We start from the raw sequence: 72,089 nt of genomic DNA on the forward strand, positions 1-72,089 counted from the left end.
GCTTATAAGGCCATTGGTCGACCGCGTCTTTTGTTCATCTATCTGGGATCCCTACCAGATAGAACTGATAGAAGAGATAGAGAAGATCCAACGAAGGGCGCCACGTTTCGCCACGGGATCATTTAATCGGCACTAGAGCGTTACGAAGATGTTGAAAAAACTCCATTGGCAGACTTCACAAGAGAGTCGTTGTGCATCACAGAAACATTTTCTATCGAAATTTCGAGAGAGTCCTTTCCGGGAAGAACCGAACAACGTATTGCTCCCCCCTCCCCCCCACCCTCTCATATACGTCTCGCGCGTGACCACTAGAAAAAAATTCGAAAAATTAGAGCCAATGCAAAGGCTTACAACAATCATTCTTTCCACGCGCTATTCTCAGGTGGAACAGAGTTAGAGGGGTCTGTTCGTGGTACGAAAAATATCCCCCATCACACAGTATTACGTGGCTTGCGAAGTATGATGCAGATGTAGATGTTATAGAAGATTACGAAAATAACTTTGATGAATGGGATGAAGATGAATGTGTTGGATGTAGTGAAAAGAGAAAATAAAGGAATCAATACGATGATGAAAACGATGAGGCAAAGTATTAGAAACAAAAAAATTCATTTAAACCAGTTAATTGACTAAAAATAATAATCAAAGTCTTTTCATTACATTTAATAAAATAAATTTCGCTGTATTTGACGAGTTTCGAAACTATAATCTTCTACACGGCAGGCTTATACGCTAACAAGTGTGTTACGCCACTACTCAATGTCAGGAACTTAATTTTTGACTCCAGTACTACAGTGCTGACGATGACTTGCAGCCTTATGTAAGGCGATCTCCGTGATTATAACAACTGTATATGTGACGGTGAATCTTCCCTTGTGTGGAAGAATCCTGTAGTTTTTGGTTAGTGCTGTGTATGATACGTGTGCATTTCTTAGCACCGTGTGTGCGTATGTATATGTGTGCTGTGGTGTCACCGCCAGACACCACACTTGCTAGGTGGTACTTTTCAATCGGCCGCGGTCCATTAGTACATGTCGGACCCGCGTGTCGCCACTGTCAGTGATCGCAGACCGAGCGCCACCACACGGCAGGTCTCGAGAGACTTACTAGCACTCGCCCCAGTTGTACGGACGACGTAGCTAGCGATGCACACTGACGAAGCCTCGCTCCTTTGCCGAGCAGAAAGTTAGAATAGCCTTCAGCTAAGTCCATGGCTACGACCTAGCAAGGCGCCATTAGTAGTTTATTGCCTGAATCTACAGAGTCTCACTTGTATCGTCAATAGCGATGTACAACAAGGATGGATTAAAGTTAAGTATTCCAGCAGCTACGTACTTTTCTTTATAGCATTCATTACGTATCCTGTTTCAGACCTATCTCTAGCCTGCGTGAGTTAACGCGTGCCTTTCGGCTACTTCCGAGTGGCGTGGCTGTTAACCTACGCCACAACATGTGCTTATGTCGTTTTTGGCACGGTTATAATGTGTGATGAAATGCGAAATAAAAGGGCCAGGCCCAGGATTGGGGATCCAAACACATCTAGAAAGAAAGCTACACATGGAGTTGAAAGTGAATCAACCAATTGTTATGGTACTTTGCCATCGGCGATCGGTTCAAAGCGTGATGTTCAGCTCTGTGATTACAGGAAACCAGCCTCAACATGTAGGTTTGATCTGACTATAGTGTATAGTAGGCAACAAAGAAGACTGCCTGCGGGAGGTGAGGCAGGGAAATAGGGTCACGGAGACGCTGAAGAAACAGAACTGGCAGACTGTTGAAGATACACGTACACTAACCTGAGAAAGCCTAGTTTCAAGAACCGGCTTTAAATGACGAATCTAGGAATATACTACAACCCCCTACATATCGCTCCCATAAGGATCCTGAGGACAAGATTCGTTAATTACAGCACGCGCAGAGGCATTTAAACAATCATTCTTACCCAGCTCCACAAAGAATGGAACGGAAAAAATCACTGGTAACTGGTTCGCCGTTCATGAGTACAGTGTTGCTTTCGTTTTTCATCTTCAGCGCCAACTGAGAACATTCTAGTGGAAAGTGCATGCTGACATCAGCTCTACACAATCAGCAAGAAATAAACGAGAAAATCCTATAACTAATCATTTTCTACTGAATAAAACAGTGACGGAAAAAGTCATTCCAATACTTCCATACGCTGTAGCAGTGTTAATAGTTGTCTAGTTGTTAGTGTGGCGGTCTCTGGATTGCGGCGTCTCGTAATAGAATCCTGGTCTCGTCGAAGATATCCTTCGCTTGAGGACTCCGTGTCTCTGTTGTACTCATCATGCCAACCCAACTTCATCGACGCGAATGTCGCCGAAGTGGTGACAAAAGTTATACGAGGCGGCCAAACAACCCTACAAACTCCAGATTGGGTCTACCGGCGAGTAATGCCACATGACAATCTCGTTTGATTGATACAGCGGCTGCTGATAACAAGTACACACAAAAGGATAATTTTACTGTTATTATTTCGGAAGTTGTTGTTGTCTTCAGTCCTGAGACTGGTTTGATGCAGCTCTCCATGCTACTCTATCCTGTGCAAGCTTCTTCATCTCCCAGTACTTACTGCAACCTACATCCTTCTGAATCTGCTTAGTGTATTCATCTCTTTGTCTCCCTCTACGATTTTTACCCTCCACGCTGCCTCCAATACTAAACTGGTGATCCCTTGATGCCTCAGAACATGTCCTACCAACCGATCCCTTCTTCTGATCAAGTTGTGCCACAAACTTCTCTTCCCCCCATTCCTATTCAATACTTCCTCATTAGTTATGTGATCTACCCATCTAATCTTCAGCATTCTTCTGTAGCACCACATTTCGAAAGCTTCTATTCTCTTCTTGTCCAAACTATTTATCGTCCATGTTTCACTTCCATACATGGCTACACTCCATACAAATACTTTCAGAAACGACTTCCTGACACTTAAATCTATACTCAATGTAAAAAAATTTCTCTTCTTCAGAAACGCTTTCCTTCCCATTGCCAGTCTACATTTTATATCCTCTATACTTCGACCATCATCAGTTATTTTGCTCCCCAAATAGCAAAACTCCTTTACTACTTTAAGTGCCTCATTTCCTAATCTAATTCCCTCAGCATCATCCGACTTAATTCGACTACATTCCATTATCCTCGTTTTGCTTTTGTTGATGTTCATCTTATACCCTCCTTTTAAGACACTGTCCATTCCGTTCAGCTGCTCTTCCAGGTCCTTTGCTGTCTCTGACAGAATTACAATGTCATCGGCGAGTGTCAAAGTTTTTATTTCTTCTCCATGGATTTTAATACCTACTCCGAATTTTTCTTTTGTTTCCTTTACTGCTTGCTCAATATACAGATTGAATAACATCGGGGAGAGGCTACAACCCTGTCTCACTCCCTTCCCAACCACTGCTTCCCTTTCATGCCCCTCGACTCTTATAACTGCCATCTCGTTTCTGTACTACAAATTGTAAATAGCCTTTCGCTCCCTGTATTTTACCCCTGCCGCCTTTACAATTTGAAAGAGAGTATTCCAGTCAACATTGTCAAAAGCTTTCTCTAAGTCTACATATGCTAGAAACGTAGATTTGCCTTTCCTTAATCTTTCTTAATCTTTCGGAAGTATCAGGGCATTAATTTATCTACATCTCCCTAATTTCTTAGTACTGACGTAACTGTATTTATTGAAACGTTTTAGAACAGTGCGAACTGTTCCGCACACAGTACATCACCCGCGTCGCAGCCGCATTCCTGCGGTGCTCCTTGGTTCAGCGGCGGACGGTATGTTAATATGTATTTTTTCGCGTATATACTGAGTAAATTTGATAATTTGTTTGACATGCAAAGAGTATCTGTCCACAGCCGATGATCAACTTCACTGTTTCAATCAGGACGAAAGTAATTTCTGCTGCATCTTACTCTCAAAGAAACAAATACAACCGCGTTTCACTCTCAGAAATCCGATAAGCAGTTTCGGCAAACGTATTTTGAAATTATGAATTATCTGTTTTGAATGCTAAATCGATTGGTCACTTATTTGGAAAACACAAATAAATACGCAACGCCGGATAACGAGGAGAGCGTTGAACTGTAGCGCCATCGGTTTAAACGCGGCTCAGAGGAAATCGCCCCCGGTAGCTGAGTACTGGGTTTGATTCCCGGCCGGGTTGGAGATTTTCTCCGCTCGTCGACTGGGTGATGTGTTGTCCTCATCATCATTTCAAAATGCCGGCACGGTAGCTCAGCGTGTTCGGTCAGTGGCCTGCTCGCCCTCTGTAATTAAAGAACTGAGTAAAGGAATCAACGATCAACTTGAACGGATGTCTTGCGACGTCCACCCAGACCAAACGCAACGAACAATCCAGAACAAAATGAAAAAGAAGTGCTCAGCGTGACAGAATGTCAATCCTAAGGGCCCGGATGCGATTCCCGGCTGGGTCGGAGATTTTCTCCGCTCAGGAACTGGGTGTTGTGTTGCCTTATCATCATCATTTCATCCTCATCGATGCGCAAGTCGGCGAAGTGGCCTCAGATCGAAAGACTTGCATCCGGCGAGAGGAAATGTAGCGTTCTATTCAATTGGAGTAATTCATGTGTGTAGAGCTGAAACGTCCCCTTAGAAAAATTAATGAATGACTGTGCTGATAAACCTCTTACGTTATTTGCTTTTCAAACAGCTGAGCAGAATTGAACGTACTCAGACATTTCGCTCTTTACCTATTCTGATCAACACTAAACTGACAATATTTTTAGCGCAACGCAATCTGACTTTGAAAAATCCCTGCAAAAGAATGGCCCTGACTAACAATAACCTATACCTTTCATAAATCACGTACCTCACAAAAATCTTCGTTACTCGAACTACTGCAATACAGCGAGCGCCACTACTGCCAGCTAAATGAAAGATTCTAACTACTGAAGGCACTAACTACTGGAAATGGAAATGAGCGTTTGGCGTCATTGGCCGGGAGGCCCCTCGCGGGGCAGGTCCGGCCGCCATATCGCAGGTCTTATTACAGTCGGCGCCACATTGGGCGACCTGCACGCCGGATGGGGATGAAATGATGATGAACACAACACAACACCCAGTCCCTGAGCGGAGAAAATCTCCGACCCAGCCGGGAATCGAACCCGGGCCCAGAGGACGGCAATCCGTCACGCTGACCACTCAGCGACTGGGGCGGACGCTAACTACTGATAGGCGTAGTTAGCAAATGAAAGATTTTGATAAAGAACAAACAATGTATTTACCTTAATAGTGTTCAAAAGTCATAATATATATATATATATATATATATATATATATATATATATATATATATATATATATATATATATCAGTTCATGACATGTAGTCTTACAAATTTACCGTCTCTGTCCAGATCAACCGCTCTCAAAACTCCGCCATCTCACTCCCCACATCCACCACTGCTGGCGGCTCACCTCCAACTGCGCAACGCTACAATGGCGAATATTTCAACAATGCCAGACAGCCACAGACTGCACACTAGAGATGGGCAAACTGAAACAGTACAATGTAATGTTTCGATACGCTGTTTCGAAACAGTGAAACAGTTTGTGTTTTGTAATCTAATAAACCTACACATTTTCTCATCTTTAATGTCTACTGTGTAGGTATGTCCATATAAACACAAACGAGGTGCGAGAGCGCTAATCATGTCGCAGAAAGTATGAAACTATCACTTAGGGGTCTTGGCAGTTTCGTATTTCCTGCAGCAAATGCGCTGCTTTTGTGTCGTGTGAATTTCATACTTTTCAATTGGCTGAGGACAGCCATAGCTGAAGACAGAAAGGCCACCACGAACGGAACTGGAGGTGGGAGCAAACTGCAGAAACAACGGATATGCTACTGGAATTCCCACATTCCGTTAGTATGGGTAATATACCCATCCTGCTAATTGCCATGCACACAAAGGGAATCATTGAGGATAATAGGCGCAGTGACTATAGACTCACAAATAACGCCAAATAATTCGAATAAATAACAAAATATAACAGAAAAACATTTTGGCTTTCAAGGTGTTTCGAACCGTTACTATAAATTCACCATGCTGCCCAGCCCTTCCCGTTCCCCATTACAGTATCAGTGATATGTCAGATTGCTTGCAATTATACCTACATCAAATTTATGTATATGTCTAATAACTGTCACTCTACGCCTTTTTTTTAAATTCAAAATGTTGTAGGCTTACTTGCGTTTCTTAATATAATTACTGTACATGAACAGAGAAGCATATGTTATAAAAAAAGTGTAATTTAACTGAATGATTTTCACATATTTATTATTTTGAATGTGAATAGTATGCGTTGTTTTATTGTTTGGTTAGTGTTTATAAAGCAGATCTTACGCCATTTCGAAATAGGACTGCCAGCTAGAATCGAAGCTTTATTTTCGAACATCTTAAGCTTCATGCTATTGCTTGTCAGGAAGATTTCGACACTCTTGAAAGTGGTTAATGAAGTGGTATGTCGTGTTTAAGTACCTGTGCCGAGCCCGAATCTCGTCCGACACACAGCGGAATGAAACATCACTGTTTCGATACAATTAGTCCGTTCCAAGCACAGGTGGACTGAAACAGCCTTATTTTGAAACAACGATACAGTTTCTGTGTCTGGCTCCAGATCGAATCTGGTCCGGTTATCCGAGACGGGGGCGGAATGAAACACCACTGTTTCCAAACAGTGAACCACAGCCGTTCCGAAACACTGAAACAGTTCCACGTAACACAGAAACAGTGGCCAAGTCTACTGCACACAGCACAGCCAGTAATTTTCATACAGAGCGCTACGTGGCGGTGGCGTTACCAATATAAGAACCTAAACAGCCTACTTACAGAGCACTAGTTACTTATAAAAAGATTTCTTTCATAACGCGTAAAACATGAAAATTTGACTCGACTTTGTAATCACTGACATATCCCTTTCAACCCATAATGTTCCATTTCGTTTCCTCCTCCACTTTTGTGAGATTCAGTTTCTTGGTCAGGCAATGTATAGTCCTGTTGTTTTAATTCTCAACTCCAAAAAATACAGTAACACTCGTGTTTTTTTTTTTGTTTTTTGTTTTTTTTTTGCAGCTATGTGTAGTTCCGATAAACACAGAAACCAACAAGCCATAGTGCCGTAGCACGCCGATAGGGGAAAATGAAATGGCGCAACTCATTGATAAAGCGGTGTATCGTGCTGTAATTCGTTTTCTCCATTCGTAGGGCAACAACGCTGCAACAATCTATGTTGAGCTGGCGAGAGTGTACGCCAACGATGTAGAGTCATGCAGGGGTGATTCAAAAGTCATGTCCCATGGGACAAAGCGTAGATGGCTTCAGTAGTCTTGCCCTGTAGACCGAAGTCGTATTCAAGGATGTGACAGGAACGATCACTCCAAGAAATAAATAAATAAATATATATATATATATATATATATATATATATATATATATATATATATAGAGATAGAGAGAGAGAGAGAGAGAGAGAGAGAGAGAGAGAGAGAGAAACATTCCACGCGGGAAAAATATATTTAAAAACAAAGATGATGTGACTTACCATACGACAGCGCTGGCAGGTCGATAGAAACACAAACAAACAAACACATACATACACACAAAATTCTAGCTTTCACAACCAATGGTTGCTTCGTCAGGAAAGAGGGAAGGAGAGGGAAAGACGAAAGGTTGTGGGTTTTAAGGGAGAGGGTAAGGAGTCATTCCAATCCCGGGAGCGGAAAGACTTACCTTAGGGGGAAAAAAGGACAGGTATACACTTGCTCACACACAGCATATCCATCCGAACATACACAGACACAAGCAGACATTTGTAAAGGCCTATATATATATATATATATATATATATATATATATATATATATATATATATATATATATATATATGGGTTATTACAAATGATTGAAGCGATTTCACAGCTCTACAATAACTTTATTATCTGAGATATTTTCACAATGCTTTGCACACACATACAAAAACTCAAAAAGTTTTTTTAGGCATTCACAAATGTTCGATAATTGCCCCTTTAGTGATTCGGCAGACATCAAGCCGATAATCAAGTTCCTGCCACACTCGCCGCAGCATGTCCCCATCAATGAGTTCGAAAGCATCATTGATGCGAGCTCGCAGTTCTGGCACGTTTCTTGGTAGAGGAGGTTTAAACACTGAATCTTTCACATAACCCCACAGAAAGAAATCGCATGGGGTTAAGTCGGGAGAGCGTGGAGGCCATGACATGAATTGTTGATCATGATCTCCACCACGACCGATCCATCGGTTTTCCAATCTCCTGTTTAAGAAATGCTTCTGCTTTAGCCTTTTCCGTAAGATTTTCCAAACCGTCGGCTGTGGTACGTTTAGCTCCCTGCTTGCTTTATTCTTCGACTTCCGCGGGCTACGCACGAAACTTGCCCGCACGCGTTCAACCGTTTCTTCGCTCACTGCAGGCCGACCCGTTGATTTCCCTTTACAGAGGCATCCAGAAGCTTTAAACTGCGCATACCATCGCCGAATGGAGTTAGCAGTTGGTGGATCTTTGTTGAACTTCGTCCTGAAGTGTCGTTGCACTGTTATGACTGACTGATGAGTGCATTTCAAGGACGACATACGCTTTCTCGGCTCCTGTCGCCATTTTGTATCACTGCGCTCTCGAGCGCTCTGGCGGCAGAAACCTGAAGTGCGGCTTCAGCCGAACAAAACTTTATGAGTTTTTCTACGTATCTGTAGTGTGTCGTGACCATATGTCAATGAATGGAGCTACAGTGAATTTATGAAATCGCATCAATCATTTGTAATAGCCCTGTATAAAAGAATCCCGTAAACATGGGCTCTGACAAGGATACATTAAGATCTACGAGCACTTGCACAGTGCTACCGTTTCACAGCAGCGAAGATGAACAGGCCGGCCGCTGTGGCCGAGCGGTTTTAGGTGGTACCTCAGTCCGGAACCGCACTGCTGCTACGGCCGCAGGTTCGAACCCTTCCTCGGGCATGGATGTGTGAGATGTCCTTAGGTTAGTCAGGTTTAAGTGGTTATAAGTCTAGGGGACTGATGACCTCAGATGTTAAGTCCCACAGCGCTTAGAGCCATTTGAACCATTTTTGAAGATGAACAAGTAGTCATAGCTCTGAAGGTATGCATTTTAGAACCCATGTTTATTAGAATTTTTTGCTTCAAATGAGCTATCCTGTCACATCCCTGATTACGACTTTGTCCTGTGAGCCAAGACTAAAGAGGCACCAATGTAGACGTTATCCTATGGAACACGACTTTTGAGTCACACTGGACACTAGTTAGAAGGTGCAGACAAGTCTTCATGATTGAAGAAGGCCAGAGTCAGAGAGGCTGTTTTGTGCTTTTCAAATTCCTTTATTACGGCTCTCTGCTGTGAGTCATTTCAAGCTGCGGCAGCGCGGTTGAGGCGTCCAGATGCTTCCCGTGTGTGTGAGCGACGTCCGTCAATGCTGAGAGAGTGCAGTGTGGCCGCGCAGTGGCGTAATTCTACTGCTTCTGTCAGTGCCATCCCTGGAATTAGCAGCTAAGGTGGCGGCGGCCGAGGTGCACATTATGTCTCCAGCGCTGTCCAGCTGGTGTCATTGGGCGGCGCATCAACCATGGTCCCCTCCAAAAGCACTGAGGCTGGCCACGCGGTAGCAGTGTCTCCCATGTTTCTGGGCAGGTTATGTTGACACAGGGTCGAACAGCGGACTCCATACATCATTCCGCATGACGCCCCAATAGTCCTATGGTGTTAGGGCTGCGAAACTATCACAAGATGATCTCTGTACAACAGTGGCTAGGAAGGCATTTGGCCCAGACGGTATTCCCGTAAGATTAATTGTAGACTATGCTACAAGTATAGCACCATTCTTATACATCATCTATCAGAGATCATTGGAACAACGGAAAGTTCCACGGGACTGGAAGAAGGCCCAGGTCATAGCAATCTATAAAAATGGTAGTAAATCGGATGCACATAATTACCGGCCAATTTCACTGACGTCGATTTGTTGTAGAATTATGAAACATATTTTGTGTTCAGACATAATGACCTTTCTAGACTGAGAAGCTCATCTGCAGAAATCCCACTGTTTTAGGAAACAGTTGTCATGCGAGACACCGCTGGCCCTCTTTGTGCATGATACACAACAGGCTCTAGATACCGGCTCCCAGGTTGGTGCCATATTTCTCGACTTTCGAAAGGCGTTCGACTCAGCACCGCACTGTCACTTGCTCCAAAAAGTGCGCGCTTACGTTCAACCCGATCACATATCCGGTTGTATAGAAAGTTTTCTAAGAGACAGAGAGCTAGGGCAGAGTAATAGGTCCGCTGCTTTTTACGATTTACATAAACGATCTGGTTGATGGTATTGACAGTGGCATTAGACTGTTTGCCATTGATGCTGTAGTCCACAGGAAAGTAGTATCACACGAAAGTTGTGGACAGATCAATGAGGATTTGCAGGAAATAAATGCGTGGTGTAATGACTGGCAGTTATCTCTCAATATTAATAAGTGTAACCTACTGCATATAACAAGGCGGGAATTCCCATTGGTGTAAGAGTACAAAATAAATGCCCAGTCCTTGGAAGCGGTAACATCCTCAAGTATCTGGGTGTGGCTATTCGAAATGATCTCAAATGGAATGATCAGATTACACAAGTAACGAGTAAGGCGAACTCTAGATTGCAGTTTATTGATAGAATCCTCAAGCGATGCAGTCCTTCAACAAAGGAAATTCCTTACAATACGTTAGTTCGTCCAGTCTTATTGTTCGTCTGTATGGGACCCTTACCAGTTGGGTCTGATTCAAGAGATTGAGAACGTCCAAAGAAGAGCGGTAAGATTCGTGACTGGTACATTTAGCCATCGCGAGAGCGTTACAAATCTCATTGAAAGTTTGAAGTGAGGCACACTTGCAGATAGACGACGCGCTAAACGGAAGAGGCTGCTAACTAAATTCCGAAATCCGATGTTCGCCAAGGATGTAGAGCATATATTATTACCATCAACTTTCAAATCGCGCAATGATCACCATTCAAAGATAAGGGAAATAAGTGCACGTACTGAGGCGTTTTTCCCTCGCGCGATCCGCGGATGGAACAGAGGGCAGGAGGGGGAGGGAGGAGGGGGGGGAATATGACTTTGGCGCGAATTGTGCCCTCCGCCACACACCGCTTGGTGACTAGCAGAGTATATATGTAGGTATTTATAGGCTGAAATCTGCATTTTCTTGGGCTTTGCTATATCTTGTGGAGTGTGTACCGACTTCACGGTTGCTGGTGTGGAAAGGATTCCACCTCCTTCCTCTCAAAGATGCTACTGTGTCAACTTTTTCCACACATCACCTGCCTGTCTCGCATCACAACGTGTGAGGCTTATGTTCTGTTTCGTAAGGTACAACATCTGCGTTCGCCCGCAGCTGGCTCTGCTGTAATCTACTTCTTACTTTGCGCGTTGCTGATCAAATATGGTCGATGCACTACATTGCTCTCCCTCTTAAAAAGACCTGGCCCTTGCGTCTTAAGTAGACTATCCTTAAACACTAGAATTGTACGTCCTGATAGCTGGCCCATTTGGCACTGGTCCACTCTTTCAAGATTACTTTCACCACCAAGTTCTCATACATACTACTTATCCTGAGTCCCTCAGCCTTATGCTCAGCTTCTTATTGTTACAGTTCTTGCTGCTACCTCCTAGGCAGTGGAAATCCAGTCCTCCGGAATCTGAATAATGGCTGGGTCTGAACTTTGTCGTGTGTTCTGCTGGTGTTTTGTTGAAAGGACCTATACATCAATCCCGAGTAATTCAAATAGTGCTGATGCTTCAGGTACACTCTGAAGTATTCCAGTTCAACACAATTCCACCCTCTGTGCACACTGCGTGCAGTTCTGCACTTACTGGATCTCGTGTGTCTTCCTGTTCTTCCACCAATACCTCTCCACTACTCTCCTGTTGGTACAGCCTCCAAGACCTACTAACATATGATCATGTGTCTGCTGTAGCATTCTATTCCCCAGTTTCGTTGATACTGCTACTCGTGATTCCAACTTGGCTTCTCTGCACAGCAAGCCATCCTGTTGTTTACTTCATTGTTTACACTCATAATCTGTCTTATGCAGTGTCTTCCACTTCTTAGGTGTTGTGACTTGGCAAGACAGCCAAGCCACTATGAGGTAGCCGAAAGGCACGCGTTTAAACTCACGCAGGCTGGTGGGAGGTCTGGAAAATGACAAGGAATTGAGACTAGCAAAAAAGGTACGTAGCTTCTGAAATACTTAACTTTAATCCATAATTGGTGAACATCGGTCTGACGGTACATGCATCACAAGATAAATAGCAATTGATAATGGCGCCTTGCTACGTCGTAGCAAATGACGTAGCTGAAGGCTATGCTAACTATCGTCTCGGCAAATGAGAGCGTAATTTGTCAGTGAACCATCGCTAGCAAAGTCGGCTGTACAACTGGGGCGAGTGCTAGGACGTCTCTCTAGACCTACCGTGTGGCGGCGCTCGGTCTGCAATCACTGATAGTGGCGACACGCGGGTCCGACGTATACTACCGGACCGCGGCCGATTTAAAGGCTACCACCTAGCAAGTGTGGTGTCTGGCGGTGACACCACATTAGGCTCATTACTACCTATCTGCAACACTGCTACTGTCCTACTTAAGACGTCTGTGTCCCCATGTTTCTTTCAACCTCAAAATCGAGGAGTGCTGTGGTGACTGTCTTCAACGCGTGGCGTAATCAAGGTAAAACCACGTCCAGTAGTCGTGGAGCTAGGCGGTCACCCCTCATGCAGATGTTGGAAGTCATAGGCTGGACAGATGGGTAAAACAGGACAGGCAGCGAACTGCGCCCAACTGGGCAGGGTACAAGAGTGAACACACAGTCCGCCGAACACTCCTACCGATGGGCTCTGCAGCCGATGACCCATGCATGTGCCAGTGTTAACACATGACATCTGCAACTAGCCTTGAAGCGTGACCATCGGCACTGGACGCTGAGCAGTGGAAAATCGTTGCACGATCTGATGAATCCGATACCTTCTACATCACGCCGATGGGGGGGGGGGGGGGGGGGGGCAATCTGTAGTCTTCCAGGGGAACAGCTCCCTGACACCTGTACTGCAGGACGGAGACAAGCTGACGGCATCTCCATTATGCTCTTGGGATCATTCACGTGTGAATCCATAGGTCCAGTGGAGCTCGTGCAAGGCATAATGACGGTCAAGAAGTATCGTGCACTGGTTGCAGAACATGTTCATCCCTTCAGAGACTATCACGTTTCCGGACGGCAGTGGCATTTTCAACAAGTAATGCACCATGACATAAGCCTAGGAGACTGATGGAGTGGTTCGAGGAACACAGTGGCAAGTTTCAGTTGATGTTTTGGCCCCCTAACTCACCAGATCTGAACACTACAGAACACATCTGGAACGTGGTTGAACGCGGCATCAGAACTCATCGCCCCCTCGCCGGAATTTGTAGGAATAAGGTGACCTGTTGTAGGGAAGCAGCCTACTTACGCCATATAGAATTCATATGCTTTCTATTGTGCCAGCCTAGTCCGCTCTAACTAGCTATGATGTCACGAATGTTGTGCAATACCTTGAAGGTAAAGTAAATGATCTGAAAAGTTAATAGCATGTCAGGAGTAATGCTAAAATAATAATGTGTCGAGTTTCAGTTTAGTAACTTTAACAGTTTTCGAAATTTGGACTTTTTACATAAAAATTATCGGCGCAACAGGAAGGAGCTAGAAACTTCAAAATTTATATTCGGATTCCTTTTTCATTGTAATTTTATGGAAACAGCATGCCGGATCTCGCAAAGTAATATTTTGCTTGAAATTCATGATTTCCTGTTTTTGTGTCCTAAAAGTATGGAAGCAATATAGATTAAGTAAGTGATTAGTTAAAGCTAGCATGTTTAGATTTAGGTAGAATGGAGATAAGCTATAACAACAAAGATGTGGGAAGTTTCCAAAAGGTAGCTATGAAACTATAGCTGCAGCATCTCTCCAAAGGGCAAGTTCAGAGCTCATCTATTGCGTGCAGTGCAACTAAAATAATTCTCTCGCCAAAAGTATTTAGCCTAGGCACATCAGAATTTTATTACAAATACTACCCTGTGTGCAGAATGCTCAGTTAACCTGAGAGCTTCATTGGCCTTCAGCGAATGAAGCACTTAATTATTTAGTAACTTGAAGTGGTGCTCTACTAGCCCCAGCTGCTAGTCAGGAAGGCAAATGCTGTCGGCTGCGCCTTCTGCAGTCCACACCACGGCTATAGAAATAAGAGCGCTGTGAGCCACAGTCAGGCCCCAGTTCTCTTCTAGATTCGTATCAGCACGCACTCCGTGCCAGAAGCCGTTTGTGCAGTTGCAAGGAGCAGCCTTGGATGCCGTATTATGTAACTCAGTATGCAGTATAACAGTGAGTTCGCATTGGGGTAAAGTGTTAACTGCGGAAGGACTCCAGTCATTTATTGTTAGTTTGCGTATGTCGTATTTTCACGTGTATAGTACAATAGCTGATAGTAGCATTGCTTGGTTAAATACAGGGTGATTCAAAAAGAATACCACAACTTTAGGAATTTAAAACTCTGCAACGACAAAAGGCAGAGCTAAGCACTATCTGTCGGCGAATTAAGGGAGCTATAAAGTTTCATTTAGTTGTACATTTGTTCGATTGTGGCGCTGTTGACTAGGCGTCAGCGTCAGTTGATGCTAAGATGGCGACCGCTCAACAGAAAGCTTTTTGTGTTATTGAGTACGGCAGAAGTGAATCGACGACAGTTGTTCAGCGTGCATTTCGAACGAAGTATGGTGTTAAACCTCCTGATAGGTGGTGTATTAAACGTTGGTATAAACAGTTTACAGAGAATGGGTGTTTGTGCAAAGGGAAAAGTTCTGGACGGCCGAGAACGAGTGATGAAAATGTAGCACGCATCCACCAAGCATTTGTTCGCAGCCCAGGAAAATCGACTCGCAGAGCTAGCAGAGAGCTGCAAATTCCACAATCAACTGTATGGAGAGTCCTACGCAAAAGGTTAGTTATGAAACCTTATCGTCTGAAATTGGTTCAAGCACTGTCTGCAGCTGATAAGATTAAAAGAATCGATTTCTGTGAATTTATCCTTGCTCAAATGGAAACAGATGAATCTTTCGTTTCAAAGATTGTGTTTAGTGATGAAGCAACTTTCCACACTAACGGGAAAGTCAACCGTCACAATGTCTGTATATGGGGCACTGAGAATCCGCGGGAAACAACTCAGTATGAACGTGACTCGCCTAAGGTGAACGTTTTCTGTGCCATTTCAGCCAATAAAGTTTTTGGCCCCTTTTTCTTCGAAGGTGCTACTGTAACTGGACTACAGTATCTGGAGATGTTAGAGAATTGGCTGTTCCCTCAGCTCCAACAAGAAGCGCAACAATTCATATTTCAGCAGGATGGAGCGCCACCACATTGGCACTTATCTGTCCGTAACTACCTGAACGTCAACTACCCGAGGCGATGGATCGGCCGCCAGGCAGCCCGTGACAGAGCACTTCATCACTGGCCTCCAAGAAGCCCTGATCTTACCCCCTGCGATTTTTTCTTATGGGGGTATGTTAAGGATATGGTGTTTCGGCCACCTCTCCCAGCCACCATTGATGATTTGAAACGAGGAATAACAGCAGCTATCCAAACTGTTACGCCTGATATGCTACAGAGAGTGTGGAACGAGTTGGAGTATCGGGTTGATATTGCTCGTGTGTCTGGAGGGGGCCATATTGAACATCTCTGAACTTGTTTTTGAGTGAAAAAAAACCTTTTTAAATACTCTTTGTAATGATGTATAACAGAAGGTTATATTATGTTTCTTTCATTAAATACACATTTTTAAAGTTGTGGTATTCTTTTTGAATCACCCTGTATTTATTTGAAACTTTACGGTTTATCATTTTCAGAATATAGTGAAAATTGCTATAGTAAACTGCATTTTCTATGAATCGCAGACATCATCCTAAATCCTGAGCGTAATGAACTTCAATGATCAATAACTTTATTTCTCCATCAGAGTGGGCACAGTGAACTTTAATTACAGCCATCAAGTTTTTGCTAATCACTTTCTGGTTGCCAACATTGTAGTCAGAGAGCTTGTGTTGAGAACAGCAACAATACAATATAAATAACATTTTCCACCCGCCACCCCACACTCTGTGTGCAGATGTGGCGCCAACGCTCTCCATCGACCTATCAAGGGCTCACGCTGCTTCCATGCCTACGATGCATGGCCGCTGTTATCCATGCCAAAGGTTGACATGCCGGCTATTAGTTAGGTGTCACAGTGTTCTGGCTCATCACTGTACTTAAAATTCGTTTAAATCGAGCAGTTCACACACACATTCGTAAGCAGTAACAAACAGACATGAATCCGCAGAACAGTATGCTACGAAACAAGTTCCTGTTTTATATGAAACAAAAGAAGTCAGTGGAAGGGACACAGAATTGCAGGTTTTGTTGCAATTATCTGCATCTGAATGATAATCCTCTAACGGATACCTATCCTTTGCTGAACAATGCAGAAACCATAGACCGTGTGGGCAAGTGGAATTATTCTTCAACGATTGATTTAAGGAGTGGCTACAGCTAGAAGTCGCTTTGGAGGATCGACCTTAAACAGCATTTCCTTTTGCGTGGGGTCATTATCACTACAGGAGGACGCTATTCTGATTAAAGAACCACCCGTGACATTTTGGAGATTGTTAGGAGCAGTTCTCAGAAGATTGAACCTCGCCAATGTTTGATGTATCTTGACGATATAATTGTCTATGCGATTAATATGGAATAGCACATACAACATAGGTGGCATACTTTGCTCACATAGTTAGTAAGGATGACGTTAAGACAGATCTGGCATTTGTTAAAGCTACATGTAAATATTGCGTGCCTGAGTCAGTCAAGGAACTACAATAACTCCTTGGAGTCGAAAATTATTACGAAGATTTGTAAAGGAATTTGCGGATGTTGCCAGACTATTGGCACTGATATTGCAGAAAAGTTCAAAGTTTCTTAGATCAGAGCATTCTCAACATGCTTTTAAAAACGTGAAAGACGCATTGACATCATGTTCTATCTTAAGAGGTTCCAGCTTACGAACAACTTAAACTGGAAGGAACACACAGAAAATGTTATGGGGAAGGCTTACCAAAGACTGCGGTTTATTGGCAGGACACTTAGACAATGTAACAGACCTACTAAGGAGACTGCCTACACTACGCTTTTCCGTCCTCTTTTAGAATACTGCCGCGCGGTGTGGGATCCTTACCAGATAGGACTGACGGAGTACATCGGAAAAGTTCAAAGAAAGGCAGCACGTTTTGTATTATCGCGAAATATGGGACAGAATGTCCCAGATACGATACAGGATTTGGACTGGAAATCATTAAAAGAAAGTCGTTTTTCGTTGCGACGGAATCTTCTCACGAAATTCCAATCACCAACTTTCTCCTCCGGATGCTAAAATATTTTGTTGGCTCCGACCTACATAGAGAGGAACGATCACCACGATAAAATAAGGGAAATCAGAGCTCGTACGGAACGATATAGGTGTTCATTCTTTCCGCGCGCTATACGAGATTGGAATAATAGAGAAATGTGAAGGTGGTTCGATGAACCCTCTGCCAGGTACTTGAATGTGATTTGCAGAGTATCCATACAGATGTAGATGTAGTTGTAGATTTCAGCAAGGTATTCATTCTGTCGTGCTATGCATCCAGCCATGCAATTGTTTATTTGTGGTCGTAAGAACTAGAGGGCATAGAGCACCTGGTAGTCTATGCATCAAGGCAAATGAACTCAGCAGAGAGAAAGTACTCTACGACAGAAAAATAGATGTTGAGCCTCATATACGGAATCACCTATTTCAAGTTTTATCAGTAGGGGAAAAAGTTTCGACTGATAACTGACCATGCAGCGTTGAAATGGTTGCTCCATCTAATAGGTTGACAGGTTGCAATTTACAAAATTTTACATGACTGTGTATTCCAGCTATGAAATTTCATCTGATGCAGCTGTATCAGGCCTATGTAGATGTCTTCCTTAACCATTCGTATTTAGTGCTGGATGTATGACTACGGCTATGAGACAAGGGGCAGTGGTAACATGGCAATTCACGACCGCCAAAAAACTGAAGTGGGAGCCACTTCCAGTGTGGAATGCATTCCTTTCAATGAGGTGCACGAATGTCTGTGGAGGAATGGCAGCCCATTCTTGGTCAAGAGTACAGGAAGCAGAGAAGGTTGTGATGTTGGACGCTGGGGTCTGAAGTGGACGTTCTAACTCAGCCCAAAGGTGTTCGATTATGTTCAGGTCGGGACCACACCCTAACTACGAAAACCATCTTCATACCGCAAGACCACGTCCTTTGTACTTCACCGTTAGCGCTATACATGATGGCACGCAACGTACTCAAAGCATTTGCCTAACGATAAATCTTCCATCGCATCTCCACAGGCTGCATGGCGTATCATCACTCTAAATCACTCGTTTCCAGACATCAACTGTCCAACTCCTTCCGCCACCTCAAGCGCTGCTTACCATTGGATACAGAAGTGTGTGGCTCATGCAGGGCTCCTCGCCCACTGCACACCCCCATTCTTCTTAACATTATAAGCACAATCATTATGCTAGCTACACTGTTGATAGCACTTTGCAACTCACGAGTGACCCCGATCTCTGATTACAAGCGAGTTTTACAACCACGTTGTGCAGCACTCCGTCAGTATATGAGTTCTGCCTCCTCTTGGCGTAGCTGTGGTTGTTCTTCCGAGTTTCCCTTTTATGGTCGCAACACCGTAAGACGAATGGGCAGCCTTAGATGGTTGATTCGTTCCGAAACTCCTTCACAAAGAAGACGGAGTAAATATTCCTGAATTCCAATCAAGGACAACAGCCAAGATGAGAAACATACAAGTAGATATCATCGGTGTAACAAAGTAGCTTAAATCACTTAATAAAGGCAAGGCCTCCGGTCCAGATTGTATACCAGTCAGGTTCCTCTCAGAGTATGCTGATAAAATAGCTCCATATTTAGCAGTTACACAACCATTCGCTCACAGAAAGATCTGTACCTAAAGACTGGAAAATTGATGAAGTCACACCAGTACCTAAAAAGGGAAGTAGGAGTAATCCGCTGAATTACAGGCCTATATCACTAACGTCGATTTCCAGTAGAATTTTGAAACGTATACTGTATTCGAACATTATGAAGTACCTCGAAGAGAACGATTTATTGACACACAGTCAGCGCGGTTTCAGAAAATATCGTTCTTGTGAAACACAACTATCTCTTTATACTCATGAAGTAATAAGTGCTATTGACAGGGGATGTCAAATAAATTCCATATTTTTTAGATTTCTAGAAGTCTTTGGACACCGTTCCTCACAAGCGTCTTCTACCCAAACTGCGTGCCTACAGAGTATTGCCTCAGTTGTGCGACAGGATTCGTGATTTCCTGTCGGAAAGGTCACAGTTCGTAGTAATACACGGAAAGTCATCGAGTAAAACAGATATTCCGGCGTTCCCCAAGGAAGTGTTATAGGCCCTCTGTTGTTCCTGATCTATATTAACGACACAGGAGACAATCTGAGTAGCTGTCTTAGATTGTTTGCAGATGATGCTCTCATTTACCGTCTTGTAAAGTCATCAGATGATCAAAACGACTTGCAAAATGATTTAGATATCTGTATGGTGCGAGAAGTGGCAATTGACCCTGAATAAAGAAAAGTGTGAAGTTATTCACATGAGTACTAAAAGAAATCAGCTAAATTTCGATTACGCGATAAGTCACACAAATCTGAAGGCTGCAAATTGAGCTAAATACTTAGGGATTACAATTACAAATTACCTAAATTGGAACGATCACATAGATAATATTGTGGGTAGAGCAAACCAAAGACTGCAATTCATTGCGAGGACACTTAGAAGGTGCAACAGGTCTACTAAAGAGACTGCTTACACCACGCTTGTCCGCCCTATTCTGGAGTATTGCTGTGCGGTGTGGGATCCGCATCAGGTGGGACTGATGGATGACATCGAAAAAGTACAAAGAAGGGCAGCTCGTTTTGTATTATCGCAAAATGTCACAGACATGATACGTGAACTGGAGTGCCAATCATTAAAAAAAGGCGTTTTTCGTTGCGACGGGATCTTCTAATGAAATTCCAATCACCAGTTTTCTCCTCCGATTGCGAAAACATTCTGTTGGCACCCACCTACATACGGAGAAATGATCACCCCGGTAAAATAAGAGAAATGAGGCCTCGAACAGAAGAATTTAAGTGGTCGTTTTTTGAACCATCTGCCTGCCACTTCATTGTGAATAACGGAGCAATCACGTAGATGTAGATGTACATGGCTTTGTTAGTCCGGTGGTACCCAGTGACTAGTCGACGTTTGAAGTCGCTGAACTCTGCTGACCGACCCAGTGTGCTGCCACTGCCTCTCTTGTGATAACGCAATTCTTTTATACTGGTGGCTTCGACTCCCTTGTGGCCAGTTCCACATTACATATGAGTGTTCGTGTACTTTTGATCACATAGTGTATTTTTAATCGGTTTTAGCCGTTGACTCAGTTACTTCCCTTGTCAGTCGTTGCCAGATGAGGTTTCGTTATCTGCACATGATAAATTTGGTCTTATCCAGCAACTTTGCACACTACTGGCCAATAAAATTGCTACACCAAGAAGAAATGCAGATGATAAACGGGTATTCATTGGACAAATATATTATACTAGAACTAACGTGTGATTACATTTTCACGCAATTTGGGTGCATAGATCCTGATAAATCAGTACCCAGAACAACCACCTCTGGCCGTAATAACGGCTTTGATACGCCTGGGCATTGAGTGAAACAAAGCTTGGATGACGTGTACAGGTACAGCTGCCCATGCAGCTTCAACACGATACCACAGTTCATCAAGAGTAGTGACTGGCGTATCGTGACGAGCCAGTTGCTCGGCCACCATTGACCAGACGTTTTCAGTTCGTGAGAGATCTGGAGAATGTGCTGGCCAGGGCAGCAGTCTAACGTTTTCTGTATCCAGAAAGGCCCGTACAGGACCTGCAACATGCGATCGTGCATTATCCTGCTGAAATGTAGGCTTTCGCAGGGATCGAATGAAGGGTAGAGCCACGGGTCGTAACACATCTGAAATGTAACGTCCACTGTTCAAAGTGCCGTCAATGCGAACAAGATGTGACCGAGACGTGTAACCAATGGCACCCCATACCATCACGCCGGGTGATACGCCAGTACGGCGATGACGAATACACGCTTCCAATGTGCGTTCACCGCGATGTCGCCAAACACGGAAGCGACCATCGTGATGCTGAAAACTTAACCTGGATTCATCCGAAAAAATGACGTTTTGCCATTCGTGCACCCAGGTTCGTCGTTGAGTACACCATCGCAGGCGGGCCTGTCTGTGATGCAGCGTCAAGGGTAACCGCAGCCACGGTCTCCGAGCTGATAGTCCATGCTGCTGCAAACGTCGGCGAAATGTTCGTGCAGATGGTTGTTGTCTTGCAAACGTCCCCATCTGTTGACTAAGGGATCGAGACGTGGCTGCACGATCCGTTACAGCCATGCGGATAAGATGCCTGTCATCTCGACTGCTAGTGATACGAGGCCGTTGGGATCCAGCACGGCGTTCCTTATTACCCTCCTCAACGCACCGATTCCATATTCTGCTAACAGTCATTGCATCTCGACCAACGCCAGCATCAATGTCGCGATATGATAAACCGCAATAGGCTACAATCCGAGCTTTATCAAAGTCGGAAACGTAATGATACGCATTTCTCCTCCTTATACGAGGCATCACAACAACATTTCACCAGGCAACGCTGGTTTCATGGGGGCTTAATTATTAAGTTTGAAAATAATTTTTATTTTTCGTAGCTGTATGTCCGATTACACACAATTAATGAATTAAGTCCCCAGCAACTATAAAACCTACGAAACCAAAGCACAAGTGTAACTGTTCTGTGTGTGGAAGTATGACTCAACGTACACATCTGGGACGGTTCTTCTTCAATAAGACAAGAAAATTCAAATACCATTTATACTGATGTGATAAAAAAAATTAGAAATACTATAATTGCGCAAGAAAACCAGAATTACACTCTAATACAAGAACACAAGCCAGATGCTTTCTTGACTGAACCTGTAATGACGCATTATTCAAGACATTGAAATAATGAGAGAAAAAAAAGAAAAGTAGTTTGTTACCTTCATTTATATTGATGAAAAGCACACTAATCATTACAATATCTCCACACCGACTCGCTACTACCACATCTCAACAAGAACTGACTACTGCCACATCTCGACAAGCACTCTTCACTACGACATCTCAGCAAGCACTGACTACTACGAGTTCTCAACAAGCACTGCCCTTCGCTACTTCTCAATATTCACTGCCAGTGGAGGCGGCGAAACAAAACTCTCTGGCGCTGTGGCTCAGTGTAGCCACCTTTCATGGTCAACTGCTGTTTGTGTATGAGAAATCGCTTGGAAACTTTCCTCATGTCAGCACGTTGTAGGTGTCGCCACGGGCGCCAACTTTATGTGAATGCTCTGGAAAGCTACTCATTTCGCATGTGTAGCACATCATCTTCTTGGTGTAGCAATTTTAATGGCCAGTAGTGTGTAAGTTTGTAGCGTCACCACGGAATGACCCTAGGGGGCGCAACTGCAGAGACATCACGGTGGTACAGTCACATCTGACTCGCCTACTAGCGGGACAGGGGAGGTGATGCCTGCCGTGTCCAGGAAGACGCGGCGGCGGCGCAGCTCCCTCCGTGGCGCACGTGTGCTCCGCACAATTAGCCCGAGGCGCGTATTAAGGCGTCGCGGGTCGCGTGCGTGCTGGTGCGTGCCCACGCATGCGCGCGGCCGCGCCGATCGCCCCCGATAGGCCGGCATTCACGCCCGGCGCGCGTGTGTTTGCGCATATTTAAGCTCTTTTGTCCGGCCGCGTGTCCTCGGGCGTCAGCCACCACGGCCGCTCCTCCGCCCCGGGCATGATTAGGCGGCGGCGGCGGCGTCGCTGGCGTGGCACCCTTGTGCGCAGCGGCTGATGGTGTTGATTACCGCCCAAGCACGCCGGCTGTCTCGTTATAACGGTCGCCCATTGACCTAGGGAATGCTTTTGATAGAGTGGACTGGAAGATGATGTTTGGAGAACTGAATAAAATTAGATTACACTGGAAGTACACAACACTGATTTGTACGGTTTTTTTCTTCCGTTTTTTTTATTTCGAACAGTTTTTCTACTTAGTGGTCCATTTTCAGAAAATAACTGAGTACCATTCACAAGAAACGGAAGTGGGTACCAAATCAAACATTAGAAACAAAGATGCTGCAACACACACAGAATCTTAGGTCGGGACGTTACGTGAGAAATGTAAAATGGAGTTCTCATCACACACGTTACACGCCAGTCATGTTAAATTGGAAATGGAAATGAAGTCCCATGCTTCTTTACAGAGCGTAGGGGAACGATGCGGGAGACCCGCACCGCCTTACTAGGCAAGGTCCTAATGGAGGTGGTTTGCCGTTGCCTTCCTCCGACCGTAATGGGGATGAATGATGATGATGATGAAGACGACACAACAACACCCAGTCATCTCGAGGCAGGAAAAATCCCTGACCCCGCCGGGAATCGAAACCGGGACCCCGTGCTCGGGAAGCGAGAACGCTACCGCGAGACCACGAAGGCGGACCATGTTGAATTATAGCCTTAAATTACAAGTTACAAGATGGATACTTTCAAACACTATACATAAGCAAAACAGACAATATATATATATATATATAGGAAGATAGTAACTTTTCTCGAAAGAACAGATACCATTGATGGCCGTGCAGCTTCTCTAGAATAAATGATAATTAATTGAAACCCTCAGGTGCCGACAGGTGTTGTTGATATAAAAATGGTTCAAATGGCTCTGAGCACTGTGGGACTTAACTTCTGAGGTCATCAGTCCCCTAGAACTTAGAACTACTTATACCTAACTAACCGAAGGACAGCACACACATCCATGCCCGAGGCAGGATTCGAACCTGCGACCGTAGCGGTCACGCGGTTCCAGACTGTAGCGCCTAGAACCGCTCGGCCACCTCGGCCGGCCGTTGTTGATATACCTCGATGAGGACAGCTGAAAATGTGTGCGCCGACCGGGACTCGAACCCGGGATCTCCTGCTTACATGGCAGACGCTCTATCCAGCTGAGCCACCGAGGACACAGAAGAATAGCGCGACTGCAGGGACTTATCCCTTGCACGCTTCCCGTGAGATCCACATTCCCAACTGTCCACAGTCTACATAGGTAATGTACGAGGGTCACTCCAAAAAAAATGCACAGTATTTTTGTAAAAATACAGTTTTCATTCTGCGTGTATGAAAGTTTTACAGTGTGTAGATACATCCTTCCCGCTTGTTTTCAAACTTAGTTCAACCTGTTCCCATGAGTGGCGCCGTCACAGCATGTCTTCAAGATGGCTGCTACACTTGACGTTCGTCAGAAGCAACGTGCTGTCATAGAATTCCTGTGCTGTGAAAATGAGACAGTGGGAAACATCCACAAGAGGTTGAAAAAGATGTATGGAGATGCTGCTGTCGATCGCAGTACAGTTAGTCGGTGCGCAAGCAGGTTACGTGATGAAAGCGGGCACGGCAATATTGAGGGTTGTCCTCGCAGCGGCAGGCCTCGTACTGCACACACTCCAGACAATGTGCAGAGAGTTAACGAATTGGTGACTGCTGACAGACGCATCACAGTGAACGAATTGTCACGCTACTTTGGGATAGGGGAAGGAAGTGTTTGTAGAATACTGAAAGTGTTGGCGTTAAAAAAGGTTTGTGCCAGGTGGGTTCCCAGGATGTTGACAGTGGCTCACAAAGAAACAAGAAAAACGCTATACAGCGAACTTTTGGAACAGTACGAGAATGGTGGAGATGAATTTCTTGGAAGAATTGTGACAGGTGATGAAACATGGCTCCGTCAGTTTTCACCAGAGACGAAGAGGCACTCAATGGAGTGGTATCATGCAAATTCACCCAAGAAAAAAAAATTGAAAACCACACCTTCTGCTGGAAAAGTTATGGCTACAGTGTTTTTCGATTGCGAAGGACTCTTGCTTGTGGACATCCTGCCAAGTGGAACCACCATAAATTCTGATGCATATGTGACGACACTGAATAAACTTCAAGCTCGACTGAGTCGTGTTCGACCACATCGGCAAAAGCTGTTGCACGACAACGAACGGCCACATGTCAGTCAAAAACCCATGGAAGTGATCACAAAACTCGGATGGACAACACTGAAACACCCACCTTATAGTACTGACCTGGCTCCATCTGGCTATCATCTCTTTGGGAAACTGAAAGACTCTCTTCGTGGAACAAGGTTTGAAGATGATGACTCCCTTGTGCACGCTGCCAAACAGTGGCTCCAACAGGTTGGCCCAGAATTTTAGCGTGCGGGTATACAGGCGCTGGTTCCAAGATGGCGTAAGGCAGTTGAGAGGGATGGAAATTATGTGGAGAAATGAAAATATTGTTCCTAAAGGATGTATCTACACACTGTAAAACTTTCAAACGTGTAGAATAAAAGATGGATGAAAAAATAGTGTGCATTTCTTTTGGAGTGACCCTTGTACCTAATAGATATTTGCCCATCCACTCATTACTCGCCAACACTGAGGTGACGATTCCCATAAGAGTTCGGGAAACCTGTGCGCATTCGTACAGACGAAGGTACACATTTTCAGCTGTCAGCATTGAGGTACATCAACACCTGTCGGCAGATACATCAACACCTGTCGGCAGCTGAGGGTTTCAATTAATTATCATTTATTCTAGAGAAGCTGCACGGTCATCAACGGTATCTGTTCTTTCGAGAACAGTTACTATCTTCATATACATAATTAAAGACTACCCAGCCATTGATCTTCGTCTGTGCGAATGCGCACACTTTGCCCGAACTCTTACGGGAGTCGTCACCTTAGTGTGCGCGAGTAATGAGTGGATGGGCAAATATGTATTAAATCCATTACGTATGTAGATTGTGGACAGTTGGGAATGTGGGTCTCACGGGAAGCACGCAAGGGATAAGTTCCTGCTGTCGCGCTATTCGTCTGTGTCCTCGGTGGCTCAGCTGGATAGAGCGTCTGCCATGTAAGCAGGAGATCCCGGGTTCGAGTCCCGGTCGGGGCACACATTTTCAGTTGTCCCCATCGAGGTATATCACCAACACCTGTCGGCAGCTGAAGATTTCAATTAATTAAAAGAGGCAATACTAAAGTAGAAGTCGATACGTGTTTGTATGTACCTTTATGGTTCAAATGGCTCTGAGCACTATGGGACTCAACTGCTGTGGTCATAAGTCCCCTAGAACTTAGAACTACTTAAACCTAACTAACCTAAGGACAGCACACAACACCCAGCCATCACGAGGCAGAGAAAATCTCTGACCCCGCCGGGAATCGAACCCGGGAACCCGGGCGTGGGAAGCGAGAACGCTACCGCACGACCACGAGATGCGGGCTGTACCTTTATGTATGTATGTATATTCCACAGCTCCTTCTTGGTACAGATATCATTTACTGGATGGGAAGAACCACTGCGGGGATGACAATCACCTGTCTCTCAAAGAGGGGGGCAAAAAAGAAGTGTAGCCCTCGACGCACAAATACCCAGACTTAATTCATCCAGTATTTGAGAATGAGAGCACTTAGTCACTTGCGACAGACTTTACACTTAATTTCAAACCATTTTAAACACTTTCTCGCTGACACCCTCCACAAAATCATGAAAGAAAAAAGTTTATCGCCTACTATATTTAAGCTGTTCGTGCAGTAAAACTGCCTCGTGAGGCACGACGTTTTAATTTATCACTTCTTTATTAGTGACTGTAGTCGCAACACATTTTGTAGACAGTATTCACATACACCACTGAATGTGCCACCAACTTTATTTCATTGGACGACACACAATTCGGGAGATATAACGTCTAATACTGAAATGAACGAAAAACTGCCACGTGGTGCGTGACGTTTTAATTTGTTGCGTCTTTATTACTAAGTCTATATGCAGCACATTTCGCAGATAGTATGTACATATGCGACTGAAAGTACCTGCAAAAATATGCTGTATATTAAAAAAAGCTATTCAATATTTCAGTTTCAGGGATTGACTACGCATCGAAACGAGAAAAAAATCTTATAACCACGGGTCCCACAAAGCATACATTCTGACATGTGACCGCTTAAGTTAAAATCTTCTGCGTTATTAGGCCGCGTCATGTTTCTTCTAAAATGTTCGACGTTTCGACCCCTCTGCTGGGATCTTCCTCAGGATCTTTTGGTGTCCACTACTGCTAGAACACTGTCAGAGACGAGTGTCGCGTCCACTCATAAAGGGGGAGTTTTTGGCGTTCGTGCTGGAGTAGAGATAGTATTGGTTAAATTTCATATGGCCACCTTTGGTGGGCCACAGTCATAGGCTAATGCAGAAGAAGGGGCGTTGGTAGTTCATCTCCTGTGGATACCATTGGCGGTCATCGTCATTGGACAGTAAGGCACTACTCCACACTTATGCTGGAGAATTATTGGTTGGAATGCCTGCTAGCGCTATTGGTTGGTCGTCACCAGTGGCTAGATTCGAAAAGGACAGACCAAGTCACCTCGGCGGACAATAATATTTTGGATAAACATTCCCCCTCTCTTGGTCTGTCCGTTTCGAATCTAGCCACTGGTGACGACCAACCGATAGCGGTAGCAGGCATTCCAACCAATAATTCTCCAGCATAAGTGTGGAGTAGTGCCTTACTGTCCAATGACTATGACCGCCAATGGTATCCACAGGAGATGAACTACCAACGCCCCTTCTTCTGCATTAGCTTATGACTGTGGCCCACCAATGGTAGCCATATGAAATTTAACCAATACTATCTCTACTCCAGCACGAACGCCAAAAACTCCCCCTTTATGAGAGGACGCGACACTCGTCTCTGACAGTGTTCTAGCAGTAGTGGACACCAAAATATCCTGAGGAAGATCCCAGCACAGAGGGCGAAACGTCGAACATTTTAGAAGAAACATGACGCGGCCTAATAACCCAGAAGATTTTAACTTCAGTGACAACGGCCACGAAAGCCTGCAGACTTATATGTGACCACTTGTTCAGAGGAGGTGCTCAACACGATGTCAATTCATCTCAATGCATTGCCTCTGCCCTTCGATGTGAGGACTCACGCACTCTCTTCAAATCACCCTGGTTGGTTCTGAATGAGCTGAGACGCACATCGTTTTTTGGAATGGCGTAGACCAGTTGCTTCATGTATTCCCAAAACCAGAAGTCTAGTGGATTTGGATCGGGGGATCGAGCAGGCCAAGATAGGGGACCTCTCCGGTCAATCCACGAGTTTTCAAATGCTCACGTTATGTGCCGACGCAAAATGCAGAGAAAATATGTTGGTGCGCCATGATGCATGAACTACATCTGTTGTCTGTCCTCAAATGGCACATCCTCCAGCAAGACAGACAGGAAATTCCTCAGAAAGAGGTGATAACGGGCTCCGCTTAATCTCTGGGGTAGCACGTATGGCCGTAATAATCTATCGCCAAGAACGCCTACCCATACGTTCATTGAGAATCGATCCTGATGTCTTGTTTCTTGAACCGCATGGGAATTTTCATCGGCCCACACATGCTGATTATGGAAATTTACAATGCCATCTCGTGTAAGCCCTGACTCATCAGTAATTGTGGATCTGCACCACACTGCCCCAAGAACCTTTGGCAGAACTGCACTCTGGCAGGATGGTGCTGTGTCCTAAGGGCCTGGATGCGCTGAACGTGGTACGGATGCAACAATTGTTCGTCAAGTACCGCCCAGGCTAATATCTTCAGCTGCTGCTGTTCGTCGCACATTTGCCAGGATTGCCGTCCATTGCACCTAGAACACGCTCCTCCATTTAAGGAGTGCGAACTGAACGACGCCTTCCACTGTCTATTTTGTTGAGTGCTATTGATCCTGTTCCCCCAAGACGCTGCAACATTTGGCTGAACAGCTAGCTTATCAGATGGTACCATGCGTGATGGAAATCGTTCACTTTACAGGTTACGGTTGCTCAGATTAATTCCATCAGCTAAACCACAGCAGTAAATCATGCCTGCCATTTCCCTCATGGAATAAAAGGCCTCCATTGCTAGGTTGTGTCAGAGTATTTGCAAAGGACAAAACATGTTGTGCCACACTACAAACCACAATAACATATATTTTAAACGTGACCTGTAAGTACGTCAAACATCACCGCAAGCCCCTGGAGTTAGGGGAAATGTACCCGAATGTAAACAGATGTAACAAGAGTATAGTACAATCACACTAGGCAAACAGAACAACTCGCTGCAGACCACTCAGCCAACTAATTGTTGGACGTAAGGTCCGCCAGTTATATTTCAGCATCTCTGTACCATCATCAGTGGGTTTCTGTTTTATTTGTTCTGAAATGCGAACATTTTTACAAAATGATGATTATAAAACTACGGAAATATTTAGTTCAAAAAACTATTTGTTTCTGTTAGTTAATACCTTTACATTCGGTCTGCATGGTTTTGTAGTACCACTTGGGTATTATTTCGTACTAGTAGCTTGTCATCTACAACCAAACGATGTTGATGAGAAATTTTGTTGGGAGTTAACCTATCATTTTATGCTTTAAACGTAATTTAGTTTGTCGCGATATTTCGCACATTTATTCGTTTTTACTTACGTTTTCTTGTGGCAAGCTATTTTTCCTTAGCGTCCTGATGAGGCATTGTGAAGCACACGTAAATATAACACATATTTTCAGACATTTGTTCGTAAGTCTTCATTTGTTCACCAGTGAGTTTGGCGACAAATCTGACTTTTGTTTACATTTTATCATTGTGTGTGTGTGTGTGTGTGTGTGTGTGTGTGTGGACGACTGCTCAATCCGCGTCCGGCCATCCTGATTTACGTTTTCCATGATTTCCCTAAATCGCTCCAGGATGGTTCCTTTGAAAGGGCACGGCCGACTTCCTTCCCCGTCCTTCCCTAATCCAATGAGACCGATGACCTCGCAGTTTGGCCTCTTCCCCCAAACAACCCAACCCACAAAGATAAAATGTAAACAAAACTCAAATTTGGCGCCAAATTCACTGGTGAACAAATGAACACTGGCTGGGCTGGGGCACACAACGACAAGGATTACAGTGTGTTTTGGTGAAGTGTAAGGTGCTTTTTACGACCAAATATCTGAAAATATGTGTGATATTTACGTATGCTTCACAACGCCTCATCAGGAAGCTGAGGAAAAAGGGCTTGCCACACGAAAACGTAAGTAAAAACGAATATATGCGCGAAATATCGCGACAAACTAAATTACGTTTAATGCATAAAATGATAGGTTAGCTCCCAACAAAATTTCTCATCAACATAGTTTGGTTGCAGATGGCAAGCTACCAGTACGAAATAATACGCAAGTGGTCCTGCAAAACCATGCAGACCGAATGTAAAGGTATTAACTAACCGAAACAAATAGTATTTGTAACTAAATATTTCCGTAATTTTATAATCATTTAGTAAAACTGTCCACATTACAGATTAAATAAAACAGAAACCCACTGATGATGGCACAGATGTGGTGATGCGTGTTTGGGAACTTTCAGGAAACTGTGTTTTGCATAACTGGCGGCCCTTACATCCAACAATTTTAACTGCAAACACGAAAAATACAAGAGCTGCAAATCCAAATGATGAATAGAGTCAGGTAATGTTTACATCGATACTGCATGGCAATATCCCAACACGCTGTTGACCCTGGTGTGACACGGACCGCCAATTCAACAGCTGCGCTGCCGGCCGCGGTGGCCGAGCGGTTCTAAGCGTTTCAGTCTGGAAACGCGCGACTGCTACGGTCGCAGGCTCGAATCCTGCCTCGGGCATGGATGTGTGTGATGTCCTTAGGTTAGTTAGGTTTAAGTAGTTCTAAATTATAGGGGACTGATGACCTCGGATGTTAAGTCACATAGTGCTCAGAGCCATTTGAACCATTCTGAACAACGGCGCTCGCATCCGCAACCCCATGTTAGTGATGCCTTCGTACCTCGCAGTATTCCATGCCAGGGTTTGTAATTAAAATTAATTATCGGGTAGTCCTCTGTAGTAGGACAAGTAATGCATTGCTATGGATGACGTCACAGGAGCGCTTCCTATGAACGTCATATGTCAGAACGTATGCGTTGTAGACCCAAGGTCATAAGATATTTTTGTCGTTTTTTGATGCATACTATCATCCCCTGAAATACTGGATAGTATTTTTTAACATCCTTTATAATCAAACGACACGTAGTTCATGTGACATGACGTGATAAACATTGATCTGCGTGAAAATGAAACTGAAGGGCGAAATTCGCTGGAGATGCAGGTGAAATACTTGTACAAATACGTGTCAAATATGTTTGACATGTACCTACGCGGGCAAAGTCACGGATAAAAAGCTCTTCCTGTGCCCCTGGATCGATTTCAACCATATTTGCTATCGTATTGCTTACTATCTGGAAAGAAATACTGTGGAGCTAAGAAAAGGGCATCTTCCTATTGGGGGTGGCTGTGATGACGTGGAGAGAGAAGGGGCAGGAGGAGATGGACACAGACAGGTTAAAGAGGAGGTGAACGTTGAGAAGGGGAGGGAGGAATGGACAGAGAAACAGAAGAGGAAGAGGTGGAAAGAGAGAGGGAGCCTGTTTCTTTCCAATGTGTTAAGATTACGGAGACGTGAGAATGTTAAAATATTACTTCGGAACACGTCGTCTGTCGGCTGTTATTTCATTGGTTGTGTACACCCAGTAGCGGAAACTTATTTCTGTCCCGTCACAAGAAGATGTTAAATTCAGAGCACATACTTTCTCCTACCGAAAGAAAGCTATGACCCCACTCCCCTCCTCTCTAAATATCCACATTATTATTTCTCTATGTTGAACACATGGTTGTAGCGCTAGGTAAAGTACTTCATAAGCAGTAGTGTCGCGAAGATGCGCAAGAGACAGAGGAGAAAAGAAATGGTTGGATACAACATGAGTGACTGGGGAGGAAGGGATGGAAGGAAAAGGAGGTGTGTGCATTCATCAATAAGAGAGAAAGAACAAGGGCCCTACACACACAAACAGACAGACTGAGCCGACAAACTGGACATGTGTGGGCGCTTTGGCCAAACCGATTAACTTTTCTTGTACGTAACTAAATTAATAAAATTTACATGAACATCTTTTTTTTTCATTTATTTTGCTTTACCATCATGTATCCGTGATATATTTCCTAAGGCAACTACAAATCATGTTGCACGCTTCAGGAATCATTCTCGATAGTAACTGCGGGGTACAACAGCACTGAATTTGTAGTCCACTTCTGCCAGTGGCTAGATATCATCCTCTCGTCGTGGCTTACAGCCCCTCTCACGATTTCTTTCCAGTTAAGAATGGTTTGACGACGTTCAGCAGCTCCGAAATGCATGTTTTATCCATTATTAGATAATTATGAAAATCAACAACTCCCAGCTTTTTAAGTAACAGAGTGTGGGTGAATTTCTTTCTTTGCATTAGCCACTTCTTTGCTTACAGCTCTCTCTATCGGGATTTTGACCTTGTTACGTCTCAAACTGCCAAGGCAAACCCCAAAATCCAAGCGAGATTTCGTGACCTGTTTAGACTGCCACGAAATTTTGCCGATCAGGTGACCGATAAATTGTTGGTTATGCAGGAGTCGTAATGTTTGCTTTAAACCGCTTTAAAAGCGTCAGGGCATTACAAAGCAGCAGCGCGGATTCATGTCAGTCCTGCGAAGTTTCTCCTTGGTAGTGTGGCTTACAACTTCTGTGTTATTTGGCCTAACTCACACGCACACACGCACACGCACACAAGCACACAGAGTGATGTTATGCTGAATTGAAGGATCCCGCTATGGGATGCTTACGCCGTGACACGTGCTCCAGCCATTGGGGCGCAAGCTCCAGAGCTCTCGGCGATCAAGAATCCGCGCTAACGACGCTTGAATGCGTTTGATTGCCTTCGTTACGGCACAGTTGATGTTCAGCTCACGCACTCGATATATCAATTTAAGTCAAAACGATAATTACGTAATATGCAGAACACTGCATGCAGGGTTCCCTACGATTTGCTTCTGAGTTATGACTTTTTAATTTTTAATTAATTAATTTTTAATTAATTATAAAACAGATAAGTTATCAAACAAATGAACACAATCGTTAGTCAACAACGAGGCATTACGAAGGTTTCCTTAGTCTTTGGTTCGTGATTTGGGGGAGGAGACCAGACAGAAAAGTCATCGGTTTCATTGGACTAGGGAAGGACGGGGAAGGAGGTTGGCCGTGCCCTTTCAGCGATTTAGGGAAATCATGGAAAACCGAAATCAGGATGGCCGGACGCGGGATTGAACCGTCGTCCTCCCGAATGCGAGTCCAGTGTGCTAACCACTGCGCCACCTCGCTCGATACCCTTAGTCTTTCTCCTTGTCTGTGTAACTTATCTGCAAAGGCCAAATTCTTTGGTAACCTTTGGGCACTGTACTTCTGATACTTCTGAAAAAGCGCGGTTTTGCCTCTAAGCCCACTTACGTTTTCATGTAGCCGGTAGGTCGTTTGAGTATGGCGGAGACGGTCAGAATTTTGAGCTGGTCTTGGTTAGAGGAGTGGCGTTCCATGGAGAGCAATGACTCTGACATGTGAAATTAATGTAGATAAGGAATAAAGCAAAGAAATTATGATAAGCAGAACATCAGTGATCAGTAAAAAGATGAAAATATTATATTTAGGAATTATTAAAGGGGTATCAGTTTGTACGCTGTTGTTACCTCCTATTCCCGCTGCTCGGGCATAATGACTATAGTGCTGCCACCATGTTCAGGTTTCCAGTTTGATTTTGACATATGACAGTATGTCATATGTGTCATTACGTGGAGTGCCCAGTCAGAAAAAGAACGGTGACAGAACGTACAGTATTTCTCACGCTACTGCTCACAATGACCATTCCCGTAGCTTATTGCTCAGCATAGCTGATTGCCATGCAGAGCAACTGCGTTCCATTCCCGGTATAGTCCGCGCAGAATGCCGATGGTGGTAGATTCGCAGAGGGCAGGGTACGCGTGCGGAGATCGGTAGTGGAGGGAGTTACAGGCAGGGGTTGTACAGGAACTGTCGAGCTCTGGAGGGAAAGTGCCGTTCTAAACTGAAGCCACCCCTCACATTTTTTGTAAATGTTAAATGGGAACCCTCCACGCCCACACTTGGATGGTAACCATTCAAAAAGATCTGTCACCTGTGCTTTGGTTAGTACCTAAAAACATCTCGGCCGAAAATGCTGCGATTTATTTTCGCCTGGCTTGTTAGCCATTTGTAATTATCAAAAAAAAATGGCTCTGAGCACTATGGGACTTAACAGCTATGGTCTTTAGTCCCCTAGAACTTAAAACTACTTAAACCGAACTAACCTAAGGATAGCACACAACACCCAGTCATCACGAGGTAGAGAATGTAATTATCAGAGAAGCGTCATGACTGGTGAGTTTTGAGTGAAACCTAGACATTTCTCTGGCTGTCTTAGTACAGTGTCCTTTTGCGAAAGCACAGACTAATTTACAGAGTCTCACCTAACTAACATGTTGTGCAGACACTATTCGAGAAGATTCTGAGACAGTGGTTTATTAAGTTTATTAAGTGACGAACTGAGGAAAAGTAAGGTCACTTGCTTGTGGAAAAGTGCATCCTCGGTACAAAAAAAAAAAAAAAAAAAAAAAAAAAAGTGTAATGTCTTCACTTTTGTTGTTCCAAAACCCCTAGCATTTCTCGTTTCACCAGCTATCGATGGCCCTCAAAACTTAGATTCTTCCATCGAAAAAGTCTGTAGATAGTGGAATAACACGGTAGATAATGAAGTTTTACATAATAACGATATGGAAAAATACTCTCCGCCGCACACCGTAGCCGTGCGGTCTTGGGCGTCTTGTCACGTCGAGGGTTCGAGTCCTCCCTTGGGCATGGGTGTGTATGTTGTCCTTAAAGTAAGTTAGTTTAAGTTAAATTAAGTAGTGCGCAAGCCTAGGGACCGATGACCTCAGCAGTTTGGTCCCATAGTCCTTACAACAAATTTCCGAAATACTCTTCTCTTTGAGTGCTATCATTAGCCAAACTCTCATTTCGATATCTGAAACCTTTTTACGAAATGTGAGGAATTTTATGGATATTTGACTCTGGCTTTATTGCTGGCGAGACGTTATCGAAAATGAGTGTGGTACATCAGCTAAATTTTCTCGAGATTGGTGACAGATAAATACCTTTACATAAGCTTAAAGAAAAATTCAATATGTTAGCTAAATTTCATACGCCGCTGGTATAGGATGACACGGCGGTCAGGTCGGAGTGGACGGAGTTGACGCCTACGTTTCCACCTGCTCTTGATGCTTCACTGGCAGTATACATAAAAACGCCTTCCCCAGTGATATGGATATTTTCCACAGCGGATACTGTTGATTCGTCATATGCTGTTTCAGCTGAGGATAATAATGGCGACACTGCTCGAATCTGTGCTGTTGATTTTATTACATTTTTAGTATTCTCGTCCATCACAGTATGTCTCCTCCAGTAGTCATCACACACTTCTTTTGGCATGGTACTCGTCGCCCTTTCAAGTCTTTTAACGTCGCAACACAACAAGCTATGCTAATATCACAGCTGCAAAAGCAAAATGATCGCTTCGTACAGTTGTAAGGTGGCTATAATTTCGCACCTTACAAGAACCCATTAACATATTTTGCCATGATCTACGAACACAATTAGGTATCATGTGATATGTTGTACATCGTATACACGAATATATAAAGGAGACTGACGTTGTCACGTATGCATTGTAAATAATTGTTAATGGTTATTTCATGAAAGGTGTGACGGAGTGTCTTTATCATCATACTAGTAGAGATTGGAACGACAGTGGAAATGAAACGGCAGGCAGAACCCAAGCTCTGGGTGGAAGGCTCGCACAGGTGTGTTGGTCCTGTTTAAACACAGGAAGTAGCACGACGGACGTCGTAGCACCTAAGCGCTGGAGCACAATGGAGTCGCGACCGGCCGGTTCGTAGCCAGACGCGAAGGATCATACTTCGGAAACTACGAAAATCTTGGACGCAGCTGAAAGGAACGAGGAAGCGTCACCTCGGAAACCACATAGGCTGGGTTATTTCCAAGGATTTTTACTCAGAAGCGTACTATTGTACGAGTATAGGTTTTTCCTCGCAGACTTTCCGCGCTGGACGACAAAAGACTAAAATATGGTTGGTCGGCGTTTGGAAGAATCTGTAGAGAGGGAGAATTTTCCGTGGTTTCGGGAATATGATTCGTCTTGAGAATTACGAGGGTGGGGAGCCAAGCTTTGTTGGGAGGCCAGCTGTGGAGAGACGAGTTTCGTTGTGAGCGCCCATGTGTGACGGTCGCTCGATATCAGCTTTGTTGGTGCAGATGGACTTGCTGTCTTTGCTCTCAGGAGAGTTTACGAGTACTTAGAACAGTTAGGCACTGTACTGTTGCGAACCTATACGATTCTACACTTCACCGCTGGGTTGGAAGTCGTTGTTGAGTACATAGCATTCAGTAATTGAGAGCACTTCTTCTGCCTATACTTACGTTGAGGCGTTATCTGAACTCCGTCCTTGTGGCTGAGAGTTCGCGCTTCTCGTCTTTAGAACACAGAGAGGAGAAGACAGTATTAGAGTATATTAGTCAGAGGACCGCCTTCTGCCGTCCTAGTGTTTGAAAGAGTTTATTTGTGGCTGGAGTTCTTCCATCGTCGCAGACGAGTACGAGAACCATCACGTTAATTTATTTCCAATGAAGTTCCACACCACTGTAGATCATCTTTGAAAGTAGTGTCTTCTAGTGTTTGGTACGTACATGATGTCAGTCATTTCGCGTTATTGATATTAGACCATGCAGTCATAATAAGGGACAGAGTTGGGCAACTGATCAGTAATTTTCTTAGGAAATGTAATATTTGTAATCTAAATGTTTTTTTAACCTACGAGGGCAGTTCAATAAGTAATGCAACACATTTTTTTTCTCGGCCAATTTTGGTTGAAAAAACCGGAAATTTCTTGTGGAATATTTTCAAACATTCCCGCTTCGTCTCGTATAGTTTCATTGACTTCCGACAGGTGGCAGCGTTGTACGGAGCTGTTAAAATGGCGTCTGTAACGGATGTGCGTTGCAAACAACGGGCAGTGATCGAGTTTCTTTTGGCGGAAAACCAGGGCATCTCAGATATTCATAGGCGCTTGCAGAATGTCTACGGTGATCTGACAGTGGACAAAAGCACGGTGAGTCGTTGGGCAAAGCGTGTGTCATCATCGCCGCAAGGTCAAGCAAGACTGTCTGATCTCCCGCGTGCGGGCCGGCCGTGCACAGCTGTGACTCCTGCAATGGCGGAGCGCGCGTACATACTCGTTCGTCATGATCGACGGATCACCATCAAACAACTCAGAGCTCAACTTGACATCTCTGTTGGTAGTGATGTCACAATTGTTCACCAGTTGGGACATTCAAAGGTTTGTTCCCGCTGGGTCCCTCGTTGTCTAACCGAACACCATAAAGAGCAAAGGAGAACCATCTGTGCGGGATTGCTTGCTCGTCATGTGGCTGAGGGTGACAATTTCTTGTTAAAGATTGTTACAGGTGATGAAACATGGGTTCGTCACTTCGAACCTGAAACAAAACGGCAATCAATGGAGTGGCGCCACACCCACTCCCCTACCAAGAAAAAGTTTAAAGCCATACCCTCAGCCGGTAAAGTCATGGTTACAGTCTTCTGGGACACTGAAGGGGTTATTCTGTTCGATGTCCTTCCCCATGGTCAAACGATCAACTCTGAAGTGTATTGTGCTACTCTTCAGAAATTGAAGAAACGACTTCAGCGTGTTCGTAGGCACAAAAATCTGAACGAACTTCTCCTTCTTCATGACAACGCAAGACCTCACACAAGTCTTCGCACCCAAGAGGAGCTCACAAAACTTCAGCGGATTGTTCTTCCTCATGCACCCTACAGCCGCGATCTCGCACCGTCGGATTTCCATATGTTTGGCCCAATGAAGGACGCAATCCGTGGGAGGCACTACACGGATGATGAAGAAGTTATTGATGCAGTACGACGTTGGCTCCGACATCGACCAGTGGAATGGTACCGTGCAGGCATACAGGCCCTCATTTCAAGGTGGCGTAAGGCCGTAGCATTGAATGGAGATCACGTTGAAAAATAGTGTTGTGTAGCTAAAAGATTGGGGAATAACCTGGTGTATTTCAATGCTGAATAAAACAACCCCTGTCTCAGAAAAAAAATGTGTTGCATTACTTATTGAACTGCCCTCGTACAATAAATATATAAGCAGGAACAACATTTATCATTTAGTAGGATTAGCCGGCCGAAGTGGCCGTGCGGTTAAAGGCGCTGCAGTCTGGAACCGCAAGACCGCTACGGTCGCAGGTTCGAATCCTGCCTCGGGCATGGATGTTTGTGATGTCCTTAGGTTAGTTAGGTTTAACTAGTTCTAAGTTCTAGGGGACTAATAACCTCAGCAGTTGAGTCCCATAGTGCTCAGAGCCATTTGAACCATTTTAGTAGGATTAGTTGCCTTCATCATTCAATTATGTTTAGATTGTAATTTATAGAATTAAGAGATCCTAACATCTGCTTCAGGGCGTTGCCAGACAGGACCAAATCTTCATTTTAGCGTTTATTATTTTCCGTTGCGCACATTCATTTTCCCCCCATGAACCATGGACCTTGCCGTTGGTGGGGAGGCTTGCGTGCCTCAGCGATACGGATGTCCGTACCGTAGGTGCAACCGCAACGGAGGGGTATCTGTTGAGAGGCCAGACAAATATGTGGTTCCTGAAGAGGGGCAGCAGCCTTTTCAGTAGTTGCAGGGGCAACAGTCTGGATGATTGACTGATCTGGCCTTGTAACATTAATCAAAACGGCCTTGCTGTGCGGGTACTGCGAACGGCTGAAAGCAAGGGGAAACTACAGCCGAAATTTCTCCCGAGGACATGCAGCTTTACTGTATGATTAAATGATGATGGCGTCCTCTTGGTTAAAATATTCCGGAGGTAAAATAGTCCTCCATTTGGATCTCCGGGCGGGGACTACTCAAGAGGACGTCGTTATCAGAACAAAGAAAACTGGCATTCTACGGATCGGAGCGTGGAATGTCAGATCCCTTAATCGGGCAGGTAGGTTAGAAAATTTAAAAAGGGAAATGGATAGGTTAAAGTTAGATATAGTGGGAATTAGTGAAGTTCGGTGGCAGGAGGAGAAAGACTTTTGGTCAGGTGATTACAGGGTTATAAATACAAAATCAAATAGGAGTAATGCAGGAGTAGGTTTAATAATGAATAAAAAAATAGGAGTGCGGGTTAGCTACTACAAACAGCATAGTGAACGCATTATTGTGGCCAAGATAGACACAAAGCCCACACCTACTACAGTAGTACAAGTTTATATGACAACTAGCTCTGCAGATGATGAAGAAATTGATGAAATGTATGACGAGATAAAAGAAATTATTCAGGTAGTGAAAGGAGACGAAAATTTAATAGTCATGGGTGACTGGAATTCGTCAGTAGGAAAAGGGAGAGAAGGAAACACAGTAGGTGAATATGGATTGGGGGGAAGAAATGAAAGAGGAAGCCGCCTTGTAGAATTTTGCACAGAGCATAACTTAATCATAGCTAACACTTGGTTCAAGAATCATAAAAGAAGGTTGTATACCTGGAAGAATCCTGGAGATACTAAAAGGTATCAGATAGATTATATAATGGTAAGACAGAGATTTAGGAACCAGGTTTTAAATTGTAAGACATTTCCAGGGGCAGATGTGGATTCTGACCAAAATCTATTGGTTATGAACTGCAGATTGAAACTGAAGAAACTGCAAAAAGGCGGGAATTTAAGGAGATGGGACCTGGATAAACTGAAAGAACCAGAGGTTGGACAGAGTTTCAGGGAGAGCATAAGGGAACAACTGACAGGAATGGGGGAAGAAATACAGAAGAAGAAGAATGGGTAGCTCTGAGGGATGAAGTAGTGAAGGCAGCAGAGGGTCAAGTAGGTAAAAAGATGAGGGGTAGTAGAAATCCTTGGGTAACAGAAGAAATATTGAATTTAGTTGATGAAAGGAGAAAATATAAAAATGCAGTAAATGAAGCAGGCAAAAGGTAATACAAACATCTCAAAAATGAGATCGACAGGAAGTGCAAAATGGCTAAGCAGGGATGGCTAGAGGACAAATGTAAGGATGTAGAGGCTTGTCTCACTAGGGGAAAGATAGATACTACCTATAGGAAAATTGAAGAGACCTTTGGAGAGAAGAGAACCACTTGTATGAATATCAAGAGCTCAGATGGCAACCCAGTTCTAAACCAAGAAGGGAAGGCAGAAAGGTGGAAGAAGTATATAGAAGGTTTATACAAGGGTGATGTACTTGAGGACAATATTATGGAAATGGAAGAGGATGTAGATGAAGATGAAATGGGAGATAAGATACTGCGTGAAGAGTTTGACAGAGCACTGAAAGACCTGAGTCGAAACAAGGTCCCGGGAGTAGACAACATTCCATTAGAACTACTGATGGCCTTGGGAGAGCCAGGCATGACAAAACTCTATCATCTGGTGAGCAAGATGTATGAGACAGGCGAAATACCCACAGACTTCACGAAGAATATAATAATTCCAATCCCAAAGAAAGCAGGTTTTGACAGATGTGAAAATTACCGAACTATCAGTTTAATAAGTCACAGCTGCAAAATACTAACGCGAATTCTTTACAGACGAATGGAAAAACTGGTAGAAGCGGACCTCGGGGAAGATCAGTTTGGATTCCGTAGAAATGTTGGAACACGTGAGGCAATACTAACCTTACGACTTATCTTAGAAGAAAGATTAAGGAAAGGCAAACCTACGTTTCTAGCATTTGTAGACTTAGAGAAAGCTTTTGACAACGTTAACTGGAATACTCTCTTTCAAATTCTGTAGGTGGCAGGGGTAAAATACAGGGAGCGAAAGGCTATTTACAATTTGTACAGAAACCAGATGGCAGTTATAAGAGTCGAAGGGCATGAAAGGGAAGCAGTGGTTGGGAAAGGAGTGAGACAGCGTTGTAGCCTCTCCCCGATGTTATTCAATCTGCATATTGAGCAAGCAGTAAAGGAAACAAAAGAAAAATTCAGAGTAGGTATTAAATTCATGGAGAAGAAGTAAAAACTTTGAGGTTCGCCGATGACATTGTAATTCTGTCAGAGACAGCAAAGGACTTGGAAGAGCAGTTGAATGGAATGGACAGTGTCTTGAAAGGAGGATATAAGATGAACATCAACAAAAGCAAAACGAGGATAATGGAATGTAATCAAATTAAATCGGGCGGATGCCGAGGGGATTAGATTAGGAAATGAGACACTTAAAGTAGTAAAGGAGTTTTGCTATTTAGGGATTAAAATAACTGATGACGGTCGAAGTAGAGAGGATATAAAATGTAGACTGGCAATGGCAAGGAAATCGTTTCTGAAGAAGAGAAATTTGTTAACATCGAGTATAGATTTAAGTGTCAGGAAGTCGTTTCTGAAAGTATTTGTATGAAGTGTAGCCATGTATGGAAGTGAAACATAGACGATACATAGTTTGGACAAGAAGAGGATAGAAGCTTTCGAAACGTGGTGCTACAGAAGAATGCTGAAGATTAGATGGGTAGATCACATAATTAATGAGGAGGTATTGAATAGAATTGGGGAGAAGAGGAGTTTGTGGCACAACTTGACTAGAAGAAGGGATCGATTGGTAGGACATGTTTTGAGGCATCAAGGGATCACAAATTTAGCATTGGAGGGCAGCGTGGAGTGTAAAAATCGTAGAGGGAGACCAAGAGATGAATACACTAAGCAGATTCAGAAGGATGTAGGTTGCAGTAGGTACTGGGAGATGAAGAAGCTTGCACAGGAAAGAGTAGCATGGAGAGCTGCATCAAACCAGTCTCAGGACTGAAGACCACAACAACAACAACATTCATTTTACACCCGCCTGAAGTAGCATCATGGATATGGCTTACCCTGCCAGGAACCTACTTAGAGTCTTCTGATAGTAGTCATAAAGTGGTTTGAAACCTCGGAAATTTTCAAAAACTTTTTCCCCATTTAATGTTTAGGTGTTATTGATAGTGATCACCCGCTTGCGTGTATAGTTTTCAGTGGTAAAGTCACGCGATAACATTAAAAATAATATTTGTGTATTTATTGTATTTCTTTTCAGAGGCGTTGCGCTTCAGCCCACTGGCTGCAATTTATTGATTTATGTTACGTAATGTGTCAGTGTATTTTGTTGTATTGTAACGACACTGCTTGTTCACAACGTTGCCATTAGTTTACCTTCTTTGTTGTAGGTATTTATCTTACGTGCCCTTACATAATAAATGTGGGTATTGTAAATTGAGTGTATGTTAAGGGAGAATTGTAACCAGGGATCAGTGCATGTTAACTAGGGCGAAAGCGCGCTTAGTAGCACAACAGAGCACTAGTTGTAACAATATAGAAATGGCAGATCCACGAGGTAGTCAAGAAAGCCTATGGGATGAGAAAGCGTTAGCTATGTGAGCAGCACAAGGCACTGGTGAAGAGAATACTGATCCAAGAGAATTTTTTTGAGGTTGATAGACACAGTCGATCCCGTGGTGGGCAATCTGATAGCAAAGATGAGGAACAGCGGCACACTGAGGCAATCGTAAAGATATAGGAAGTCAAAGTGAACGCAGAACAACTAAGAACAGTGGTAGATCGCCGTCAGAGGCATCGTCACGAGGCAGCATATCATGGGCACGCGATGATGACTTTCTTGAATACCAAGAAATGGAAAGGGAAAAGGGGAGAAGATCATCTAAGAGTACAGGAAGAGGAAGTCACAATAGGAGAGAAGATTTAGATAACGCAGGTGTGTTGGACATCCTTGCGTACCTAAAGGAATTGGTAAGCCAAATAAAAAAGGGGAATCATGAAGTACGCTCTGAAATGGGAAGTAAAATTCAAAACGTTAGTGCTGAAATGCAGAAGGTTAGCTCAGAAATGGGAAATAAAATTCATAACCTTAGTGCCGAGATTCAGTCCATAAAACATGAAACGAGGGAAGTGAAAAATGAGGTAGTGTTGCTCCGAACAAAACTAGAACGTGAGATTGCGGAGGTCAGAAGAACTGCGAACGAGGCGGTATTAGAAGCGAAGAGTTCAAAGTGGATTGCTCTTGAAACAGTAGAGAAGACGGAAAACACGACAAAGGTAGGTAGAGGTGCATTAACGAAACTACAGAGGCGCGTGAAACAAGTAGAAATAACGCAGCTGCAGAAGACAGAAATTGCACCAAATAAGGCATTGACCGAGGAGCTCTCCCAATTTAAACAGAACATACAGAGCGAAATTAAGCAATTATCTCAGGAAGTCAGGTAGGAAGCAAGATAAAAATCACCTCTCAGAAAAGAAATAGTAGGCGATTTGGTAAAAGCAGAAACCGAAAGAGACAGTTCAAACTCTTCAGGATCATGTCCAAGCCCAAACGACATTAGAATGTGCTCGAATGTAAGAGTTGCTTGTCAACTACAAACTGAAATCGTATCTGCAGAGCAACGAAATATCGCTAGAGATATGAGCCCCGCTTCTACAAAGGGCACAACTGGGTCGCAAACTGCGAATACGGAGAATAGCTATGAAATTTCATATGTATAATTGTTGTCCCATAATGCACACCACGTAACATTTTTCCAGTGAGGAAAACGTGACAGGGAACAGAAGAGGAGATGCCCAAGGTAACAGTAGAATGGGAACGTTAGCGCCAAGTGAGAATGTGATAGGCCGAGCCGGAAGAAACTATAATCAAATTTTCGATTTTAAGCATTTTATCTCTGTACGAAAATCTGAGCATCACAAAGACGAGGGTAATGTTTTACACCTGAAAACCTTTATTGGTCAATATGATTTATCGTTACCTCCTCACTGGCCTCTGGGCTTCGTATGTTCACATATCGAGGGAACAATGGCGGAATGCATGCGGAACATTGCAAACACGTGCACGTCATACGAAGAGTTTCGGGACGCATTTTTAAACAAATACTGGTCCAAGGAGACACAGGATAGGATTAAGCAGAAAACAATGATGAGCAGAGACTTGGAGAGTTCAGGGTTCCGTAGTCCGGTGAAGTTATTCGAAAACTTGACCAAAAAATCAGTATTTGGACGACCCATGCCCACTGGCTGAGATCATACAATTATATTACATGAAGTTGCCAATTTCCGGCAAACACTCGTCAGCCAATGTGGAAGTGATGTAGAAGGGTTCAAAGGAATCCTAAGGGAGTTGGAGTTCGCTTTCAACGAGCAGCAGGCGCGATAAAAACATAGGCAGAGAGACGTGCAAGGTGAAAGAAGGGAGAACAACTGAGGGAATAATAGAGGCCGTAATTGGCAAAACAATGTAAATCATCCGCCTCGCCAAAACATGGACCAGAGAGATCGTAGTGGGAATAATGGACAGAGGAGGAACTATGGCACAGAATATAGGCAACAAAATGACCGGAGATGGGAGCCACAAAATAATGGCGCATCATGGGGCGACAATAGAGAAACTCGTCAACGGTCGGACCAAAGATGGGGTGGAAGGAATAGCAACAGGAATCGGGAACAATCAGTTGAAATTAGACCACCCAACCGTGGGAGAGTACGGCAAAATAGCGTAGAATAAGGAGTAAAGTATATTGTATGTAGCTAGCAATTAAGTTAAGTATGACACTGAAGGGATCTGTAGATTTATCAAACTCTCTATAATATTATCACGTTAAAAGAGGTACTACAGTATATAAAAGGGCAGGATGTCGTGGGTAAGAAAATTAGGGCATGTTTCTTGGTAGGTTATAACTATGTGCACAGCAAGCTGAGCGTCCAATTTTAGAAGGTGTTCAGAGTTTAAGATGTGCTATCTGTCCTTGAAGGAATAAAGTGAAATTAAGTGCGTGTGGTACTGCAAAAACTTTGTAAAGATGTATGAATAGAGGAGAGAACGTCAGTAAAAAAAAAGAAATGAGTGTCTATTTCACATGTTTAGCAAAAGGATCATAAATGACTGATCTGCTAATAGATTTTGCAGTGACACGCAGGTGTGTCGTCCAAATATGATTTGTCTCCATTCAGAGAAACGGGAGTTGAATAGATGGCCAGCTCCACGTGTCTACGCGAGAACGCACCGTTATTTGTATGGGAAAGTTGTATTTATGCTGTCCAAAGAGACAGAATAATTGTGTAAATGGTGGCCAGTTCTGAGGAATTCCGTATGAGCGCACCGAAATATCATTTGAGTGTTAGAGGAACATGAAACCGAAGTGTGATAAGGGGATATAGACAGGTAAAATGTAATAAAGGAACAGTACGAAGCTGTATGTTCGAAGCACAGGGCCGGCCGAAGTGGCCGTGCGGTTAAAGGCGCTGCAGTCTGGAACCGCAAGACTAATACGGTCGCAGGTTCGAATCCTGCCTCGGGCATGGATGTTTGTGATGTCCTTAGGTTAGTTAGGTTTAACTAGTTCTAAGTTCTAGGGGACTAATGACCTCAGCAGTTGAGTCCCATAGTGCTCAGAGCCATTTGAACCATTTTTTGAAGCACAGGTCACAGAGGGTAATACATAAGGACACGGCAGTCGTGTTGATGAGCAGTGATTTTATACAACGTACTAAAATCTTTATATTTTCAGGTACCACTACTAAAATAAAAGGTAACTTTGTTAAGATGAAAAGAAGAGACCATCAGAGAAAGGTAACAACAGCAGATCCGAGAAAGGGCAACAGAGAAGTGAAGGCATTACTGAGTAAAACCATTAGAAAAGGTATGCGAAAGCGTGATTGAAATAAAAGATCAGTAATTGCACTAAACTTGCTATGCAGTATTATTGTCCACAGGAAGCACGCCAGGAGCATGAAATGAAGTAGTGGCCCACCTAATCATTCATCTGTGTGTGTTTGTGTGTGCAGACATGCACTTTATTGTTCACAGATATTCACAGCGACAGCTACGATGGAACCAAGAGCCATGAGATTGGAAGATCTTGTGATACCCAAGACAGTGTAGTAGTTGGACCAGTACAAACATCCTACTGGCTAGTAGTTTAACAAGTAGTTTAACAAATGGTTTAACAAGTAGTATTTGCAACTATTAACATTGGGATTTGGTGAGGATTAATTCTATTATTGTATGAACAACTAATGAACATGTATTTTTATAGGTATACAGGTTCCAACAGACATTTAATAATTCATTGACATAGGTAGATGTGTCTTACTTTATAATTAACATTAATTTTGTACATTAAATCTTTATTATAATAATAACAGTAAATATTTGAGCATCTTGGGTGATTGTACAACTCAAACAACAATAAATGTAAAGATAAATGACCTCACTAGTGAATACATCTTAAAATGTTATATTTCAAAAATTTCAATAAATTGTATTATGTATTGTATAGTATTACAGTATTTTTTGTAAATCAGAAACTAATTGTGGACATTAGTGAGCACAGGATGAGCAAAAAAAAAACTTTTCGAGACACACTGGAAGCAACAACACTGTGTGCGGAAGGAACAGTCCAGATGCAAGGGGCTCCATTAGTCATGTCGCGGCAGATATGGGCAGACACGGGCGTGGGCTATTCATCGGCTGCCCGAAGACCTCGACCGAGCGGCAGACAATGGCATCAGGTAATGCGGCCAATGCAGCAGAGTTGTTTTTAAACGGCCACTAATGACTTGTCTCCAGTATTGTACTAAACGATGGAGACGAAATAAACCAATTGCACACATAATACAGTCAAGTAAGCCTACAGGAACTGCTACTAGCTGTACAGAACTGTCAACAGTGTTTGCGGTCCTCTGCCAGACAGAGGCAGTCATTCACCTGGTATTGACTTCTGAGGAATCTGAGCCACACACAACTCAAGTTCCATGTATAGTGTCACCAAACAGATAACCTACCTGTCCACAATTACCGATATCCTTATCCAAAATACAATAGTTATATCAAGAGAAAGAGGCAACATGAACAGAAGAGTAGGAACACAAACATACACTTCTGGAAATGGAAAAAAGAACACATTGACACCAGTGTGTCAGACCCACCATACTTGCTCCGGACACTGCAAGAGGGCTGTACAAGCAATGATCACACGCACGGCACAGCGGACACACCAGGAACCGCGGTGTTGGCCGTCGAATGGCGCTAGCTGCGCAGCATTTGTGCACCGCCGCCGTCAGTGTCAGCCAGTTTGCCGTGGCATACGGAGCTCCATCGCAGTCTTTAACACTGGTAGCATGCTGCGACAGCGTGGACGTGAACCGTATGTGCAGTTGACGGACTTTGAGCGAGGGCGTATAGTGGGCATGCGGGAGGCCGGGTGGACGTACCGCCGAATTGCTCAACACGTGGGGCGTGAGGTCTCCACAGTACATCGATGTTGTCGCCAGTGGTCGGCGGAAGGTGCACGTGCCCGTCGACCTGGGACCGGACCGCAGCGACGCACGGATGCACGCCAAGACCGTAGGATCCTACGCAGTGCCGTAGGGGACCGCACCGCCATTTCCCAGCAAATTAGGGACACTGTTGCTCCTGGGGTATCGGCGAGGACCATTCGCAACCGTCTCCATGAAGCTGGGCTACGGTCCCGCACACCGTTAGGCCGTCTTCCGCTCACGCCCCAACATCGTGCAGCCCGCCTCCAGTGGTGTCGCGACAGGCGTGAATGGAGGGACGAATGGGGACGTGTCGTCTTCAGCGATGAGAGTCGCTTCTGCCTTGGTGCCATTGATGGTCGTATGCGTGTTTGGCGCCGTGCAGGTGAGCGCCACAATCAGGACTGCATACGACCGAGGCACACAGGGCCAACACCCGGCATCATGGTGTGGGGAGCGATCTCCTACACTGGCCGTACACCACTGGTGATCGTCGAGGGGACACTGAATAGTGCACGGTACATCCAAACCGTCATCGAACCCATCGTTCTACCATTCCTAGACCGGCAAGGGAACTTGCTGTTCCAACAGGACAATGCACGTCCGCATGTATCCCGTGCCACCCAACGTGCTCTAGAAGGTGTAAGTCAACTACCCTGGCCAGCAAGATCTCCGGATCTGTCCCCCATTGAGCATGTTTGGGACTGGATGAAGCGTCGTCTCACGCGGTCTGCACGTCCAGCACGAACGCTGGTCCAACTGAGGCGCCAGGTGGAAATGGCATGGCAAGCCGTTCCACACGACTACATCCAGCATCTCTACGATCGTCTCCATGGGAGAATAGCAGCCTGCATTGCTGCGAAAGGTGGATACACACTGTACTAGTGCCGACATTGTGCATGCTCTGTTGCCTGTGTCTATGTGCCTGTGGTTCTGTCAGTGTGATCATGTGATGTATCTGACCCCAGGAATGTGTCAATAAAGTTTCCCCTTGCTGGGACAATGAATTCACGGTGTTCTTATTTCAATTTTCAGGAGTGTAGTAAAAGAAGAAACACGAACAACTTGAAAACTAGATACAATAACACTTCTCTTAGCAGACACAGAAGAATTCTAGGTGACCTATACAATCCTTCCTGACTGTACCTCCCTCAGACCGTGTGCAAATTCGACGAATACTTGGCTGTTTCAAATCATACACCCACTTACCTGGCTGCATAATCCGAGGATCCTTCCACTTCATCAATTCTGCGAGAGACTGGCAAACTGACACACTCAACAATCGGCTGAGGGTCCAAAGACTGGCTTGTAAAAGCAGCATGTCCCATCTCAAGTAATCTTCGCGTCCCAAACGTCACAAAAAAACAGTGGCTTTCATCCCCGTACACAAATGAATACAAAAGTGTGTTATGAAATCCGAATCAGTGTGTGACTCTTGATAAAAAAGGTGCATAATGCAGTGAACACTGAACAGTTACACCAACAAACTAACAGTTTCTGACATCTATCATTGTGTAAACATTTTGTACTTATTTTTCAGGGTAGTCTTAAGAAAATATTTGTGTATGTATTAATGTAAAGTATTGTTTGACATTGTCTTTTATAATGACACGATGACCTTCACTGTTTTTATATATTTGTGTATTTTCAGAATTTTATTTGTGTATGTGTTTGTGTAAAATTATTGTGTGTCATTTTCTTTGTTAATGATGCTATGGGTTTGAATGTTTTAATGTATTACATTTTTATACACTGTGAACAAGCACATTAGTAAAAATTGGTGGTCGATGCAAACTCGCATTACAAATATTAGTTGTCACAGTAAATATAAATGCAGTTTGTCAAATAACGCTTCAGAACACAATATTTTTGAAATGTTTAAAGAGTATACACGTTAGGGAAACACTGGACTTGGTAAATCACTTTGTGAAATGATGTTTGTTTTAAAATGTAAGCCAAGAGCATAAATATGACCAAGTGAATTTACGTAGGATGTTTCACAGAATTTTATATAATTGTGTAATGACCAATAGATAACCTCTTCAATAACTGACGTAACTGTTTGTTTTGCATATTAAACGCTAAATGAAGCAAATGTAATTTATTGGACGACCACTTTGGAAAGATTAGGATACTTTACTTTAATATTTCTTGCCTCAACCTATGCCTTATGGATGGATGAATGACAGAGAGCGTGAGCCTTAAGTCTAAAGAAAGATGGGAACTGCCATTTTTGAAAGAGAATAAAATTTTTGTAATGTTAGTTAAATTCTTTTGATATTGTAGATTCCAGTTGTCACGACAGACTGCAACAGACATGTGATAAGTAAATTTATCGCATTAAACCCATGAATAAATACGGAATGACTGTAGAAGAACATATCATAATTCAAGTGTTCTTCTGTCCTCGTATTCTTATCAGATCACTTGTACTCACAATTGATGGTTATATGATTTTGTACTGGATGAGATAATACTATAAGAATTACCCCATCCCATTAGAAAATAGTTCGTTAGGTGGAGGTATTGTAAGGTGGCTATAATTTTGCACCTTACAAGAACCTATTAACATATTTTGCCATGATCTACAAACACAATTGGGTATCATGTGATAGGTTGTGCATCGTATATATGGATATATAAAGGAGACTGACATTGGTACGTACATCTTCTAAATAACTTACCGCTTATTGCTTGAAAGGTGTGTTGGAGTGTCTTTATTATCATACTAGTAGAGGTTGGAACGACAGTGGAAATGAAACGGCAGGTGGAACTCAAGCCCTGGGTGGAAGGCCCACACAGGTGTGTTGGTACAGCTTAAACACAGGAAGTAGCAAGACGGACGTCGTAGCACCTAAGCGCTGGAGCACAATAGAGTCGCGACCGGCCGGTTCGTAGCCAGACGCGAAGGATTATACTTCGGAAACTACGAAAATCTTGGACGCAGCTGAGAGGAACGAGGAAGTGTCACCTCGGAAACCACACAGGCTGGGTTATTTCCAAGGATTTTTCACTCAGAAGCGTACTATTGTACGAGTATAGGTTTTTCCTCGCAAAACTTCCGCGCTGGACTACAAAAGACTAAAATATGGTTGGTTTGCGTTTGGAAGAATCTGTAGAGAGGGCGAATATTCCGTGGTTTCGAGAATATGATTCGTTTTGAGAATTGCGAGGGTGGGGAGCCGAGCCTTGCTGGGAGGCCCAGCAGTGGAGAGACGAGGACTTCCGTTGTGCGCGCCCATGTGTGACGGTCGCTCGATATCAGCTTTGTTGGTGCAGACGGACTTGGTGTCTTTGCTCTCAGGAGAGTTTATAGTTAGAACAGTTAGGCACTGTACTGTTGCGAACCTATACGATTCCGGACTTCACCTCTGGGTTGGAAGTCGTCGTTGAGTACGCAGCGTTCAGTAACTAAGTGCACTTCCTCTGCCTATACTTATGTTGAGACGTTATCTGAACTCCGTCCTTGCGGCTGGGAGTTCGCGTTTCTCGTCATTAGAACACAGAGAGGAGAAGACAGTATAGGAGTATATTAGTCAGAGGACCGGCTTCTGCCGTCCTAGTGTTTGAAAGAGTTTATTTTTTGTGGCTGGAGTTCTTCCATCGTCGCAGACGAGTACGAGAACCATCACGTTAGTTTATTTCCACTAGGGTTCCACACCACCATAGGTCATCTTTGAAAGTAATGTCTTATAGTGTTTGGTATATAGATGTCAGTCATTTCGCATTATCGATATTAGACCGCACAGTAATAATAAGGGGCAGAGTTGGGCAATTGATTAGTAATTTTACTTAGAAAATGTAAACTTTGTAATCTAAATGTTTTTTTAAATTCTACAATAAATATATAAGCAGGAACAGCGTTTATCCTTTAGTAGGATTAGTTGCCTTCATTATTCATTTATGTTTGGATTGTAATTTATAGAATTAAGAGATCCAAAGATCTGTTTCAGGGGGTAGTCAGACGGGGCCAAATCTTCATTTTAGCGTTTGTTATTTTCCGTTGGGCACATTCATTTTACACCCATCTGGAGTAGCATCAAGGACAGTAGTTAGCGTTTATGGCAAGTAAAGCAGAGGTCCCGCGTGCGATTCCTGGCGACCGCTTTAAATTTTTTATCTTTTGGATAGCTTGGGAAAGAGGTTCATTTAGCCTTGTGAGACCGACTGAGAAGCTTCATGGATATAAAAGCAGCGAAAGTGATGCGCGAGTCACTGGAGTAGCGTTACATCGAAAGGCTTTGTTACAGCCAAAGACCTTGTAAAAAATAACTAGACTCACTGATGGCGCTGCAGTCGCGGGATAATTTGAACCTTCGGCTGGACGCCATTATAGTGGTTGTAGTCTGATGCCGGCGCGGTAACTCAGCGTGTTCGGTCAGAGGGTTAGCTGCCCTCTGTAATAAATAAATAAAAAAAAAACAAAAAAAACTGAATTAATGGATCAGCTACGAAGTGAAACGGGTGCCTTCGACGTCTACCCCGAGCAAATACAGCGAACGAAAACGAACAAAATGAGATTTTAAAAAATGTGTTGTGTAGTGTTGTTGTTTATGAAGACCCTGATTCAACGTTGTATATTTGCTGGGGCGTACACACAGTATTTGTTACCCGTAATTCTACTGTCTGTACGTTCCAATCAAAAGAAGTACAATGGTGAAGAGTTGTGCAGCGATTAATTGTACAAATAAATTCGAGAAAGGAACGAATATTACATTTCACAGGTATGTGAATATTTGAAGTTGTTTTGTACGTCAGTGCACTTGCTTAATAAAGGTTTTCGTAACACGGTATTAGCATAATGTCTGTGCATCTATTTGCAGGTTTCCTTTCTCAAAATGACTGCTGTTACAAAAATGGTTACACGCTGTCAGGAGGCAAGATTTCCGACCGACAGAATACCATTTTATATGTTCTGATCATTTTGAAGAAAGTTAGCTGATCGGTGGTGCTTTCATGGTCTAGGTTAGGTCGAAACTTGACAATTTGGTCGTGAGTTGCCAAAGCAGTATGCCATATATAACGCACTTCTCGTCATAAAATCTAAAGCAAGGTAGAGGCAGAAAATATCTATTAATATGGTGGGCAAATCTTCGAGTATTTTAATGCATTTTGCGTACATCTATCGTAAATGAACTACGAAAAGTGCTAGGGGTCCAGTAGTACATAACTTTTACCTACGGCAGATTCCATGTAGTACGTAAGATAAATTCATAAACAGTGACTATTTGCCGTTTGTTCATAAATTAAAAAGTATATTGTAGTAACGTATTTAAATGAGGCATTATGTTTGTGACCTAACTCAAGGGAAGGCATTTTGTAACCAAAAGCGATGTATAAACATTCGAACTCCGCGCGTCAGTTTACCACTCTAATGGCCGCCGCCCAGCTATTCAATTTGTGGGGGCCTGGTTACAGCACAGAATATTAAGGTTTAAAAATTCGGAAACTTCATTAGAACTCATTCACCACGCTAAAAGCAAAATGTAGTCACGCCAGAGGCAAAGACAGAGTCAGGAAATGAGCGGTATGTCGCAAGTGTGACAAGTCTCAGAACATTGAAACTGTACTTATTTCATTGTGTACCACCAACCGTTTTACTGCTTGGTAGACTGAGGCATGTAGCGACGGAATTCGCGCATGGATAAATGCTCTCCACGTTTTTAACCATCATCAAACAGTGTCGTCGCGTTCTTCGGGATAGCAAAACAGTTCCACCCATTCCTCTGTCGTGTGGTCCAACCTCCGACGGCTCTCTTGGATCAAGATCCACTCACAATTTTCGGGCTGACAGTAGCAGGCGACGTCATCATGGATCCTATTGCTATCACCAACACCTTGGGCCGCCATTTTGCGGAGATTTCGAGCTCTTCCCACTATCATCCTGCCTTCCTCCATCGGAAACGAGCGGAGGAGGCTCGGACGATACCCTTTGCTTCTCAGAATCATGAGTGCTACAATGTCGCCATTACTAAGAGAGAGCTAGATCGTGCTCTCATTTCATCCCGATCCTCAACCCTAGGGCCACATGCTGTCCACATTCAGATGTTGCGACACCTTTCTCTTGTGGGCAAGCAGTTTCTGCTTACTACGTACAACCTCATCTGGGCAGAGGAGGTTGGCGCGAAGCGACCGTCATACCCATACCTAAGCCAGGTAAGGACAAAAACCATCCTTCTAGCTATCGTCCCATCTCTCTCATCAGCTGTGTTTGCAAGGTTATGGGACGTATGATTCGTGTCCGGCTGGTATGGTGGCTCGAGACTCGCAATTTGCTAATGACTACACAGTGTGGATTTCGAGGGTGGTGTTCTGCAGTTGACCATTTCGTTACTTTTTCCACCCATATCATGAATGGTTTTCTGTGGAAATCGCAGACTGCGGCCGTGTTCTCCGATTTGGAGAAGGCTTAGGATACCTGATGGAGAATGGCATCCTTCATACTCACATGTGGCGCCTCTTTGGCCGCCTGCTCCGTTTCCTTCAGGAATTTTTAGAAGACCTTGTTTTCAACGTGTGTGTGGGATCTGCCTTGTCGAACACCTTTATCCAGGAAACCGGTGTGTCAGGGAGGCAGGTGTTCACCAACACCTATCTGACAACAAGCACTTATATAGTAGTTGAACCGTGAATTTTACTTTCAAAATCTTTTCTTAAAGAATTTACTTTATTTACTAGCGATTCACCAAGAACATTAACACATTTAATCACACTATGTGAGCGTGGAAGTAGTTGCCAGGGAGTAACTGATGGAAAATAAAATTACTTTTAACAAATGTGAATTTTATTCCTAAAAGCCTTTTCAAAAAACAGATTTAAAATTAGTCAGAAAGCACCCTCTAAATATCAAGTTACAATTATTCAGAGGCAGGATAATTTTTTTTGTTTTTTTTTTTTTTGTTACAGTAGGAGCCTTCGGGCTGAGAAGCTTCCGCCCCCTTTCAACACGGCCGTAGTCACGACCGCTCGCAACGACCTCTGAAAACTACAAAGGTGCAAATCTGCAACACACCAGATTACTTTAAACTAAAAATTTTAACAACTCACACAAACACATCAACTATGTACCCCGTAAGAGGGATGGAAATGATACAAACACTCACACTAAGAAATTATTTGCCACCAAAAGTGCAATTTGTTTTTAAAAGGGCTCTTACGGTGGAAGGGTGGCAACTTTTATAAAAATGACTATTTAGATCAAATGGTTCAAATGGCTCTGAGCACTATGGGACTTAACATCTATGGTCATCAGTCCCCTAGAACTTAGAAATACTTAAACCGAACTAACCTAAGGACATCACACAACACCCAGCCATCACGAGGCAGAGAAAATCCCTGACCCCGCCGGGAATCGAACCCGAGAACCCGGGCGTGGGAAGCGAGAATGCTACCGCACGACCACGAGATGCGGGCGACTATTTAGATAAAACCCATGAAATTCAGACTTACATAAAATGTGCAACATGCTCTACATTACACATATACCGCCTCGCAAGATGATAGGCAAGATAAAAACATATTTCAGGAATTCGGTCTTTACCTTCATTCTATAAATTCCCTAACACGGAATCCGACAAACATGACAGAGGCAGTTATTAACGTACGGCAGACCGACAGACAGACAGACAGACGACAGACACTAACTGCCTAACAAATGCGGACGAGAGACAGACGAGCAAGCTGGGGACGAGAGACTGACCAAGAACACAAGTAGAATTTAACAAGTAACTGAAACAACGTATCACTAATCACTTAACTTCTAATAACTGCGATTTCTGGCAAAGACCTGGCGCAGCACCCCCAAAACGCTCTCCCGAACCGTCCGCTGCCAGCCGCTTCAACGGACACAGGAAGGTGCGCGGATCTCTCTTCTCACGGCGTCGCAGCTCGCCCCGGCCAGACCGATGTCGTGGGTTGACTCCTGTTGCTCTCGTGTCGGCCGCGAAACCACTACACCTCACTATACGGCGCGGCCCACTGGACTCACGTGGCGACCTCACATACGCAGACGCTCCAGGCGGACAAGTCATCTTGTGTCTCAGTGCGCGACCGACCAACCGATCGATCCAACCGCCAATGCCAATTGCCTGAACAAACTCGAACAGACTGGCGGCCTAACACATACTAGCACTCCAGACGACCGACAGACACTAACCGCATCACCAATGCGGATGAGAGACAGACCCAGACTAACTTGGCTGTCGAACTGACCAGACTCGCCCAGACTGACAGACTGCCCTGTCTGACCAACTGCCTCCGACTGACCGACTCCGAGTTTTTTTTTTTTTCCTTTATTGTAATTTTCATCACCTGATACAGGCGGGCTGGCAGCAGCTTAATACGCTGCTCTTCAGCCTTATGGGGTACAATAATATGATATAGGTGACACAGACAATACAAAAAATGGCGGGCAAGGAAAGTAGTTACAAAAAACAAAAAACAAGAAGCCGTTCACGTTGGACGATAAAAACACTAACACTTGGTGACACGGCGCACAAAACACGGAGAACGGCGACGGCACATGTGAACAGTTGAGTTGTAACTGCACGAAACACAAAAGGAAGCACACACACTAGACACTGATGGCGACGATCTCCGGTGCGCGAATGTTCACTATGCGTGTGCGAGTCCGGGGACCTGCCAAGAGAGGAGGAGGAGGAAGGGGAGTGGGAGAGGGAGAGGGGAGAGCAGAGATGCCACGGGCAGGGGAGAAAGGGGGGAGGGAGGAAGTGGGAGGGAAAGCCCAGGGGGAAGAGGGGTGGAGGGAGGGGACGGGGGAAAAGGAAAGAGAAGGGAAGGGAAGGGAAGAGAAGGGAGGGAGGGAGGGTGCCGAAAGGAAAGGACACCGGAAGTGGAGGGTGGGGCAGGGTCAAAATTGGTAGGAGGGGTAGATGGAGGGGAGGAGGACATCATCAGGGAGGGGGAGCTGGCGGAAGCCACCTTGGGAGAGGGTTAGGAGGGTGGAGAGATGGAGACCACATGGGACGTGGCAATATAGGCGCGGCAGCGGGCGGGGGTGGGAGACGATTGGGGAGACGAGAGGGTGAGGAGGATCGAGTTTGCGGGAGGTGTACAGGATCCGTATCCTTTCAAGGAAAAGGAGGAGGTGGGGGAAGGGGATGAGATCGTACAAGATCCACATAGGGGAGGGGATACGGATGCGATAGGCGAGGCGGAGAGCATGGCGTTCAAGGATTTGGAGGGATTTATAAAAGGAAGGGGGGGGGGGCGGAGATCCAAGCCGGATGGGCATAACAAAGGATAGGGCGGATGAGGGATTTATAAGTGTGGAGGATGGTGGAGGGTTCCAGACCCCATGTGCGGCCAGAGAGGAGCTTGAGGAGACTGAGTCGGGAGTGTGCCTTGGCTTGGATTGTCCGGAGGTGGGGAGTCCAGGAGAGGCGACGGTCGAGGGTGACGCCAAGGTACTTAAGGGTGGGAGTGAGGGCGATAGGACGGCCATAGATGGTGATGTAGAAATCAAGGAGGCGGAAGGAAGGCGTGGTTTTGCCTACAATGATCGCCTGACCGACTCCGAGCTCATCGCACCCCTTAAATGCACGTGAACAGGCAATCTTTCCCCTTTTCCACCAGAGTGAGACACCAAAGCTGCGATTGCCACAGCGGCGCCACCGGCATGAACGGAGGGCGACTGCTTTACACTACGCGTTGCAGCGTGCTCTTCAAAACAGCAAATTTTTACTACGGCTCAACAGGTAGTAGGTGCTAGTAATTTTTAGAATAGAATGTAGACACCAATTAGCAATCACTGCAGCGAATTCAATTAATTTGGGCCAGCCCAGCGCCAGGGGCACGCCCATTGGGATTAGCTCGGTGGGCAGGCCAGTAACAGTAGTCTTATGAGATCTTCTGGCACAGCTGTAATGCTCCAGGAATTACAACTATTGTACACTTGTAGATTACAATAGTAAACATACTAACCTTGTCCATAGTAACAGCCACCTATGTAAGTATGTAGCTGCAATTGTGAGTGTATTAACTATAAGGTCCACTAATTAGCTTAGGTTGTGGGTTATATGTATGGTTGTTATTGTATTGTGTTTGGAATAAAGATTTTTTTAAATAAAAAAGACAGTGTGCCTCAGGGTTCCGTCCTGAGCGTCGTACTCGTTGCTATCGCCATTAACCTTACAATGGCCTGTCTCCCGCCGGGCATCTCCGGCTCCCTTTTTGTTGAATATTTTGCCATCTATTGCAGTTCTCCATGGATTTGTCTCACTGAGTGTCGTCTTCAGCGATGTCTTGATCGTCTTTACTCCTGGAGCATCGACAATGTCTTTCGTTTTTCACTGACAAAACCGTCTGTATGAATTTCTGGGACCGCAATTGGTTTCTCCTACCATCTTTACATCTTGGGCCTATTGTTCTTCCGTTCGTTGAAGCCACGAAATTCCTGGGGCTCATGCTCTATAAGAAACTCTCTTGGTTCTCCCATGTGTTACACCTGCCAGTCCGCTGTATGCGGTCCCTCTACATCTACATCTACATCTACATTTATACTCCGCAAGCCACCCAACGGTGTGTGGCGGAGGGCACTTTACGTGCCACTGTCATTACCTCCCTTTCCTGTTCCAGTCGCGTATGGTTCGCGGGAAGAACGACTGTCTGAAAGCCTCCGTGCGCGCTCTAATCTCTCTAATTTTACATTCGTGATCTCCTCGGGAGGTATAAGTAGGGGGAAGCAATATATTCGATACCTCATCCAGAAACGCACCCTCTCGAAACCTGGCGAGCAAGCTACACCGCGATGCAGAGCGCCTCTCTTACAGAGTCTGCCACTTGAGTTTATTAAACATCTCCGTAACGCTATCACGGTTACCAAATAACCCTCTGACGAAACGCGCTGCTCTTCTTTGGATCTTCTCTATCTCCTCCGTCAGACCGATCTGGTACGGATCCCACACTGATGAGCAATACTCAAGTATAGGTCGAGCAATGACCTACGTGTCGTCAATGGTATTTTCTGGGATGCAGATCGAACCAGCCCCCTCCGTTTCGCTTCAAATGGCTCTGAGCACTATGGGACTTAACATCTGAGGTCATCAGTCCCCTAGAACTTAGAACTACTGAAACCTAACTAACCTAAGGACATCACACACACCCATGCCCGAGGCAGGATTCGAACCTACGACCGTAGCAGTCGCGCGGTTCCGGACTGAAGCGTCTAGAACCGCTCGGCCACCGCGGCCGGCCCCCCTCCGTTTGTACCGGTCCCTCGTCCTTTAGAAACTAGACTATGAGTACGTTGTTCATGTGTCTGCACATCCTTCACTCTAACGCCTTCTCGACACTATCCACCATAGTGGCATCCGTTTCGCCACTGGCGCCTTTTACACTAGTTCTGTTGAGAGTCAGTATGCAGAAGCTGCCGAGCTACCACTGTCCCAGCGCCGTGACTCTCTCCTCAGCAGGTATTCTTGCAGTTTGGCCATCCTTCCTATGCCTCCTTCTTCGATGATACCGTCCGCACTGGTAGAATGTTACGTGATACCATGTACCTATACGTTTGTGACTATTACAGCGTCATCTATCACAAAGCGAAAAAAGTAGTCCAACTAAGACATTCATATTTCTTTACTTACTACACGAATATGTAATAAAAATGGGGGTGCCTATTTAAAAAATCGCAGTTGATATCCGTTTGACCTATGGCAGCGCCATCTAGCGGGCCAACCATGGTGCCATCTGGTGTCCCCCTTCAAGCTAGACGAGTTTCGTTCTTTGTAGTTTTTTCGTTTGATGCTTATTTCGTGAGATATTTGGCCCGGTCACAACCAATGGACCACCCTGTATATTATCACGTATGTCACCCCTTTTTCATTTATAATTTGATATTCATACACCAAATAAAAACAGACGTCTCCACAATTCCTGAACGATACAACACGTTGATGTTCGTCATGCAATGGAACCAGAATACGAGCTCAGTCAGTCATTTGAAATGGATATAGCAGTCTCGGGACCATGTTAAATGCTCGCGGTCTAGGGCGTCTTGTCACGGTCCTCGTGACTCCCTCCGTCGGAGGTTCGAGCCTTCCCTCGGGCATGGGGGTGTGTAAGTGTGTGTGTGTGTGTGTGTGTGTGTGTGTGTGTGTGTCGTCCTTAGCGTAAGTGACTTTAAGTCATGTGTAAGCTTAGGGACCGATGACCTCCGCAGTTTGGTCCCATAAGACCTTACCACAAATATCCAAATTTTTTTCCACGTTAAATACACTCCTGGAAATGGAAAAAAGAACACATTGACACCGGTGTGACAGACCCACCATACTTGCTCCGGACACTGCGAGAGGGCTGTACAAGCAATGATCACACGCACGGCACAGCGGACACACCAGGAACCGCGGTGTTGGCCGTCGAATGGCGCTAGCTGCGCAGCATTTGTGCACCGCCGCCGTCAGTGTCACCCAGTCTGCCGTGGCATACGGAGCTCCATCGCAGTCTTTAACACTGGTAGCATGCCGCGACAGCGTGGACGTGAACCGTATGTGCAGTTGACGGACTTTGAGCGAGGGCGTATAGTGGGCATGCGGGAGGCCGGGTGGACGTACCGCCGAATTGCTCAACACGTGGGGCGTGAGGTCTCCACAGTACATCGATGTTGTCGCCAGTGGTCGGCGGAAGGTGCACGTGCCTGTCGACCTGGGACCGGACCGCAGCGACGCACGGATGCACGCCAAGACCGTAGGATCCTACGCAGTGCCGTAGGGGACCGCACCGCCACTTCCCAGCAAATTAGGGACACTGTTGCTCCTGGGGTATCGGCGAGGACCATTCGCAACCGTCTCCATGAAGCTGGGCTACGGTCCCGCACACCGTTAGGCCGTCTTCCGCTCACGCCCCAACATCGTGCAGCCCGCCTCCAGTGGTGTCGCGACAGGCGTGAATGGAGGGACGAATGGAGACGTGTCGTCTTCAGCGATGAGAGTCGCTTCTGCCTTGGTGCCAATGATGGTCGTATGCGTGTTTGGCGCCGTGCAGGTGAGCGCCACAATCAGGACTGCATACGACCGAGGCACACAGGGCCAACACCCGGCATCATGGTGTGGGGAGCGATCTCCTACACTGGCCGTGCACCACTGGTGATCGTCGAGGGGACACTGAATAGTGCACGGTACATCCAAACCGTCATCGAACCCGTCGTTCTACCATTCCTAGACCGGCAAGGGAACTTGCTGTTCTAACAGAACAATGCACGTCCGCATGTATCCTGTGCCACCCAACGTGCTCTAGAAGGTGTAAGTCAACTACCCTGGCCAGCAAGATCTCCGGATCTGTCCCCCATTGAGCGTGTTTGGGACTGGATGAAGCGTCGTCTCACGCGGTCTGCACGTCCAGCACGAACGCTGGTCCAACTGAGGCGCCAGGTGGAAATGGCATGGCAAGCCGTTCCACAGGACTACATCCAGCATCTCTACGATCGTCTCCATGGGAGAATAGCAGCCTGCATTGCTGCGAAAGGTGGATATACACTGTACTAGTGCCGACATTGTGCATGCGCAGTTGCCTGTGTCTATGTGCCTGTGGTTCTGTCAGTGTGATCATGTGATGTATCTGACCCCAGGAATGTGTCAATAAAGTTTCCCCTTCCTGGGACAATGAATTCACGGTGTTCTTATTTCAATTTCCAGGAGTGTAGTTCCTGCTGTGGCGTGGTTACCACTTCACCTTAGGGATGGGAAAAACCGACTGGTTAAAACTGATACCGGTATTTTAGTTATGAATAACTGGAAGTTTTCGGTATTCGTTAGGCCTCATTCGTAACAAGTGGTTTTTTATTTATTACCAACAACAGTATAGAAAAACCGAAATATCAGTTAGCTATAGCGGCAGTGCAACTGAGGAATAAAAAACAGAAAATTGGTTATTTCAGAAACCGGTTATTTTCAATGGTTTTAATAATCAGGTTAAAGTGGCGCTGAAAAGAGGGTATAACCGAAAACCGGTTGTTTCAGCAATAGCCGTCATCCCTACTACGCCTCGCCGAGTAACATGTATTTTGCTTGTTCTGAAGGATTGTTGACGTTTCTCATACTACTCACTATTCGATTTTTGATGAACAGTTTTCAAAATCATATTTAAATCGAACCAGGGACACAGGATGGGTAAAAGGCACAGGGTCACAGCTCTTAACTATCACGTGGTAAGTGAGCTCTGCTCTGCAACTAAATTAATTCTGATTCCCTTTAACTGCGACCACTAATGTCTATAGCATTTGGTGGGTTGTGTCAGTTGGCGCCCTTGATTTAAGAGTATATAAACTTTGGTGGCAGCTCCTCATACCAAAACGTGATAAAAGTACAAACAAATTTCCGCAATCTCCCATCTTGAGTTGATAGTGTATGGTCGATTTATAAATTTTTAACGTCATTAACTTACAATAAATGTTCAAATGTTCTCAGCCAGCTAGCTTGCTTTCTAGCTAGCTGTAAAAATTGTACCACGTACTGTCACCGCATTGCAACATGCTCCGAAGATGTCGGAAGGTTTAACCAGTTCCCATGAGACGTTGATGAAGCTTCTCTGCTTCAGGAATGTCCTCTTTAGATAAATCAGTTGTTGTAGGGTTTCGCAGATATAAATGCAGAGAACTAAGGTCTGGGAAATGCGCAGGATATGAAATATATCCGCTCCAACGTCCTCATCTGTTACGGTACATATTCTGATGTTCCAGAAAGTTAATACCTATGAACTGTTGTTGAATAGTGCTGAGTGTTGGCAGTACCTCTACCGTAGCAGTCATTTGATGCTTTCAGTTATGTATTTTTGACCAAACCGAAGGCATAACAAGTATTTTATGACACTATCTACTGCATTACGGCTCTGAACGTAATCTCCTTCTCTTCATCGGACATTGTCATTTATTGCTTGACCAACCATGGGACTCCACAATGACGTAGATTTCTAGTACATATAATAATCGTCGTCGCCGTTGTCAAATATTTTGCCACATACTAGGGCCAACTTGTATTCCGTCTGTAATGACCTTATTTTTGACGAGACGCCCAATGCTAATCTTCCTTCCTTCTTACAAAAGAAATCAGTCCTGTGTATTAAAATATTGTGTAAGCGATGATACAATATGTAGGTTGCTTTAGACAGAGTATTAACAATTATTTCAACTTAAAAACGTAGGATAAAGACTATACATTCTAAGAAAGAACATAAAACGCCCGTCGTTCTAGTATTCTCGACTTTGCCGATTGCGTGTGGGGGAGGAAGATAAAGAGCGATTATTCCTTTCTGAGTACGAAAAAAAATATTAAACGTGGTTTGTTTACTCATTGTTTTACCGACGAGTGGCTACATCGAAGAAGAAATAGCAAAATTTCCTTGAGGCATTAGGTTGATGTTCAGTGGAGTTACCTTACTAAAATGGCTCCTTCTTAGCTGAATGCAGTATACAGAATCCGAAATGACGGTAATTCTTCTACTAATATTTATGAAACCTTAATATGACATCCGAAGGGCAAAGCAAATTGTAAGGGCCAAGCACAGGGATACTTACTTGATTTCATTATGTGTGTACCGAGACCAGAGAGGGACGGGGATCCAATAATACAGGTTGAGGCACATAAAAGTGGCCCGGACGAATAATACAGTTTTCAAACCATTTGTGGCAGCATTAAAGGAGGGGGAAAAGAGCTACAGTTAGTTCCAGCAGGATGGAGCAACTGCCCATACAGCCGGCCGAACCTTGGAGCCCATTTATACACAATCTTCACGCCTGACAGAGTTGTAAGCAGAGCTCAGTCTGGTCGCGGAGCTAGATGGCCGCCCAGGTCACCTGATCCGTCAGTGTGCTGTTACTTTGTGTGGGGTTCCATCAAGTCTAAGGTGTATCGCAACAGTCCTCACGGTCTTTGAGAACCGGAGCAGAACATGTCGGATAAGATTGCAACAGCTTCAGCAGTTCGGCTTCGATCCGCCTTCATCAACTTGCTGACCAGGGCCAAGAGTGCCAAGAGATGAATGGTGGTCTTTTTCAACGTCTACTACAGTCAGTTTAGCACAGTATTTCCTTTCCTCTGCTGTGTTTCTTTGTGCCCCGAAACTCTTGTTCTCCGGGCCACTTTTACGTGTCCCATACTGTGCAAGCTACCCTGTCCTGTCTTCGCAGGGGTAGTACACGTATCTACGTCGTACGACTTGCGTGGCGTAGCGGTAATTTACTACTATATGAAGACAAGACGTTGTTTAAATTTACCAAAAGTCTCAAAAAGTTATTGGCAGATTTATTTTAGATTTCAAAATATACATCTGTTTAAAAAATTCCAGAACATTTGTAATTTCGCGCCAATGGTGTGTTGGAGCGAAATGCGTTTGGCATCGCTGCACACGCCTGTGTTTAATGTGTAACTGTCGGAAGTTTCATTGTTGTGTGTCTGTTAGCTATCGTTCAGTGCTGTATTGAGTAGAACATTGCGTTGCACAGTTTGCGAATTTCGAGATGGCAGAGTTAGAAAGAGCAACGGATCTGCATTAAATTTTGCATGAAACTCAAACAAACCTACATAGAGACATACCAAAAGATGCAGAAAGCCTACAGTCATGAGTGGTTCAGCCATACTCGGTGTTAGGAGTGGTTTACACGATTTAAAAACGGCTGGACGGAAGTTAAAGATGGCCCTCGTTCAGGACGCCCTTCGACGTCTACCGACGACGCTCATATCAGGAACGTCAACGAAATTGTGCGTGCCAGTCGAAAACAGGCTATCCGAGAGACTGCAGAGGAATGTAACATTTCAGTCGGATCATGGCATGAAATCCTGACGCAACGTCTTGGAATGCATCGTGCTGCCGCCAAGATGTCCCTCGGCTCATGAGTCAAGACCAGAGAGACCTTCGCTTCGCAGTCTGTGAACAGCTTCTGGATCGCGAGTTGTTCCTTAAGAGAATCATAACTGGTGATGAGACGTGGGACTACGGTTATGATGTTTGTCTTCACAATGGGTCGGGAAAGGTTCTCCAAGACCAACAACAGATCGTCGGGTCACACCAAATGCCAAAGCCGTGCTGATAGTTCTCTTTGACTTTGAAGGATTAGTTAATCATGAATTCTTGTCACAGGGACAGACTGTTAATCTATGGTACTATCGGGACGTGTTGCAACGCCTGCGAAAATGTGAGAAGGAAACGGCCTGAAATGTGGCGAGACAATTCATGACTCTTGCATCACGATAACGCACTCTGACATTCATCCCTGTTGGTGCGCCGGCCGCTGTGGCCGAGCCGTCCTAGGCGCTACATCTGGACCCGCGCGACCGCTACGGTCGCAGGTTCAAATCCTGCCTCGGGCATGGATGTGTGTGATGTCCTTAGGTTAGTTAGGTTTAAGCGGTTCTAAGTTCTAGGGGACTGATGACCTCAGAAGTTAAGTCTCATAATGCTCAGAGCCATTTGAACCATTGTAACCTGCTGGTGCGTGAGTGTCGCACAAGAAACGAAGTCACTACGGTGGCTCATCCTCAGTACTCTCCAGACCTGGCGCCTGCGGACCTTTTTTTTATTTCCGAAGCTGAAAACCCCCGCTGAAAGGACGAAGATTTGCAACGATAGACGAGATAAAAGAAAATTCGCAGACGGCGCTTCGCGCTATGTAGCGAGAAGCGTACTAAGACTGCTTCCGGAAATGGAAGCGGTGTTGGTAGTGGTGTGTGTATCAGTTATGGAGGAGAGTATTTCAAAGAAGACCATGCACAGTAAGGAAAAGGTAAGGGTATAAAAATGTTGTGTACATATTTCCGGAATTGTTTGAACAGACCTAATTAAGCGTCAGACGGACTTCGTCAATATATACTTAAAAAAAATAACGTACAGATTTTTTGTTAAAACCGACTGCGAGGAAGAAAATGCTCTGCAGGTTAGTTTTATTTCTCGCAGTGAGTTTTAACTGCCATAGCAGGGTATTTAAACCATCACACAAAATGATTCTACCATATACGTTCTTCCTCCTTATATATGATTTTAAACAAAAGTCGTATAGACAACAATGTGATACATTGTTTTCTTCCCCGCAGTCATATTTAGCAGAAACCTTGAAAGTTGTATTTGTGGCCTTTCGGCTTATAATTAGAACACTACTACGGAATCGGAATCGCTCGAAATTTTATCCTGCCCGTTCGCAGAGTACAACTATACGAAATACTTTCATTGTGTATGTGTGTGTGTGTGTGTGTGTGTGTGTGTGTGTGTGTGTGTGTAAGGGGGGGGGGGGGGAGGTGCAGGAGGAAGTGGTTAGAGACAGGGGTTACGAGGACACGGACAGAGAGTGCGAAGAAGGAGATTAGAATGTGTATCCAGTTTCCCTTACTCATTTAACGATTGCAAAGTAGTGCTGGGTTCACTAGTAAATTAGATACATAAGCCTTCCTAAGCGAATTAGTCAAGGTATTAGTGAAAACCGTGTCAAAATCCCTACAGTAGTTCCTGTTTTCGCCGTCCACATTCAGAAGGAAAAATGCGTCAGGAGGCTTTTCAAGATAGGAATGCTGAAGACCAGATGGTTAGATCGAATAACAAATGAGGTGATGTGTCGCACTGAAGAAAGATCACTTGTATTGCAACGTGTCTAAATGAGGGGATCGGTCGATAGGATATTTTTAAGCTGCGTTTAAACCAGTGTGCTTTGCGGCTAGTCGCCCAGCGGCTGTGCCTGCCCCACACGCAAGTAGAGGTACCAGTCTGTCGCCAGCTATGACGATACTCCTGCGTCCCCGTGCGCACTGAAGAAAACAACAACAACCGAGATCTAAACACAGGTTCTGGTCAAGTTTCACTGCTCTCTCGAGTTGCGGTGGTTGTTTAGTTTACTGCTTTTGCCGCTAGATATCGCCTCCTCTGCTGCTAACAAGCCTATACCTCTCATTGCCATGAGATGTCATTCCAGCCGCCAATTAACAATGGACCAGATAACGTTACTTGTATTATATTCTCAGCATTGCTATAATTATAAGTTATGTACAAAACCTTCCTCGTGAAATGTTCTATTTATTCATGAAATCCGTATCAAAAAAAGCGCAGGTGACGCGTGTATATAAGAAGGGTAGAAATACGGATCCTCAAAATTACAGACCAATATCCTTAACATCGGTTTGTTGCAGGATTCTCGAACATATTCTCAGTTCGAATATAATGAATTTCCTTGAGACAGAGAAGTTGCTGTCCATGCATCAGCGCGGCTTTAGAAAGCATCGCTCCTGCGAAACAAAACTCGCCCTTTTTTCACATGATATTTTGCGAACCGTGGATGAAGGGTATCAGACGGATGCCATATTCCTTGACTTCCGGAAAGCGCTTGACTCCGTGCCCCACTGCAGACTCCTAACTAAGGTACGAGCATATGGGATTCGTTCCCAAGTATGTGAGAGGCTCGAAGACTTCTTAAGTAATAGAACCCAGTACGTTGTCCTCGATGGTGAGTGTTCATCGGAGGTGAGGGTATCATCTGGAGTGCCCCAGGGAAGTGTGGTAGGTCCGCTGTTGTTTTCTATCTACATAAATGATCTTTTGGATAGGGTGGATAGCAATGTGTGGTTGTTTGCTGATGATGCTGTGGTGTACGGGAAGGTGTCATCGTTGAGTGGCTGTAGGAGGATACAAGATGACTTGGACAGGATTTGTGATTGGTGTAAAGAATGGCAGCTAACACTAAATATACATAAATGTAAATTAATGCAGATGAATAGGAAAAAGAATCCCGTAATGTTTGAATACTCCATTAGTAGTGTAGCACTTGACACAGTCACGTCGATTAAATATTTGGGCGTAACATTGCAGAGCGATATGAAGTGGGACAAGCATGCAATGGCAGTTGTGGGGAAGGCGGATAGTCATCTTCGGTTCATTTGTACAATTTTGCGAAGATGTGTTTCATCTGTAAAGCAGACTGCTTATAAAACACTAATACGACCTATTCTTGAGTACTGCTCGAGCGTTTGGGATCCCTATCAGGTCGGATTGAGGGAGGACATAGAAGCAATTCAGAGGCAGGCTGCTAGATTTGTTACTGGTAGGTTTGATCATCACGCGAGTGTTACGGAAATGCTTCAGGAACTCGGGTGGGAGTCTCTAGAGGAAAGGAGGCGTTCGTTTCGTGAATCGCTGCTGAGGAAATTTAGAGAACCAGCATTTGAGGCTGACTGCAGTACAATCTTACTGCCGCCAACTTATATTTTGCGGAAAGACCACAAAGATAAGATAAGAGAGATTAGGGCTCGTACAGAGGCATATAGGCAGTCATTTTTCCCTCGTTCTGTTTGGGAGTGGAACAGGGAGAGAAGATGCTAGTTGTGGTACGAGGTACCCTCCGCCACGCACCGTATGGTAGATTGCGGAGTATGTATGTAGATGTAGAAAATCCCTACATTAGTTTCTTTCATTAGCCTTCACATACAGACAAAAAAAGCGGCGGCGGACTTAACAATATCTACAAATTTCTCGTTGACTATAGAAATACTTCACGTTATTCTAATTTTGATGCTACTCATCGGATTTAATAATTATTTACACCAAGACAGCGATGACCAATAGATATGTTCCTTTACGATTGACTAAAATGAGGAAGCTACAACCGGAGTTCAGCTGACGTTTGGGTCACGTGACGTCCCTAACTCGCCGTATCGAGCGATCTCTCATTTGACCGTCGAAGTTAGAAAAGCGTTCTTAACGATTAGATCACAGCTACTTGTTGTAACAAGCAAGAATATAAAGTCATTTATGCTGTGCTCTGAGGTTTCTCTCTAAGCACACCCTCGGAAATCGGAAGACATTCGGAAAAACGCCTAAATATTTGTGACAATTGAGCAGACAAATCACTGATAGTCGTTACAGTCGCACGAATTTCATCTTCCGTTTTTTTCAATCGGACTGAAGTCACAAAATTGAAGAAAATCGTTCCTAAGAGAGCACACTCTTATATGTAAATAACATCGAATATTGCAGAATACACTTCTGCTACACGAATAAGAACGAACCAGAATCTGTTAAAAATGCAATGGTGAAAAGAAATAGGTTTGCGTGTAGCAGGACACAATCCTAATTTCTTCAATTCCATAACTGCATGTGTCTAACTGCAAGGCCACAGCAAACACATCGAACTACAACCGAAATTAGGATCTCCTAAAGGCCTTTATCACTGTTGTGCTGTTAACTGACATTTAACATTTAATTGTGACATTTTGTACCAAGAGTGACGTGTCTGTGATACGTCTTCAACGCGACATCGCCTTGTAAGACATACTGTCATAACACGGAAGTTATTACGTGAAAACAACACAAGACGATGAAATCCAATGAAGCCTCTCAAAAGTAGTGAGCGAAGGATGTCACGTGAGCGCCAGTCGCCTGTTGTAGTGTCATCATTTTAGTCACTCGTGTTTCATTGGAGGAGGACTCCATAAGTGCAAGGATACTTGTGAGAAGAACAGTCGGTGGTTGGTCCCAGACAGGTGGTAGCAACCCAACAGATCTGTAATGTTGCCTCATAACTCGCTAATTCAATTGGTTGTTTTCTCAGGCATCCATTTGGGGGCAATATAAAATGGTGTCAACCATGACAGTGTACTTTTTTATTGTTAGAGGCGAGTCTTCAGATATGACAGCTCAGCTCACTATTGTTGATTTTGTGTAGCAGCAAGGATTGTCCCGGTTTCTTAACATAACATACTGTGTCCCGAAAAATTCTTTCTGGGCTCTCATAGTCATGGATTCAGTTTTTAAATGTACTTTATAAATTTCTATTAGCTATTAGACATTTCGATCAACTAAACGAACACGACACGATAGATTAATACTTTTTATGATGATGCTGAATAGACAGCCGGAGTTGCAACTAAAATGGACGTTTGTTTAGTCGATGACCGATTTCGGCCTACCTCCATTCTCAAAGCAACCTAGGTACAGAAGGCAAAATTGCGATTTAATCAAACACATGTTTTAAATATGAGTGCAGATCATAAATGGATCGCATATTGCAATCGGTAAATACCAAAATAGCAGTAAATTAAGAGGGTATATGTGTGTATAGCACCAACTAACGTTCGTTAACGAATGATACTGGTCAAGTTGGCAGCTGTTAGGAACCCGGCCGTGATTCTTTTATTTCGGGAAAGATTTCCGTAGCAATTCAGACTCTTAAAAACAAACAGTCTACAAAACGATTACATAAGATATGTGGCAAGTATGTTTTGTAAGAGCGCTTATCTGCACAAAATTTCAAATTGCTCTGAGCACTATGGGACTTAACATCTGAGGTCATCAGTCCCCTAGAACTTAGAACTACTTAAACCTAACAAACCTAAGGACATCACACACATCCATGCCCGAGGCAGGATTCGAACCTGCGACCGTGGCAGCAGCGCGGTTCCGGACTGAAGCGCCTAGAACCGCTCGGCCACAACGGCCGGCTATCTGCACAAATTTTGAATCTAACTTCTGCACCATTTCAGTGCAGTAATGTGTTCATTATAAATAAGTGTGTGTGTGTGTGTGTGTGTGTGTGTGTGTGTGTGTGTACAATCTAACTTCAGCATCATTTCAGTGCAGTACAGTAATGTGTTCATTGTAAATAAGTATTGTAGTAGTTCTATTATATGTTTATTACTTTATAAACAAAAAAAAACATTTTTTTTAATTTTAAATTCAGTGCATTAATGCGATCTTAGTAAATGAGTGTTTGTAAAATGATTCTTCCATATAGTGTTCATTAAAAAAATGACGATCATTCCACTTTGGACCTGTGGAAGGGACATTTGCTTATTTGTTTAAGTTGTAAATATTTGTCATGTATTATTGTTTTTCTGACATGTTCTACATTCTGGAGGACCTCCTCACTACGGATCAGTTGGAATGAAAGTAAATCTAATCTAATCTAAATGAAATATAATGCAATGCTAAGGTGTAACTTAGAGATCCAGAGAGGGCAAAACGTCAATAAATCATCATAGAACCAAAACGTAACATTGCTCCATTGTAGCCTACATAGCGTTGCCATTTTGTAGCACAACTGTGGCAAAGACGCCAAACATGAGCATAAACTGCAAACAAATGTTTAAGAAAGCACCATTAAAAGATATCCACAGGCCTAATCATTTTTACATTTTTTGAAATAAAAATGGACCGATGTACGTCCCCCCCTTTCGAACCCTTTCCTCACATCTATCTCATCCACATCTTTTCCGTACCGTTTTCTTTTCGCCCTCTCCCTTCCCCTTACGCACCCCATTCCCCCTCCCCTCCCCCTGCTCTTGCATCTCTCTTTGTTCACGACGTGGACTGGTCTAATTTCGTTTCAAGAAATGTAAAAATGAGCTTTTTATGACATGTTTTTAAACTTTTTAAACATTTGTTTGCGGTTTATGCTCGTGTTTTGCGTCTTTACCACAGTTTGTGCTATAAAGTGGCAACGCTATTTAGGCTACAACGTAACAATGTTACTTTGTAGTTCCGGATGATTTTTTGATATTTTCATCTCTTACAGCATGTAAATTTTACTCTCTTTGGATCTCTAAGTTAGACCTTAGTATTACATTGTATTTTATTTGTGTTGGTAAGCACACTTACAAAAGATATGTATATTTCACGTATGTTATGTAATCGATTTGTACACTGCTTTTTTTCAAGATTGGGATTTGCTATGGAAAGAACCTTCCCCGAAATAAGAATTACGGTCCGAAGAAGGCGCCACCTCTCCTAGGTTTCGTAGAAGTTGTCAACTTGACCAGTATCATTCGTTAATGAACTTTAGTTGGGATCATACACGTATGTACTCACTTTATTTTCGACTATTGGAGGCAGACATTTAACTTGGCAAACGTTGTTATGTACCGGTTGCGTTATGCTCTCTCTCCATTTATGCTTTGCACTCGTATTTAATGTAAACATGTGTTTGGATATATTGTAATTTTGACTTTTGTACATAGGTTGGTTTGAGAATGGACATAGCCCGAAACTGGTCACCGACTAAACAGACTTTAGTTGCAACTCTGGCTGTATTTTTTGAATCACAGTCCAAAATGAGTTGCTGTCCCACTTTAACCAACATGCTGCAGTCATGCAATACATTTTAGCTTATTTCTCTAAACTCCACAGTCTAATGCACGAAAACAGTAATTTATTTTAAGCGGTACTGTGGCGGCAGAGTGCCAAAATGAGAAAGCGTTGAAGAGACAACTTCTTAATTGAAGGGGAAAAAATTGAAATAGATGACTATTCTCTTTGATCAGTTCGGGAAACTGACAATTTTCGTGTAAGAAGAACTCCACTGGTGAAATGATGCAAACGTAGCACCACTGCAATGCATGAGACGTGGGTGAGTTTTTTAATAGATGTGACCAACTTCAGCAATACTCTGACACAGTGTCAATTACAATCTA

General features: G+C 44.1%; 2 non-coding genes across 2 annotated transcripts; one reads left to right on the top strand and one right to left on the bottom strand.

Annotated features, from left to right (window-relative positions):
- Positions 1-24,260: 24,260 nt before the first annotated feature.
- Positions 24,261-24,337, bottom strand: Trnat-ugu. Its single transcript has one exon. It is a non-coding gene; the product is annotated as a tRNA-Thr (tRNA).
- A 1,898-nt stretch (positions 24,338-26,235) lies between these two features.
- Positions 26,236-26,309, top strand: Trnat-ugu. The gene has a single exon. It is a non-coding gene; the product is annotated as a tRNA-Thr (tRNA).
- The last annotated feature ends 45,780 nt before the right edge of the window (positions 26,310-72,089 follow it).

Source organism: Schistocerca americana, chromosome 6, assembly GCF_021461395.2.
Source record: "Schistocerca americana isolate TAMUIC-IGC-003095 chromosome 6, iqSchAmer2.1, whole genome shotgun sequence".
NCBI lineage: Eukaryota > Metazoa > Arthropoda > Insecta > Orthoptera > Acrididae > Schistocerca > Schistocerca americana.